General features: G+C 44.8%; 1 protein-coding gene across 1 annotated transcript; it reads right to left on the reverse strand.

Annotated features, from left to right (window-relative positions):
• Positions 1-21,512: 21,512 nt before the first annotated feature.
• UBE2D1 (ubiquitin conjugating enzyme E2 D1) lies at positions 21,513-58,911 on the reverse strand. Its single transcript, XM_073548250.1, has 7 exons — positions 58,690-58,911; positions 28,744-28,807; positions 28,623-28,654; positions 28,260-28,337; positions 27,298-27,403; positions 25,605-25,698; positions 21,513-23,823 (listed from the first exon to the last, which is right to left on the reverse strand). The coding sequence occupies exons 1-7, from the start codon at positions 58,711-58,713 to the stop codon at positions 23,775-23,777; spliced, it is 447 nt and encodes a 148-aa protein (XP_073404351.1). The 5' UTR covers positions 58,714-58,911; the 3' UTR covers positions 21,513-23,774.
• Positions 58,912-72,089: the final 13,178 nt, after the last annotated feature.

Consider the following 72,089-nt stretch of genomic DNA (forward strand, 5'->3'; position numbering starts at 1 on the left):
ACCCAAAACACCGGGCCTGTGTAGGTTGACCACCCCGCGGGGAGCGTGATCCCCAGAAGCCAGGGGTTAAAGCCAGGTCGTCCAGTCCCGGTCTCGGTTCTTTTCTTTACTTCGGCCAACTCACCCTTAATACTTTTCAGCTCTTGCTTCATCTTTTCCACCCACTGAGGCTCCTTGACCACATTCGCGGAGGCCTCCACACCTCGGACTTTTCCCATGGGGACCGCCATCCCCTGCTCCTGCTCTGGAGCACGTGCCTGACTTCCCACCTCTGAAAAATCTATTCGGGGATTCATCCTGATCTGTTCCCGCAGTGGCTGTTTGACTAATGGATCTCGCAACCCAGTCACCAGTAGGTCACGTAGGGTAATGTCAACAGGTCCTGCCCCTACCCCTTCCTTTCTTTCTATAGCCGTATGCAATTCTTGGAGGACATTCATATACTCTGTGATCGTCTCCCCCCTCTACTTGCATCCGACTAAACAAACGGGTTCTTAACTCTCCCACATCAGTAGGGTCCCCATGGGTCTGTTCTACTATCTGTAACACTTTTTCAAAAGTGTTGCGGTGACCCGGAGGTTTCAACATCACTGACCTCCGCGCCTCCCCGTCCAGTGCCATGAGCGCCACCTCAGCCTCCAGATCAGGGGTCATTGGGTGCATCCGAAAGAGCCCCCGCATCCGCTCTGTCCAACTCCATAACATAGTATTGGAGCCGGAAAATCTAGGCAGGTTGTTCAGCATGGCCCCCAATGATATGCTGGTATGGGGACCCTCATCATTTGTAGAGTTTACAGCTCTACCCTGATCTGGGGCACCACTGTCTGTGCTCGGAGACTGCATCCTGCCGACTACGCCAAGTGTAGGGTTCTAATAGGTTCGCAGGATGCAGTGACGAGACATGAGACTGGGTGTGGTTTGTGAAAATAACTTTTATAAACTGTAGCCGCTGGGGCTATATTGAGCAAACAAATAGTATGAACAAAACACCAGTCCACGCAGGGACTCAACAAACCTAACAACACTTTCTTGTGGTAAATGCGACTAACCCGGGTGCTATAGGCCACGTATGACCAAACTGGGGGTCCTTATCTCCTCTAGTACACTTATCCTTCCAGGGGTCTGTCAGGATCACAGGCGTGGCCGCGTAGAGGTCGCTGATGCAGCTGCCCTGACGCCTCGATACTCCAGGATGAAACTGGGCTCGACAGGCCCTTGAAGAAACGATGCCGGTGGGGCGCAACAGGCCCTGAAGAGACGATGCCGGTGGGGTGCAACAGGCCCTGAAGAAACGATGACAGTGGGGCGCAACAGGCCCTGAAGAAACGATGACGGTGGGGCGCAACAGGCCCTGAAGAAACTGTGCCGGTGGGGCGCAACAGGCCCTGAAGAAACTGTGCCGGTGGGGCGCAACAGGCCCTGAAGAAACTGTCGGTGGGGAGCAACAGGCCCTGAAGAAGCGATGCCGGTGGGGCGCAACAGGCCCTAAAGAAACGGTGTCGGTGGGGCGCAACAGGCCCTGAAGAAGCGATGCCGGTGGGGCAAAACAGGCCCTGAAGAAACGGTGCTGATGGGGCGCGATGATGATGCAGTCTCCAAATATAACCGTTCACCAACCGCTGCTCAGGGTCCCTTAGCAAACCGGACGGGGGCCTCTACTACCGCCTGTAGCGAGGTGGCGGCCCCTGGGGCCGGTGATGACAGGGCCGCAGCTGTGGGAGAAGGCAGGGGGGCAGTGTCCTGACCGCTGTAAAGGAATGGTCTGTCGTTGCAGCGGTCGCCCGAGGTAGCCGCCTTGTCACAACAGGGTGGGAAGCACCGGGAGTCGCTGTATGGGACCGTATGCGGGGAGCGGCCGCCAGTGCAAGTCTCTCACGTGTCACTAGTCAGTGAGTCCGCAGCCTTCCTTTCACAGGCCCCTGTCGGTCTCGCCACAGCACACCGTCTGCTCCCTCGGTCCTCTCTGTCTCACACGGCCTCCTGTCTGTTGTCCTGCTCTCTGTCAACTGCCACTTCAGCGTGCCCCCTGCTCCTTTTACCCTTGCCCCGCCCCCTGTTTCCCTGACAACTTCAGTCAAGTCTTTCCTTTTACTCTTCTCCCAGTATCGTTCCCTCAGGAACCCTGATGGCGGTCCCCTGGGTACCTGTCCTTTCACTGTCTGGGAGTCCTCCTCCCCACAGCGCCTCAATGTGATTCCCACATTTCAAGGTTCATCAAAAAGTTCGATGTTTCTAGGAGTAGGCTATGACGGTCACAGACTGGTACCACCATAAGCTTGTGGCCGTCGTCGCCTACTCCTAGAAAAATCAAAAAACCTCTGTACCTTATGTTCTTTTTTTCTGCGGTATGGTAACATGAGACATCCCAGCTCTATATGAGATGTCAAGTATATATGGATCTGAAGCACGTCACATGGCACATAGCGTGTAAGAATTTTGTACCATGATGACCTGATCCTTCTCTTCTTGCAGAAAATAATTGAAGATTTTGTGTCTGGTTTTGGATGAAAATCTTCACCTTCCCAATTAATTCTATATCTTCATGACCGTATAAAAGTATCCTGCGGTGCACATAGCTACTGTGTGTAGACCCCATCAGTATAAATCATGCAAAAACCAAGAGAGACCCCTGCCCAGTGACATTTTCCCTAGAGGCAAGGGATTTCCAGATGTAGAATACATCACCCGGGGCTTTCTAATGGAGAAACTATTTCCAGTGAATTGAAAACACTTAATAGAAATAATTGGGTACTAATGAAAGAAAACATCCAATCTGCTGTTGACTGATCCTTTCTACTAATATGGGGATCTCTGATGTCATCACTTTAGTGCCCCCTTATAGAAATGACTAAAGGAATTACTGCTAACACACAAAGTGCTGTAAACTTGATTCTCCTTTGCCCTACTGCAAAATCTCTAATGGAGTCTCCAGCTACCATGTGCCGTGATACCCATGCCCCCCTCTGATCACAAAATACCCTGTGACCTTATGTGAAACGGAAAAAAGACAATTCAGTTTTTCCATTCCCAGATGACCCCCTTTTCCACCTTGCCAACAGGGACGGTGGTAAAACCTTTTTACGGATAGCAGCACATATGGGATTGGGGTACAACACCCAAATCCTCAACCATATAGGGTTAAAAAAGGTTTACATTTTGATATTGGTTATGTCGTCCTCTGTGTATGCCCCCGGATGGTGATTTCTAGTACAGCAAAATGTGTGCCATTGTACGCACAAGACTATGGAGCGGGTGGGAAATAACCATCTAAATGCAGTTACTATTCTAACTTTTTTTTTCTCTGCTAGAAATATCCAAGACACAGAAACAGAACACAGTATGACAAACGTGCATAAATACTCTGTTGTAAAATATATGTAACTGTAAGTAGCAAGTGCTAGTAAAAGATGTTAACAAAACCAGGGTATTTTGTTGATACGTTTTTTTTGCAAAAAAATGTACACTAAGCCACTCCGCCGCGTCAAGGCATACCCTTCTCGGAGCAGTCCTATCTAATATATTTAAAAACCTGAACATGTGAATAATACCTTCATGAGCAGGGTTCAGAAAGGTGCTGCCCGGTATGGGCTCGCTGGGCAAAATGGCTTTTTATGCATGTCCCAAAAGAGAGGCGGGGATCTCCCAAAGCTTGCATAAGCAAGAAATCAATAGATTCAGAACACATGACACATGCACAAAAACTGAACGGGTCATAAGACCCTGTTCACACCACCCAAGAACTAAGACACAGAAACAGAACACAGTATGACAAACGTGCATAAATACTCTGTTGTAAAATATATGTAACTGTAAGTAGCAAGTGCTAGTAAAAGATGTTAACAAAACCAGGGTATTTTGTTGATACGTTTTTTTGCAAAAAGCCACTCCGCCGCGTCAAGGCATACCCTTCCCGGAGCAGTCCTATCTATTGATTTCTTGCTTATGCAAGCTTTGGGAGATCCCCGCCTCTCTCCTTTGGGACATGCATAAAAAGCCATTTTGCCCAGCGAGCCCATACCGGGCAGCACCTTTCTGAACCCTGCTCATGAAGGTATTATTCACATGTTCAGGTTTTTAAATATATTAGATAGGACTGCTCCGAGAAGGGTATGCCTTGACGCGGCGGAGTGGCTTAGCGTACATTTTTTTGCAAAAAAACGTATCAACAAAATACCCTGGTTTTGTTAACATCTTTTACTAGCACTTGCTACTTACAGTTACATATATTTTACAACACAGTATTTATGCACGTTTGTCATACTCTGTTCTGTTTCTGTGTCTTAGTTCTTGGGTGGTGTGAACAGGGTCTTATTGACCCGTTCAGTTTTTGTGCATGTGTCATGTGTTCTGAATCTAGAAATATCCAGTATACAGTGGGTGAAATAAAAATTGGTGACGTGCTCAATACTTAAGTAAATATATTTCTAAAGATGCTATTTACATGAAATTCTCACAAGATGTCGGTTACAGCACATCCAATCCACACAGGCCAAGAATTCAAGCCATAGATGCCCATACATTAAGTCATGTGTAATAATGAGAAATTACACAGGGAAAAAGTATTGAACATTCCAACTGAAATCTAATTAATATTTCATACAAATGTCTGTGTTGGTGATGACGGCTTCAAGACGTCTCCTGCATGGAGAAATTGAACAGAGACAGAAGTATGCAAACGCACCATATGAAAAAGCTCTATCTATATATATATAAAATTGAATGTATGTATGTGTGTATCACCAACCAATCACGAAGCATCTTTCATTTCAACAGAGCTGTTTAAAAGAAGCTGAGCTGTGATTGGTTGCTATAAGCAACAGGTTTCCCGCTTGACAACGCCTCAGCAGACAGTGACTGGGTGGGAGAAATCTAGCATACCCAGGAATATAAGCTCCCAAACATTGTCTGCCCCTCAGAAAGGAGCAGAGAGCACATGACAGAAATTAATCCCCCCCCCTCCTGTGCCCATATACCCATCACACCTTCCATTCCATAGGCACATCTTCACTCTTAAAGGGATCTCTGGTATGGAAGTTAGGGAAAATCCCTCGGCGCTCTGATACTGACCCCAGGCCTCTCTTAAAGGGATCAATGGTATGGAAGTTAGGGCAAATCCATCCAGCACTTTGGTTTTGACCCCAGGCCTCTCTTAAAGGGATCCCCGGTATGGAATTATGCCTATACCACTCAGCGCTGTGGTTCTGACTCCAGGGTCTCTTAAAGGGATCATTAGTATGGCAGTTAAGGCAATTCCACTAAGCGCTGACTCTGACCCCAGGGTCTCTTAAAGGGATCCCTGGTACAGAAGTGAGGGCAATTCCACTCTGCGCTTTGGTACTGACCCCAGGCCTCTCTTAAAGGGATCATTGGTATGCAAGTCAGGGGAAATCCATCCAGCGCTTTGATTCTGACCCCAGGGTCTCTTAAAGCAATCCCCGGTATGGAAGTCAGGACAGTTCCACTCAGCGCTGTGGTTCTGACCCCAGGATTCTATTAAAGGGATCATTGTTATGCAAGTCAGGGCAAATCCACTCAGTACTCTGGTGGTGACCCCACTCTCTCTTAAATGGATCATTGGTATGGAAGTTAGGGCAGTTCAACTCTGCGCTTTGGTACTGACCCCAGGCCTCTCTTAAAGGGATCTCCGGTATGAAAGTTAGGGTAAATCTCTCAGCGCTCTGATTCTCACCCCAGGCTTCTATTAAAGGGATCATTGGTATGGAAGTCAAGACAAATCCACTCAGTGCTCTGGTTATGACCACAGGCCTCTCTTAAAGGGATCCCCGGTATGGAAGTTAGGACCGTTCCACTCAGCGCTGTGGTTCTGACCATAGGATTCTATTAAAGGGATCATTGGAATGGAAGTCACAGCAAATCCACTCAGCGCTCTGGTTCTGACGCCAGGCCTCTCTTAAAGGGATCCTCAGTATGGAAGTTAGGGACATTCCACTCAGCGCTGTGGTTCTGACCATAGGATTCTATTAAAGGGATCATTGGAATGGAAGTCACAGCAAATCCACTCTGCGCTCTGGTTCTGACGCCAGGCCTCTCTTAAAGGGATCCCCGGTATGGAAGTTAGGACCGTTCCACTCAGCGCTGTGGTTCTGACCATAGGATTCTATTAAAGGGATCATTGGAATGGAAGTCACAGCAAATCCACTCAGCACTCTGGTTCTGACGCCAGGCCTCTCTTAAAGGGATCCTCAGTATGGAAGTTAGGGACATTCCACTCAGCGCTCTGGTTCTGACCCCAGGCTGATGGGATGATGTGGGATATTAGGGGTAGTAGTCCGGTGGCTCTGACAGAATGATGTGGGATATTAGGGGTAGTAGTCCAGCAGCTGTGATGGATGATGTGGGATATTAGGGGTAGTAGTCCAGTCGCTCTGGTTGACGGGATGATGTGGGATATTAGGGGTAGTCCGGTGGATCTGGCTGACGGGACGATGTGGGATATTAGGGGTAGTAGTCCAGTAGCTCTGGCTGATGGGGGATATTATAGTGAATGTGGCTATGCAGAGTGGGCGGGGCTCTACACTCAGCTTTATATATAATCATAATTTGTTATAACTAACCGTAGTTAGTTACTTTGCCCAGGCAACGCCGAGCTCTTCAGCTAGTATATACATACACACACACACACTGCACAGGAGGAATCCTGATCCTTGCATTCTGCGGTCTCCCATTCCTTTCCGGCCACAGAGGAGCCTGCTCAGCAAAGACATCGTTCCCACGGCCACGCGCTAGTAAACACAGTAATTGGTAGAGATGTGTGTGATGATGGATGCTTGTGAACCACTGAATGACTCATTATGAAACCCCTTCCCTTTGATACGCATGTTAGTAGGGTTTAGAGTTGTCAGCGCCGAGTTGTGGCACTGCCTAGCGCCACAGTGCTCCCAGCTCCTCACACATGCAAGCGCCTGAGTGCGCCAATCTACCTAAGGCACCACGCTACCGCAGGTACTGCAGCATCCGTTAGTGCGGCGCCGTGCGCGTCCTATGCGTTTTCCAGGCCTGAGTTTAGGCTGGTTAGTGGCGTCCGCCAGAGCTGCGCTGTACACTCATAGTGCAGTAAGCAACGCTCAGCTGCACCCTGTGACTTCTAACAGGGCACAGCATGCTGTAGGTGTCTGTTCAGGCATCGCGGTTGTGATGCTAAGCGCTAGAGGGGCTCTAACCCAGAGTCCTTGGGGCAGCGTCCTGTGTCTTAGCACTAACGCTCTCCTGCCGAGTCCTGTGAAGATAAACAGGCTCTGGCACTTGTTCCAGCGGCTCTGTGAGGTAAAAGTCTGCTCCTGTACACACCGGTTCAGCGGTTAACCCCCCAGTGTTTAGTGCTCCGCCATTACTGAGCAGCAGTTTCCATCTCTGCACGGTGGACCCCGGGTTGCGATCGCACTTCCTTATATTTTATATTTAGTGCGATCCACAACCCTAACACACTGCTCAAAAAAAAATAAAGGGAACACTTAAACAACAGAACATTACTCCAAGTAGATCAAACTTCTGTGAAATCACACTGTCCACTTAAAAAGCAACACTGATTGACAATCAATTTCACATGCTGTTGTGCAAATGGGAATAGACAAGAGATGGAAATTATTGGCAATTATCAAGACACACTCAATAAAGGAGTGGTTCTGCAGGTGGGGACCACAGACAACATCTCATTACCAATGCTTTCTGGCTGATGTTTTGGTCACTTTTGAATGTTGGTTGTGCTTTCATACTCGTGGTAGCATGAGACGGACTCTACAACACACACAAGTGGCTCAGATAGTGCAGCTCATCCAGGATGGCACATCTATGCGAGCCGTGGCAAGGTTTGCTGGGTCTGTCAGCGTAGCGTCCAGAGGCTGGAGGCGCTACCAGGAGACAGGCCAGTACACCATGAGATGTGGAGGGGGCCGTAAGAGGGCAACAACCCAGCAGCAGGACCGCTACCTCCACCTTTGTGCAAGGAGGAACAGGAGGAGCACTGCCAGAGCCCTGCAAAATGACCTCCAGCAGGCCACAAATGTGCATGTGTCTACACAAAAGGATAGAAACCGACTCCATGAGGATGGGTCTGAGGGCCCGACGTCCAGAGATGGGGGCTGTGCTCACAGCCCAACACCGTGCAGGACGCTTGGCATTTGCCACAGAACACAAGGATTGGCAAATTCGCCACTGGCGCCCTGTGCTCTTCACAGATGAAAGCAGGTTCACACTGAGCACACGTGACAGTCTGGAGACGCCGTGGAGAGCGATCTGCTGCCTGCAACATCCTTCAGCATGACTGGTTTGGCAGTGGGTCAGTAATGGTGTGGGGGTGACATTTCTTTGGAGGGCCCCACAGCCCTCCATGTGCTCGCCAGAGGTAGCCTGACTGCCATTAGGTACCGAGATGAGATCCTCAGACCCCTTGTGAGACCAAATGCTGGTGCGGTTGGCCCTGGGTTCCTCCTAATGCAGGACAATGCCAGATCTCATGTGGCTGGAGTGTGTCAGCAGTTCCTGCAAGATGAAAACATTGAAGCTATGGACTGGCCCGCCCCTTCCCCAGACCCGAATCCAATTGAGCACATCTAGGACATCATGTCTCGCTCCATCCACCAATGTCACGTTGCACCACAGACTGTCCAGGAGTTGGTGGATGCTTTATTCTAGGTCGGGGAGGAGATCCCTCAGGAGACCATCTGCCGCCTCATCAGAAGCATGCCCAGGAATTGTACAGTAGGGAGGTCATACAGGCACGTGGGGGCCACACACAATACTGAGCATCTTTTCCTTGTCATGATGCATTTCCACTGAAGTTGGATCAGCCTGTAATTTGATTTTCCACTTTGATTTTGAGTATCATTCCAAATCCAGACCTCCATGGGATATTCATTTTGATTTACATTGAAAATTGTTATGTTTTATTGTTCTGAACACATTCTACTATGCAATGAATAAAAATTTGCAACTGGAATATTTCATTCAGAGATATCTAAGATGTGGTATTTTAGTGTTCCCTTTATTTTTCTGAGCAGTGTATATACGGCACTGCCACCAGCACTCAGGACCGGAGTGTGCGGCTGCATGTATTTCTATGCAGCTGAGCGCTCCGATCCGAGTACTGTCGGCAGTGCTCGGTATTGAGACGAGGGACTCGTGCGAGTTTCTCGCAAGTGTGACCTCGGCCAAACACCCATCCTCATCTGCCAAATAATTACAGCCGAGGTACCCAAAGAGAGCCTATTATAAAGTTACCTAGGTTGAAAAAAGACCTAGGTCCATCAAGTTCAACCTTTCTCCACCAATTATTTATTTTCCAAGAATGTCTCTGTACATTTATCCATTCATCCTTCTTTCAATCATATGAAGATTGCCAGTAGCATGTACTGAAAAACAGCACCACATCATGATATTCCTGCCTCTAATCTTCACTGTTGGTATGGTGTTTTTGGGGTGGTATGTAGTGTCCTTTGGCCTCCAAGCATGGTGTGTATTAAGGTATCCAAAGGGTTCAATTTTGGTTTCATCTGACCAGACTATGTTCTCCCAGTAGTTCACAGGCCTGTCTAAATGTTGACCAAACTACACACACTTGAACATCCTTTTTGTTCAGCAATGGAGTCTTGCGTGGTGAGCGTATGTACAGACTATGGAGCCCATCCCCAGAAGATAGCAATAGCCAAAATGTACATTGGGGCAGGCACCATCACCCACAAGAGGTAACTTTTGTACTATTTGATTACTTGCTCTTATAGTCCTTCACATCTGAGAGTTCTCCCACTTGGAATTTTGACATTTTACCTGTATATTCCATTTATTTGTATGTGCAACCTCTATAGAACATGCGGTGGGTGTATGGTGTATGTTGCTAACTTCTTAGTTCCCCACCATTTTAAACTGTGTTCTTTATTATGTTAATACAATTTTGTACTTCATTATTATAACTGGTTCATGTGTACATTTTTTTCTGTCTGATCTCATACAGACTATGGAGGTGGAGCACATTACTTGTTTGCTTTGAAACCTTTGTACCTGCCAATTCCAGGTCTTTCTGTGGCTCTCCATCGGTGGTTCTTGGACAACTTTTCTGATAATTCTGGTCAGGGCCGGCTTATGGTGATATGATGCGCTTTCCACTTCCAGATTATGGCCCTAACCGTGCTCACTGGAACCTTCAGTAGCTTAGAAATTCTTCTACAATGGCATCAGTTCATTTAGCAACAAGTAGGTTGTGAAGTTCTTGAGACAGCTCACTGGTTTGACCATCATGAGATGTTTCTTGGGTGGCACCTTTTTGTAAGCCATCAATTGAACCAGCTGATCTTTTTCATGACGTGACAGGATTGCTTATTAATTATTAAGACTTCAGCTAGTTTCATAACTTTTTGCACCTCTCCATGTGTTTTACTATGTTTTTTCCATGTGCAATTTCTGAATATTACAGATAACTTAATCTGTGAAGTTTTATGGCTTGAGCTCTCTGCCTGCGTGGAGTAGATGGGTTAGTAGTGACATTTATTGAAAATTTCACGTTAATAGCACCTTTAGAAATATATTTGCTTAGAAAATTGGTGACATGTTCAATACTTATTTCAGCCCCTTTATATACATCAAAACATAAGTACTAAAATGGTATACGGTAAATTATATAAAAAAAAATAAGCCAGTGATACAGTTCTATTAATTTAAAAAATTAAAAGGTTATTTTATTTTACAAAAATTTCAGAATGCGCATTGCAGCACAAAAAAGAAAACTTGCACACTTTTGGCATTTCCATAATTGTATTGACGTGAAGAGTTGTTAGAAAGTAATTTTTTTACTACACCTAAAATGCCTTAAAAAAGTAATACCCAAAACTACAATGTCAGAATTGTGTTTTACTTGCCTGCCATTTCACTGCACTTGGAATTACAAATGTTTTTCAGTATGTTATATGGTAAAATAAATGGTGTCCTTCAAAACTAGAACCAAGTCCTTGTAATGGTTAAGAAGTTGCAAGCAGAGATAAAGGCCATGAAAAACTAAATCCAATTTTGGAGCTTAACCCCTTCACATCATTTGATGCAAGTTTACATCATGATCGGAAAGGAGGTTCCGCAAAGTGACAAGTTTAAAAAGGTGTTTTCCCCTTGAATAAAATTAATTTTATTCACTAATTCTTGGAGTAAAAGCAAGGTCCACAATAGGGAGTTAAAAAAAAAAAATGTTCCTGTGCTGAGAATCTTATAAATGTGTACTGTGTAATGACTGTCTGACTGTACAGAGATATGGGCAGACTGATCATATCATCTCCTGGGCAGGGCAGGAGGCAAGAGAGTAATACAGACAGGACAGATGGGGATCACAGACAATTTTTTGTGAGGTAAAACATTTCCCTACCTGTTTTTAAGCAATGTTTTTCCTCATGCTGTCCCACTATCTGTATACTCTTTTGTGCCTCTTCCCCTGCCCAGGAGCTGTGGTATGATCAGACCATGTCCCTGTACGGTCAGACACAGCCATTACACAGCACACAGCAGGGGCACATTTATAAGATTATCTCAGCACTGAAACATTATTTTTAATCACTTCATTTTATTCACTAGATCTTGGAATAATATTAAGTTCCACAATAGGAACTTGTTGGTGGGATAACCCCTTTAAGACATTGCAATCATGCAGGTATAGGAGTAGTGCCCATAAGATCACTGCCAGGAATTCTGCTTAATGCCGCAACCCTCTAAATGCCACAATTGATCGATATCGCAGCATTTAGAAGGCATGGAGAGGAAGGGCGCTCCCTTTTCCTTCAGATCGGCACCACATCGCTACTATCACAAGAGCCCAATCCTTGCTATGGCAATCTGAGGTAGTCATGACAACATCTTGGTCACCCAGCTATGACACCTGTTAGACTGGTATGATGCAATGTACCAGCGATAAAACCAATAAAATAAAAGCAACATGCTCACTGCACCACTAGATGGATTAATTGGGGGGGGGGGGGGTGTAGTTTGTAAAATAGTCACCTATGGGGGTGGGGGAAAATTCTATTGTTCTGACACCTCAGGCGCTCCGCCAATGTGACATGGCATGCTCAAACTATTCCAGCAAAATCTAAACTCTAATATGGCGCCTCTTCCCTTCTGAGCTTTGCAATGTGCCTCAAAAGTAGTTTTTGACCACATAAGGGGTATTGGCATACTCAGGAGAAATTGCACCATTTTCTCTTGTGACCCTTTAGAAAATTGAAAACTTGGGGCAAAAGCAATATTTTAATGGGGGGAAATATATAATTAGACTTACCGTTAATTCGGTTTCTAGGAACCTTCCACGACGGTATACAGAGGTTGCCTCTTTGTCCTGATGGGGGACAGGAAACACAGACAGGTTAAAAGGCCCTCCCACTTGCCAGTGACATAACTGAGACCATAGCACCGGATACCTTCTGATTCACAGATTTTAACCAGGAGTATAGGGTGGGAATTAGTGCCGTCGTGGAAGGTTCCTAGAAACCGATTTCCCGGTAAGTCCAATTCTATTTTCTCTAGTCACCTTGCACGACGGTATACGGAGGAATACCAACTAATTTGGCACTAGGGAGGGACAACGGCCTGGAGTACTTTACGGCCGAAGACTAGATCCCTACTAGATGATGCGTCCAGTCTATAATGTTTTGAGAAAGTATACAGTGAGGACCACGTTGCTGCCCTGCAGATCTGCTCTGCAGATGTGCCTGCTTTTTCTGCCCAGGAGACTGATGTGGACCCGGTTGAGTGGGCCTTGACCCCCGTTGGGGGTGGCTCATTTTGAGCCATATACGCTTCCGCTACAGCTTTTAATATCCAATTGGCGATAGTGCTCTTTGCCACCTTTTTCCCTTTATTTTGACCTGACAGATGGACAAACAGGTTTTGATCAGTTCTACAATGACGGGTTTGCTCTAGCTAATGCAGAATAACACGTCGGACATAGAGCATGTGGAATTTTTCTTCTTTAGCGTTTGTTGGATTTTGGCAAAATGATGGTAAGACGATTTCTTGGGAACGGTGGAAATCCGAGACTACTTTCGGAATTTCAGAAGGATGGGTCAAGAAGGGCTATTGAGTCGTCTCTAATAAGCAAATAAGGCTCCTTTATTGATAGGGCTTGCAGTTCTACAAAGACTGCCTTGTATGTGAGGAATTTGGGAGAACAGGAAAGGGTGGACCTGTGAGCCCCTGGAGCACTAAGTTTAGATCCCAAGGGGGGACTATCGACTGTCTATTAGGGTTCATTCTGACGGCTGATGCCATGAACCTCTTGATCCAGCGATGACCTGCTAGATCCTGGTCAAAGACAGAGCTTAGCGCTGAGACCTGGACCTTCAGGGTGCTAGACCTAAGGCCGATCTCCAAGTCTTTTTGTAAGAAATCCAGAATCTGTGACATATTCGGACTAAGCGGGTCCGGTAGGTTAGGTAGACAGAAGGATGAAAACTTTTTCCAGATTTTATTGTAGATGGAGTTGGTTACCGGTTTTCTGGATTTTTGCGGGGTAGCAATTACTGGATCTGACAACCCCTTGGATTTCAGTACCTTGGCCTCAGTAACCACGCTGCTAGATTCCACTTTTGGGGATCCGAGTGAAGAATGGGCCCTTGTGAGAGGAGGTCTTCTTCTACTGGGAATAGAACAGGCCCATATACCTGTAGCTCGATGATCAAGTTGAACCAACTTCTTTTTGGCCATAGCAGGGCAACCAAGATAGTTGGGGTCCAGTCTTCTCGGACCTTCCGTAGAACCTTCACCAGAATTGGAATTGGCGGAAATGCATAGGCCAGGTGAAAGTCCCATCTCTGGGCTAGAGCATCTACCCCTCTGGGATTGTCCCCGGGGTTCAGGGAGAAGACCTCGACCTGCGTGTTTTGGCGAGACGCAAAAAGATTGAATTCTGGTAGGCCCCATCTGTCTACTAGTTTTTGGAAGCTCTGATTGCTTAGGCTCCATTCCCCCGGGTGGATGACTTGGTGACTTAGATAGTCCGCCTGTATGTTGGAAGTGCCTTTTAGATGGACCGCCGTCAGGGATAGTAGGTGTTTTTCAGCCCAACAGAATATTTGAGCAGATTCTTTTTAGGCTGTTGAACCTTGTACTGCCCTGGTGCTTGATATTCGCAACCGTGCTCATGTTGTCTGAATATATCCGGATGTGTTGTCCAGCAATCTGGTGACCTGCTGCCAGAAGGGCTTCTTCCACAGCTTTCAGCTCCCTGAATTGGACGATTTCTCGCTAGTTGTCTGGTCCCAGAGTCCCTGTAACGGAGTATGGTTTATCATGGCCCCCCAGCCTCTCCTGCTGGCATCCGACGTGATTGTGGTTAGCGGGACCCGAGTCCAGCTTACGCCTCTGAGGAGGTTTCTGGAGTTCATCCACCATGCCAAGGAGGCTCTTACTCAACCTGGCTTACTCTTCTGTTCAGAGTACTGGGATGACCGTTCCAGCTCTCTAGGATGTGAGTTTGAAGGACTCTGGAGCGGGCATGAGCCCAGGATACCGATTGTTTGGATGCTGTCATAGAGCCTAACACTGACATGCCTTCCCAGAGTGTAGGGGATCTCATGTCCCTGAACTTTCTGACTTTTGATATTAGGGTCAGATGGTGCTCATCTGGAAGGACATTTGTCTTGCAGAGTCCAAAAGTACCCCCAGAAATGTTCTGGTCTTGGAGGGCCACAGCTGAGACTTTTTCAGGTTCGGGATCCACCCCAGAGATGTTAATGTATCCAGAGTCTTTGACACCTGAGTTTCCAGAATTGTCTCAGTAGAAGCTACTATCAGTAAGTCGTCCAGGTAAGGCACTATACAGACGCCTTGACTCCAGATAAATGACACCGCTTCTGCCATTACCTTGGAGAAGACTCTCGGCGCTGATGAGATGCCAAACAGAAGAACGTTGAACTGATAGTGCTTCACCTGACGACTACCGTGTACCGCAAATCTGAGGTATTTTCTGTGCCTCGGATGTATTGGGATGTGGAAATAGGCATCCTTCAAATCGAAGGTCGACATAAGGAAGTGATGCCCGATCTAGGGAATGGCTGTTTCTACAGATTCCATCTTGAACCAGCGGTATTTTACATGTCGGTTTAACCCCTTCAAATTTATAATAATGCGGGCCTCGCCTGAGGGCTTGGTCACTAGAAATAGCCGGGAATAGTGGCCTCGACCCCATTCCGATTTTGGAACCGGAGATTGTGCTTGATGTTATAAGATCTTTGAGACCTAACAGCAGTGTTGTTTGATCTTTTGAAGCTGGAAGTTACTTTTAGACCCTGTGGAGCGGAGGAGATGAATTCTATCAATAGGCCCTCCCTGATGACATTGAGGACCCAGTGGGAACTGGGGATGTTTTCCCACTGATGTGCGTATCTTGATAGTCTCCCCCCCCCCCCCCCCACTGGATTGAAGTCATTGCTTCTCTGGTTGTGACTGCTGCTGCTGTGGAATGAGGATGTTCTTTCCTCTGCCTTTTGCGTAGCTCCATCTCCCGGTCTTGCCCTTCCCTCTCGCCCGAGAGATTTGAGACTGTGGGGAATGAAAAAAAAAAAACTTTTTGGTGGGTTTTTGTTCCAGGAGGGCTTTTTTCTTATCAGTGGCCTTTTCTAAGATTTCATCTAGAGCCGGCCCGAAAACATACTCCCCTTTAAAGGGTATGGAACACAATCTGGCTTTGGAGGTGATGTCACCACTCCACATTTTGAGCCAGAGAGCTCTCCTAGCAGAGTTGGTTTGCACAAGAGATCTAGCAGCCACTCAGACTCCATAGAGGCATCCGCTAAGAACCCAGTAGCTCTATGTAGGATAGGCAGGGAGTCTAGTAACTCACCCCTGGAAGTACCCTGACCTATATGGGATTCCAATTCCTCTAGCCAATGAAGAGCCCTAGCTACACAGGTGGATGTAGATGTCTCCCTAGATTTCTTTAGGAGACTTTCTAATTTTCTGTCCATAGGACCCTTCAATTGTGAGGAATCCTCAAACAGGAGCGCTGTTCTTTTTGCAACTCTCGTCACCTGTACGTCGACTTTAGGAACATCCAATTTAACAGAATCACCTTCCAGGGGAAATCTATGCTTCATTTCCGAGGGGGTGCTAAGCAGTTTTTCTGGCAGTTCCCACTCTTGATTAATCATGTCCAGTATGTTAGCATGTACTGGGAACCCCACTTTTTTTCAGATTTTAGCCCGCCAAACATCTGATCATGAATGGACTGAGGTCCTAACTCCTCTTCTAGTCCCATGGTGCTGCCTACTGCAGGTATCAGATCTTCAACATAATCAGAAGAGAAGAGGTACTTTCTGATTTCAGAGGCTTTGGGTGATGCGGGTTCCTCCCACTTTCAGGAGGATGATGTATGAGATAGGTCAGAGTCCTCGACCTGTAACTTCCTCTTTTTGCCTGGATACGGGGGTGGGGGTGGGGTGGAGTAAAAGCCGCCAGGGAAGACTGCACCTCCTGTTTGAATAGTAAGCAAATCTCTTACAAGAGTGGGTTGCTCTGCTCTCACTAACTTGTCAATACATGACACAGCTTTTTACCCCATTGAGAGGGTAGCTTAATGTTATATATGGTGCACTTTTTCCTGACATTGGCCTGGGGGGTAGGCTTGTCTCCCTGAAATGAGAGAGAAGTGTCAGAAGCAATAGGACCTCTAAATAACCGTTCCCCCCCCTCGGACCCCTCCCTGCATCACTTACTGAAGCAGGGGCAGCACTGGGCTCTACAGATGCAGGGCATGAAGTGCCATCCATAGCAGGGGTCAAGTCTTACCTCTGTGGCGACTTCAGGCAGGATTTTATGCGACGAGCCAGCACCTGCCTCCAGCGTTGATTTCCCCTCCCCCTCCTGGGTCCATGTGCAGCGGTGTAGCAGTGAGCACCATGCGCCGCTAGCCAGGCCGAAACCAGGAAGTAGATGCGCTCCAGAGTGGAACGCAAGAACCGGAAGTGATGCGACTCCAGTGACATCAATTCCGGGACTCTGAGCCGGCGCGCTGGAGGGGGAGAAGACCGGGAGGCACCCGGTTGGGACCCCTGGCCTGCTTTGCCCTCTCAGGGGTGCGGCAAGGTCAGGGGGGTCCCGAGGTCACCACTGCAGGGGACGACGGGAGCAGCCTGAAGGAGGCGAAGCACGACCCCTGCTGCCCAGCACTACAGGCCTAGCCTGTGAATATGAGGTACTGCAGCCGCCGGCCACTACAGTATACGGACCGCTCCCTGCCCCATGGGGAACAGGAAAGACACTAGCAAGTGGGAGGGCCTTTTAGCCTGTTTCCTGTCCCCCATCAGGACAAAGAGGCAACCTCCGTATACCGTCGTGGAAGGTGACCAGAGAAAACGTAATTCTCCATTTACTCATCATGTTTCACAGAATTGTGTATCACCTGAAGGTTAAAAATGCTCACTACATCTCTAGATAAATTCCTCAAGAGGTGTAGTTTCCAAAACAGAGCCACTTGTGGAGGTATCAACTTTTTTTGGCATGACGGGGGCTCTCCAAATGTGACATGGCATCCGCAATCTATTCAAGCCAAAACAGAGCTACAGAATTCAGTTGGGGCTCCTTCCCTTCTGATCCCTGCCATGCGCCCAAACAGTAGTTTTCCACCACATATGGGTGATGTAGGAATTTATATGGGTAGATTTACCCCTGTGCGTACTGTGGCCTGCCCAAATTAGACAGTCTTATTGAGCGCTCAACTGGAAGAAAAGAACTGTACACAGAGACAGCAATCGATTCTTTCAATGCTCTGTAGCTTTATTAAGCATACCTATATTTATGGATACATTAGGAAGGGGAGGTTATCTGATTAACATGAAGGCTGAACTTCTAGTTTAATTGGTCAGTTTGAATACATGAACATATATGGAAGAGTTTACCCAAAAAAGCTGATTCTAGCAGTATAATTTACGGCCTATTGTTCTGTAGTGTCAGCATGTTCTGGTATCGACTGGCACATCTGGCCTTACTTCCTCATTCCCTATGTCTGCTAGATATTTCTCAAGTCACAAGACAATGCTATCACGTTGATTGTCCAGACTTCATGGGGTTAGGTCTGCTCCAGTAACTAGTTACAAAGTTCAAGGTCTGCTCCAGTAACTAGTTACAAAGTTCAAGACAGCTATGATTATATCTCTAAGTGCGCATATATGAATATATAGAGTGTATATGAGAGTACATAAGTATATAGCCTATAGCAGGCAAGTGAGCTCTAGATGAAATACATACAGTGCCTACAAGTAGTATTCAACCCCCTGCAGATTTAGCAGGTTTAATAAGATGCAAATAAGTTAGAGCCTTCAAACTTCACACAAGAGCAGGATTTATTAACAGATGCATAAATCTTACAAACCAAAAAGTTATGTTGCTCAGTTAAATTTTAATCAATTTTAAACATAAAAGTGTGGGTCAATTATTATTCAACCCCTAGGTTTAATATTTTGTGGAATAACCCTTGTTTGCAATTACAGCTAATAATCGTCTTTTATAATACCTGATCAGGCCGGCACAGGTCTCTGGAGTTATCTTGGCCCACTCCTCCATGCAGATCTTCTCCAAGTTATCTAGGTTCTTTGGGTGTCTCATGTGGACTTTAATCTTGAGCTCCTTCCACAAGTTTTCAATTGGGTTAAGGTCAGGAGACTGACTAGGCCACTCCAACACCTTGATTTTTTGCCTCTTGAACCAGGCCATGGTTTTCTTGGCTGTGTGCTTTGGGTCGTTGTCTTGTTGGAAGATGAAATGACGACCCATCTTAAGATCCTTGATGGAGGAGCGGAGGTTCTTGGCCAAAATCTCCAGGTAGGCCGTGCTATCCATCTTCCCATGGATGAGGACCAGATGGCCAGGCCCCTTGGCTGAGAAACAGCCCCACAGCATGATGCTGCCACCACCATGCTTGACTGTAGGGATGGTATTCTTGGGGTCGTATGCAGTGCCATCCAGTCTCCAAACGTCACGTGTGTGGTTGGCACCAAAGATCTCGATCTTGGTCTCATCAGACCAGAGAACCTTGAACCAGTCTGTCTCAGAGTCCTCCAAGTGATCATGAGCAAACTGTAGACGAGCCTTGACATGACGCTTTGAAAGTAAAGGTACCTTACGGGCTCGTCTGGAACGGAGACCATTGCGGTGGAGTATGTTACTTATGGTATTGACTGAAACCAATGTCCCCACTGCCATGAGATCTTCCCGGAGCTCCTTCCTTGTTGTCCTTGGGTTAGCCTTGACTCTTCGGACAAGCCTGGCCTCGGCACGGGAGGAAACTTTCAAAGGCGGTCCAGGCCGTGGAAGGCTAACAGTAGTTCCATAAGCCTTCCACTTCCGGATGATGCTCCCAACAGTGGAGACAGGTAGGCCCAACTCCTTGGAAAGGGTTTTGTACCCCTTGCCAGTCTTGTGACCCTCCACGATCTTCTCTCTGATGGCCTTGGAATGCTCCTTTGTCTTTCCCATGTTGACCATGTATGAGTGCTGTTCACAAGTTTGGGGAGGGTCTTAAATAGTCAGAAAAGGCTGGAAAAAGATAATTAATCCAAACATGTGAAGCTCATTGTTCTTTGTGCCTGAAATACTTCTTAATACTTTAGGGGAACCAAACAGAATTCTGGTGGTTTGAGGGGTTGAATAATAAAATGACCCTCTGAATAAACTTTTCACAATTTAAAAAAAAAATTAAACAAAGAAATAACATTCTTTTTTGCTGCAGTGCATTTCACACTTCCAGGCTGATCTACAGTCCAAATGTCACAATGCCAAGTTAATTCCGAATGTGTAAACCTGCTAAATCTGCAGGGGGTTGAATACTACTTGTAGGCACTGTATATATTTCCATAACATGGGGTATCAGCATACTCAGGAAAAATTGCACAACAAATTGTATGGTCCATTTTCGCTTATGAAAAACGTGGGCAAAACCAAAATGTTTGCTGTAAAAATGTATTGTTTTCATTTTCACGGCTCAATGTTATAAACTTCTGTGAAGCACCTGCTGGTTCAAGGCGCTCACCATACATCTAGATAAGTTTGTTGGGGGGGGTTGTCTAGTTTCCAAAATTGGGGGTCACTTGTGGGAGGTTTCCACACATCAGGGGCTCAGCAAACACTACATAGCATCTGCTATCCCAGCCAATTTTGCGCTCCAGAAGTGAAATAGCACGCTGTGTACGCAAACAGTAGTTTTCCCACCACATAAGTGTACTCGGGAGAAAGTGCACAAAATATTGTGAAGTCCATTTTCACCTGTTAACATTATGAAATTTTTGGCACTAAACACCACATTTTTTCCAGGGAAAATAAGATTTTAATTTTTTCCTTCCACATTGTATTAAGGCTTCAGGTGCTTGACAGGAATTAAAGCAATCAAATACACACACTCTGTGCTCAAAAGTTAACATACCCCTGCAGAATTTTTGCTTTCTTGGCCTATTTTCAGAGAATATGAATGATAACACCAAAAAACTTTGTCTCCACTCATGGTTAGTGGCTGGTGAAGCCATTTATTGTCAAACTACTATGTTATCTCTTTTTAAATCCTGAACACAACCCAAAACATCCAAATGACCCTGATCAAAAGTTTACATACCCTGGTTATTTTGGCCCGTTAACATGCTCAGAAGTGGACACAAATTCGTTTGAATGGCTACTAATGGTAACATCCTCACCTGTGACAACTGCCAGGAAAATTGTTCGGGATGCAAAGAAAAACCCACAAAACAACATCATCTGAAATACTGGGCTCTCTGAAAACTAGTGGTGTGACTCTTTCAAGATGCACAATAAGGAGGCACTTGAGGAATGGTCATTTGGATGTTTTGGATTGTTATTATGATTTAAAGAGAGAAAACACAGTAGTTTGACAATAAATGGCTTCACCCAACCACTAACTATGAGCTGGGAAAAAGTTTTGTTGTTATATATTCTCTGCAAAAAAGGTGAAGAAAGCAGAAATTCTGCCAGGGTATGTAAACTTTTGAGCACAACTGTAAATATATCCATCTTCCTTCTCACTTCCCCAATGGGATGGGGGGGGGTCTTTTTGCCCTCTCATTCTCAGGTCCTCTGGGAGTTTGAGTGCTCTTCGCAGGATCTTGGTTGTTCCCAGCATTGCTCTTTTCTGGATATATACTTTACATCTGCCACATTTAAAAAAAGATAGCCATGTGATAAATGTCTTGTGATATAATCATCCAGATTAAGGGCATAATTGCAAATTTTTCAAAGTTTGCCAAAATTCCAATATTTTCACAAATAAATGCAGAAAATATCAGGCCTAAAATTTACCACCAACGTGAACTAAAATGTTTATTGGTAAAAAAAAAAAAAAAAAAAAAAAAAAAAAACCACACCTCAGGATCACTGGGATAAATTAAAGAGTTCTATCGTTACCACATACATAAAGTGACAATGGTCAGAACTGCAACATTTTTCTGGTCATGAAGGTGCAAATATGCTCAGAGGTGAAGGGGTTAACACGTCCAAGAGGGTAAGACAAAAAACACAAAATAGAATTAGTAGAAAATGCACTTTTATTTGTATGGAAAAAAAGCGACAGTAAGATTTGTAAAAGATCTGTGATCAGTATTATATTGTCCATATGAAAATCAAACTAGAAAAATAAAAATGCAAAAAGCTAGAAACAAAAAGATACATGTTTTCTTCTCAGCAGTGCAACTTGTGATCACATTGCATTAGACTAGTCAAGTATACAACAGAAAAAAAAAAAAAAAAAAAAAATTGTAATGAAAAAGAAACTCTCCCCTGTAACTAGGGGGTCAGCGATTATAAGTGCAAAGATCATTTGAAGTTTAAGAAATCTGTAATCATTTCACATGGGGTCTAAACTTTAGACAATTTCACCATGAAGTGCTCAAAAATAAAACAAAAAACACCTAAATGAGTTTACTTAAAGATAAATTAAATTAAGACTATACAGTAAACAAAAAAAACAAAAACCAAAACACAAGTTAAATAGTGAGCTAACACAACCAAATCTCAACACAGATGACATCCTCAAAGCAAGCTGGTATCATTAGGAGAGGCTGAAATACAGGTGTCTTAAAAACATTAAATGTCTTTTGCAAAGTACAGAAAATGTAAAGTACCCATAGATTAATATTTTACTACAGAAATAGGTGAACAACTCACTCACGCTTCTTAAAGGGACTCAAAAGACGTGTTAATGCTCCCCAATCTGGGTGCAGCATAAAAGCTGACAGACCCCAATTAAAGCACTGAGATTACTGGGCTTCTTGGTGTAGTTTTGATGAAGTCTCCATTTTATCTGCTGCAGCTGTGTCAGTCCTCTCAGTGAGGAGCTGTGGTTAACTCAAAACACACCATATCATTGGACTGCTTTCTGCCTACACTCTGCATAGGCAAAAAGCAATCTAATCAGTAGTAAGATAGCCAGGGCTTGTGAATATTTAGAGCTGCATAGTGGGAGCACATGATTGAGAGGACTAGCAGAGCTGCAGCCAATAAGTGTTTTAAAGATAACTACAGCAAGAAGTCGAGTAAATGACACAGCAATAAGTGTCCGACACTACTTTATGATGATGTTAAATGGGGCAGCAAAAATCTGGTGTCAGATTGTCTTTAAAGGATATATTGACAATAGCACCTTTTTTATTGCACTATGCATGCATAAATATTCCAGTTTTGATTCAAGAACTTACTACTATGTTATGTCTATAGCTTCTATGCAACGCCATGGAAACAGACAACAAAAACCCCGTGTAGTCGGATTCTGCAGTCTCATCTGTTCTCTACTTCGGGTTCACATAGCAAATATTTCTCAGCAAAAAGTAGGGCGACGCATGAGAGCATGACTCCAGGCTCAGACTACACAAGGTTTCCTTGTATATTATAATAAAGAAAGCACGTAGGCCTGCATAGAGGCTGGGAATCCGATGTATTGAGACATGTATATTTATATAAAAAAAAAAAACAAACAAAAAAAACACCCTAGTAGAACAGTATATTAAGTAGTGAATCATTCTACATCTATTTCTCTAATAAAAATACAAAATGATCGGCACTTTGGAACAGTAACTTAAAGGATTTTCACATTTATCAAATAGGGGGCATTAGAATTGGCATCTCAAGTGTTAAAACCTCCAATAATAAGGCCTACAAAACTAGACACAAAAACATCTCTCAGAGGCAGCAGCAGAGGTCATGCATCCCACAGAATCCACGTATATGGCTCCAAAACAAGCTGCGTATAGCGAGAGGAATGTCGGCAAATTGTCATCATAGCCAAATACTGCTGAGTCCTCAGTCCCACACATCAGATCTTCAGATTGAGAGGTGCCCACTAGTGGGTTTTATCTAGCAGGATCATAGTATTTTCCTAGTGTATGTGATAAGGCCACATTACTCCATTTCGGCTCTATTTTGAAGGTGTTATATTCAGGTGAAGAGGATCTGTACATAGATTAAAGTGATCATGGTGATAACGAGGTCTGCACTAAAGAGAATGCCTAAAACACGTGAGGAACACACACAAATCATTTATGTGGCTGCGCTCCATATGAAACTTTTAACACTTTGTGTGGCCAGTCTATTGGGCCCTAATGCAAAAAAGTGAGATTCCCACTTATTGATATTTATACATAGTTTTGGAACTTCTGGTGACATACATATAGGTCTAACACACAAAAAAAAAAAAAAAAAAAAAAAAGATTTTTGTTTCGGCATCTGGTAAACTGCGCCCCAAATCTTGAAAAACCTAGAATGTACAGTACGCTGGATTATAGGAAGTGACAGCTTCACACGCCTGCGTATCTCTGAGTCCAGTCTTTTGCTATTCTGTTGTATCTGTAATGAGAAAGATTAATTTACAAAAAAAAAAAAAAAAAAAAAAAAAAAAAAAAAACACAGGAGGAGATGGTTATAGGCAACTGCACAATTTAAACCCCCTTTTTCACATGTTACTCCACTTTTGACCATTACACTTTTATACCTGGCAATTTATTGCGCTCTGCTAGCCACATAACTATTTTTATATATCCGCCAGCGCGGCTTGGGCGGTGGGTTCACGTGTCATACAACCACACAAGAGCCCCGGGACCGCGAGTGCCAACACGGGAGTTGAGTATAGGCTTTATTATAGATGGGCGTGGTCCTTATAAACAATATATATTATACACTGATTATTTACTATAGTAGGCTTTTTTTTTTTTTTCCATCATTTTAAGACATATTACATGTCCACAGGATGGATAATAACTAAGATTCCTGGGGTTTTGGCTGCTTAGCCCTCTTCTGACCTTTTGAAAATAGGATGCCCAATGTCACCTGGTGGATGAAGTGATCTTATAGATAGTAAATGGAGCAGTAGTTGCACACTCTTACTACCTCTCCTTTCAAAATGCTGACATTTGGGACATTACTTCATGGGGGTGGAGCTCTCCACAGGCAAAACCCCAGCAATGTCCCAAAAGTCAGCATTTTAAAATGAGAGGTAGTAAGAGTGCGCAACTACTGCTCCATTTACTATCTATAAGATCACTTCATCCACCAGGTGACATTGGGCATCCTATTTTCAAAAGGTCAGAAGAGGGCTAAGCAGCCAAAACCGCAGCAATCATATTACCTGTCCACAGGATGGACAATATCTACAAGGGCTGTTTGTACGACAAGAGAAGGATCTTATATTCCCACAGACATGAGACTGCTGCAGCTAATCATTGGCAGCCGAGCAGCCACCTGTCAGAAGAGGAAGCAAGGAGAATGGTTGGAGGGCTAACAGCAGTATGAGAGAAACATCTGGGAAGCTGTAGATACTGTACATTATCTGTTACTTTTGGGCAATACTGCCCGTTTTAGAAAAAGTAGTGATCATTCCCTTTAAGTATGGTGCTGGTCAGGTCAGTGTTTGGGACGTCAGGCTAAAAAGAACAGGAGTCACAACTCTATCAGGAAATGTGCCCATGACAGCTTCAGGATACAGCATTTTTGCACCTTTTTGGTCACTTGCATCATAGTTTTTGCCTACTGACGGTTCTCAGTATTTTTTTTTTTGTATTCTCCATTCAATGAAAAAGACACTGGCTGGTTGACACAAAAACACTCAAAAAGATGAGCGTAATGTGGATATCTTTTCAGCCTTTCCCTTGAATTGTTAAGTATGGAGAAGATGCCTGAAGAACGGTCAAGGTCACTTTTAGCCACTTGGCATCTTTTGAAATCTGATGTGGCTAAGAGACATTCAGGTAAAAATGGAAAGCAGAGATCATACCCATAACAAGGGAACACCTCAACTGCACAAAAATGTAATGATACATAAAGATCAAATTTTATTGAGGTGTTCCCTTGTTATGAGTATGATCTCTGCTTTCCATTTTTACATACCCTGGTGAACCCTCTTGTTCCTCAATATAAACTCATGGTGTGTTAGTGGTGCCCTCCATTTTTTTCTACAGCTAAGACGTTAAAACGCCTTTTTTCCCCCTCAGACAGATTTTAGGAAGAATCCTCATACCCTTGTGGAAAAACCCAAGATAAAGCAGCTGAAGAAAACATATCTTTAGGCCATATTACAACTGGAAAGTGTCTGATGGAGATGGGTTACAAAATGTCGCCGAATTAAAACTTACTTTTCCTTGTCTGTCTTGTAGATCTGTGCAATATCTGGTACTAAAGGATCATCTGGGTTGGGATCACAGAGTAGGGAGCATATAGATAACAAAACTGGAAAATAAAAAACAAGATGGAGTACACGAGTATTGCATTTAAGGCTAAGTTGACACTAGGCATTTTTGAAGCTCTCTTTAATGCAAATTTTCAGGTGTGTTTTACAGTACCAGCAAAGTCTGAGATTTCAGAAATCTCACGCACACAGCTTGTTTTGTCATCAGGATTCTGTGTTTTGCTGGGGTTTTTTTGCACAATGGAGCAGGTCACTTTCAGCTGTTTTTCCACTCATTTAAAAGAATGGGTCATGGAAAGAAAAATCTAGCATGCCAAAACCGCAGCAAAAACTGCACAAAGAAAAAAAAACACCTAGTGTGAACTTGGCCTAATAGGTTTTAAACGGACACTGAAATTAACTAATGTGACAATATGTGCTACACTAAACCGTGCCCTATACTGCGTACAGTGTCGGGAACTCCGCCATCATGGACATCTAGAAAAAGCATTAAAAGCTAGTTTCAGCCAAATAAACACAGGGGATGTTCTCCGCATTACTGATTAACCCAAGGAGAAGAAGAAGAAAAAAAAAAAAAAAAAAAAAAAAAAAAAAAAAAAAACACACCCTGACAGCACTTTACTTTGTATCCGTCCCAAATGTCTCTCAGTAGGATTTCAAGCATGTTATATCTCCACCTGCTGTGTCCTTACTTGGAATATTAGTATTTTGGGCAATAAAAGGAAATTCTACGTCGAGTACGACCAATGTGGCAAACTCTGCACACAATGGCTAACTGCCACATGATTTTGCAGTGGTGAGCAGAGTTTTGGCTGCATTCTTGAGTTTTTTGGATTAATTTTTAATTGTGAAACAAACTTGTGGGTCATGACTAGGGCTTACTTTTGTCACCCGCACAGATCTGACTCCTCCAGGTAGTGCCACACACTTTCTACATCTGTACATCGTGTTAGGACTGTGCTTGGTACTGTATTTTTGCAGCTGAGCCCACTTCAACTGAAATGAGTTGCAAAAAGTCATAGCCACTACCAAACATATGGTATTCCGACTTGTGGCATTGAAAAGGAAATGGTGTGCTCACCACGGCCGGTGATAAGTGGGGGGGGCATGAACAAAAAGCAAAGACAGAAACCCCCTTTAATACAACAATATATTATTTATGTATCCTCATTCCACCACACCTGCTAGGTAAGAGACTTCACTTCTAAGCCAAAAATGGCCTCATACAGTATTCTCTGATGTAACACTCATTCTGTATAGCTTGGGAATCAGATTTTGGTAAATAGGTCACATGGACGAGTGCATTACATCCACTGCCTCCAATACAGATTACAATGAGCTCAAAAGGAAACACTTGCCCTAGAAATGTTTGTATCGGGGGCTCTCCGTGCATCAGTTCATGCAATGGAACACCACTGGATCAAGTGCACCAACTTTTTAGAGTTTCCATTCCTGTTGGTTCCCATCTTCTGTCCATCTACCATTTTACTGTCACTGCAGTGGTAAGTGTGCAACATTATCTAAATGTATAGAAGTGACTGCATTAATAGGCTGCGCTGGTAACTGCAGTTGTGCTTGGCTTCTTCCAAATGAGCCGAAAGATGACAATGAATCTGCCGATATCACATTATCTCATTTACCTTTTGATATAGTCAAGGCTGGGGACCACTGTGACCTCAAAATATCAAGACAAATGCTTCCATTGCTGTTTATATTTGGATGATAGATTTTTGTTGTGAATGCCACCTGGAAAAAAAAAAAATAAAAAAAAATAAAAAAAATAAAAATATATGGATCAGCGCAAAACAGGGAATAAATAGGTCAGTCTGCACCCACAGGTACGACGCCAGACCGGCTACAATATGAGCACTGGGGTGAAAACATAGCTCTTTAGTCAGCTCTACAGAAGGATAAAAGCGATTATAACTAAGTATGCAAAATGATCATTTCATGTTTGATTGGTATTTGGAAAAGGGAGCCTATGAAACTTAAATGTTATGGACAACATTATTATAGACAAATATTTTACATAGGTTAGTGGTGATCTAGTTAAAATCTGCACCAAGTTTTAGGATGCAATCTTCATTCCTTCGTTCATTTTCAGACCTCCTGATATGCAGTTTGCAGCGTTATCCAAGTGTCAGATTTTTCTTGTGTGCACATGTCCCATCAGTAATACAGGCTGGGTGTGAGGGTGCTGCCTTCTTCATTAGTTCTACAACTTGTATTTATTTCTTCTTCATGTGCTTTCATCCATTTATATAGTCTGTATTCTCTGCCCTCCTTGAATCTGACATGAGAACCAGCCCTTAGGCTCTCCTTTTGATTAGCTGGGCTGGCGCAGCTTCGTCATCATAGTCGTGCCAGGACAGTGAATCAGAAGAAAAGCCACGCATGCCGTCTAGTAAGAGTGGGACGTCATGGCGCTTGTACAGCAGACAGATTACCGCTATGGCCAATGGACCGGGTCATGAGAATCTATTAACACCAACTCTAGTGGCAACAAAGTGTAAAGACTCCGGCGACGGCCCTGTAGATTATATTCTGTTTCTACAACAGTATAGCACAATATACACTGCTGATTTGAATGCATTTTTCATACCTTTGGTGGCTTGAACGGATAATCTGTAGGAAACTGGATTGTGAGATAGAAGACCCCACCCTGATAAGGACTGTCAGACTGTGGGGGGGGGGGGGAAACAAAACATCATATATTTAGTCTAACAGACACACAAGTTAAAGCAGTGTTCTACATGACATTTATTCATTATCGCCACAACATGCCATAAATGTCTGAAGGAGAGGATCCCAGATCCATCTTCAGAGACAGATCGGGAAAAACCACTGGCACAAAATAAAAAGCCTGAATTACAGACCCCCGATGTGGTTCGTGATCCACTATTTATGCATAAGCTCTTATTCCCAAAAACCATAAAAGGTGATAAATAAGTGAATGATAACTTACAGGTCCCATAATCGTTGCCTGCCAGTGAAACACTGCAAAGCAAAGAAAAAAAAATTAGATAAGTTATACTACATAGAGACTTAGTGGTAAAAGAAAAAGCTGCAAATTTTATCCAGCTTACAGTCATCGCCGACTGGTCCTGCCGAGCACTGAGCGGGAGGGTCACGCTGCAAGTCGGTTAACTCCTAAGAGAGAGGGGAAAAAAAGAAAAATTATAGCAAAACGGGGGAGGCCGACATATCATTAGAGAGGACCTGTCACTTGGCAAAAAAAAAAAAAAAAAAAAAAAAACACCCAGATCCTGCGCAGTTTGCAAAAAAAAAAAAAAAAAACAAAACACAAACTGATGCACTGGATCCGTTTTTGCGACAGATTCGTCTCAGCAGCAGCTGTAGGAATTAAAGGAATAGAAGTTATGGAGAGGGAGAGAGAGCGCGAGTGCAAATTTCTTTTGTGCCAGAATTGAAAAAGCAGCCGTAGGGATTGAAATAGAGAAATTATTCCAGCAGGCATGCTCAGTTTTAAAAGACTGAATCCATCACTGGATTCCGTATTCTGACGGACAGCGACGGATCTTATGCCCATAGTCTTCCATTATAGCCAACGACGGACGGATCCGTCGGACGACGGATGAAATGTGTAGCCATCTGTCACAATCCATCGCCAATACAAGTCTAGGAGAAAAAATAAAACGGATCCAGCACAATCAGTGGCTGGATCCGTTTTTTTGACAAAACGACGGCTTGTGACTGATGGCAAAAAAAAAAGGATGTGAGAAAGAGGCCTTATGGCACACTTCCCCACTCACAGATGTGTAAAAGCAGACTGGCCAAAGCACACAAGTCATAGAATCATAGAAACGTAGAGTTGGAAGGGACCTCCTGGGCCATCTGGTCCAACCCCCTGCTCAAAGCAGGATTCGCTAAATCATCCCAGTCAGATGTCTGTCCAGCCTCTGTTTGAAGACTTCCATTGAAGGAGAACTCACCACTTCTCGTGGCAGCCTGTTCCACTCATTGATCACTCTGTCAAAAAGTTTTTTCTAATATCTAATCTGTGTCTCCTCCCATTCAGTTTCATCCCATTGCTTCTAGTCTTTCCTTGTGCAAATGAGAATAAAGTTGATCCTTCTACAATGTGACAGCCCTTTAGATATTTGTAGACCGCTATTAAGTCTCCTCTCAGTCTTCTCTTTTGCAAACTAAACATTCCCAAATCCTGCAACCTTTCCTCATAAGACAGGGTTTGCAGACCGGTCACCATTCTGGTCGCTCTTCTGAACTTGCTCCAGTTTGTTGATGTCTTTTTTAAAATGTGGTGCCCAAAACTGGACACAATATTCCAGATGAGGTCTGACCAAAGAGGAGTAGAGGGAAATAATGACTTCACGTGATCTAGACTGTATGCTTCTGTTAATACATCCTAGAATTGCATTTGCCTTTTTTGCTGCTGCATCACACTGTTGACTCATATTCAGTCTGTGATCTATTAGTATACCCAAGTCTTTTTCACATGTGCTGTCACTTAGCCCTATTCCTCCCACTCTATATATGCTTTTTTCATTTTTATTGCCCAGATGTAGTACTTTGCATTTCTCCCTGTTAAAAACCATTCTGTTAGTTGCTGCCCACTTCTCCAGTTTATTTAAATCTTTTTGAATCCTCTCTCTCTCTTCTCTAGTATTAGCTATCCCTCCTAGCTTTGTGTCATCAGCAAATTTAATCAGTTTACCCTCAATTCCTTCATCTAAATCGTTGATAAAGATGTTGAACAATACAGGGCTCAGGACAGAGCCCTGTGGTACCCCACTTGAGACATTCTTCCAACTGGATGTGCAGCCATTTACGACCACTCTTTGGGTCCGATCACTAAGCCAGTTATGAATCCACCTAACAGTTGCCTTGTCCATTCCATACTTAGTCATTTTTTCAATAAGGATTGTATGAGAGACTTTGTCAAATGCTTTGCTGAAGTCAAGATATACTATATCTACAGCATTTCCTTGATCCACCCAATCAGTGATACCGTCATAGAAGGAAATTAAGTTAGTCTGACATGACTTATTAGTTACAAACCCATGCTGACTCTGTTTAATCACTTCATTCTTATCCAGGTATTGACATACATGTTGTTTAATAATTTGTTCAAAGATCTTTCCTGGTATAGAAGTCAGACTCACCGACCTATAGTTGCCTGGGTCCACCTTCTTCCACTTTTTGAAGATAGGAACAACATTTGCTGTTCTCCAGTCTTCTGGCACTTCTCCTGTTCTCCAAGAATTTTCAAAGATTATGGAGAGGGGTTCAAAAATTTCTTCTGCTAACTCCTTCAGTACTCTGGGGTGTAATTCATCTGGACCTGGAGACTTGAATTCATTTAGGTTAGCTAAGTGTTTCCTCACTATCTTTCTGTTTATAGATATCCTGGATTCTTCTATTCCCTTAATAGGACAGTGGATAACAGTTGATGTTGCATTTCCTTTCTGAGAGAAAACAGATGCAAAATAGGAATTTAAAAGTTCAGCCTTCTCAACATCCTGTCTTACCATTTCATCATTTTCATCCTGTAAAAATCCTATAGCATCTTTGACTTTTCTTTTACTTTTGACATATCCCCAAAATCCTTTATTATTGCTTTTGACATCTCTTGCAAGCCTCAGTTCATTTTCAGCTTTAGCTAATCTGATTTGTGCCCTGCAGGTTCTGCAGACAGCATTATATTCTTCTTTAGATATGCCTCCCTCTTTCCATTTTATAAACATTTTTTTCTTCCTTTTTAGCATGTGCTTAAGTTCTGTGTTAATCCATCCTGGTTTCCTTAAATGCTTCCCTCTTTTCGGAATTGTTAACAACTGTGCTTTGAGAATTTCATTTTTCAAGATTTCCCATCCTTCCTGGACATTTTTGTCTTTAAGGATATCCAGCCATTGGATCCCTCCAATTCTCTTTCTGAATCCCTTAAAATCTGCCTTTCTGAAATCTAACCTTGACGTCTGAGTCTTCACAGGTCTTCCGCCTCTAGTTATCCAAAATTCTAAAATAGCATGGTCGCTACCTCCTAGGGTCCCAGCCACTTTTACCTCCTCAACCATTTCCTCCCTGTTTATAAGGATTAGATCCAAGGTAGCAAGGTAGTCACATCATGCAAACTGTGGGTCGATTAATCGTTGCATTTGAGCCTTTTCTTTAGGCTATGTGCACACGTAGCGTTTTAAAACGCTCACTAAAAACCGGACTCCTTCCCAGAAATCGCGCGTTTTTACCGCAATTTTCGCGTGCGTTATTCAAGCACTTTCCAAGCGATTTGAAGCATCGCTTGGAAAGTGATTGACAGGTTGGTCACACTCGTCAAACATAGTGTTTGACAAGTGTGACCAGGTTTTTACTATTGAGGCCGCCTATGCGGCATCAATAGTAAAAGATGGGATGTTGAAATGAAAAAAAAAAATAAAAAAAAAATAAATAAATCGGGGTATATTTACCTTCCGGCGTCCCGCATTCCCAGGCCTCAGCGTTCCCAGTAATGCCTTGCGAGACCTGTGATGACGTAGTCTCGCGTTGCTATAGCGATCTCACGAGACCGCTAGAGTCACGCAAGACTACGTCATTACAGGGCCTTGCCGCAAGGCATTACTGGGAACGCTAGGCCGGGAATGCAGCGCGGGACACCGGAAGGTAAATATACCCCGATTTTTTTTATTTTTTTATTTTTTTTACAGAGGTATGGTACCCAGGGCCTGGAGGACAGTCTCCTCCACACCGTGGGTACCAACCGCACATGAGACGCTTAACTTCCCGCATGGTGGGCATAGCCACATGCGGGAAGTAAGCGATTCTCATGCATTCCTATGGGTGCGGAATCGCGGCGATTCTTTGCGATTCCGCACAAAAGAATGAGCATGCTGCGAAATATATATATATATATATTTTCCCCATATATACATGTATTTGTGCACCACACAATCACCACCAAGATAAGGCAGGAACAATGCGGTGCTGTCATGGCTCTGGAAAAATCAAATTACTGGTAAGTAATTATCATTTTTCCCCTTCCCCCATGACAGCACCACACATGAGAGGAAAGATAGCAGAGACTCCTAGGGTGGGACAACAGCAGATAACACTTCTCCCCAAAGGCAAGATTTGAGAGCCCTAGGTCTAGCCTATAGTGTTGGAAGAAAGTGGATGGTGAAGACCATATTGCTGCTTTACAAATCTGTTCTACAGATGCATTTGTCCTTTTGGCCCAGGACGTGGCCATCGCCCTTGTAGAGTGAACCGTTACACCCAATGGGAGGAGTCTGACCTGAGGAAGAGTAAGACAGTGAAATAGCTATAAGTAGTCATCGTGCAATGGTTGATTTTGGAGCCTTCACCCCCCCCTCCCGTTTGTCCCCTGGAAGGAGACAAAAAGGGCCGAAGACTATCGCCATAATTATGCGACCTCTATATATTGGAGTAGGCAACATCTGACATCCAAGCAATGAAAGGTTTGCTCTCCCTGGGATTTTGGGTTGGCATAAAACGAGGGCAAAATTATTTCCTGGTCCCTGTGAATTTTGGAATTAACCTCCGGGAGGAAGGCTGGGTCAGTTATGATTACTCTGGTCATCCAGAAAGGTAGCGTATGGGGGATTCACAGAGATAGCTTGCAGCTCACAGACACGTTGAGCTGAAGTCAAGGCACCAGGAGTACTGTTTTCAACGTTAATTCCTTTACCGAAGTGGAAGTAATAGGCTCAAAAGGAGGAGATGTTAGGGTATTTAACACTAAATTTAGATCCCAGGGAGCTACCTTAGTCAGTAAATTGAGGGTCTGGTTGTGAAGGAGGCTCAAATGAACCTATAGACCCAAGGTTAATCGGCAAGTTTTTGGTCAAACAACGCACCCAGGGCAGATACCTGCACTTTTAGGGTGCTTGTGGACAACCCTCTTTCTAGCCCTTTTTGGAGGAATTCCAGGATCTCTTATTTGAACTTCCTGGCTCGTTTTGGATAACTGTCAGCCTGAGAACTCCAGGAACCTTTCCCAAATTTTTTGGTACTTGATTAAGGTTACTTTTTTTCCTTCTAGCGAGCAGGGTGGTCACCAAGGGCCTGAGGATCCCTTTGCTAAAAGGAGCCCCCTCTCAAGTTCCATGCGGTGAGATGGAGTCTGTGCACTTGAGGATGTAGTACTGGGCCATGGGATTCGGGATATCCAGGAGGATCTATGGGTCCGAGATAAACATGCGCCTGAGTCATGTAACCTATGCCCTTTTTGGCCAGAAAGGCGTGAGGATTACTTGTGCCTTGTCTTCTCAAATCTTTCCCAGGAATATTGGAATCAGGAGAAATGCATAAGCTAGGCGAAATTCCCAATGGTGTAGCAGTGCATCCACCCCTTCTGGGTGTTCTCTTGGGTTTAGAGAGTAGAACCTGTTTACTTTCCGATTCCTTCTTGTGGCAACCAGATTCACTTCTGGTGTGCCACAGACTCTCCCAAATATCTCCAGATTTAGGGACCACTCCCCCTGGTGTAATACATGCCGGCTTAAGAAGTCAGCCAGAAGATTGTCCCTTTCAAATGTGTCCCAGTCAGGGACAGAAGATTGTTTTCTGCCCAAATGAATAATTTTTTTTTTTTTTTGGGCTTCTGCCATCAGAAATGTTGACCGTGTACCCCCTTGTTGGTTTATGTAGGCTATGGCCGTACTGTTGTCGGATAAAATTGCAACATGTTTGCCTTGGATTTCTTCTTCATGAAGTACACCCTTTACAGCTGCCAGTTCTTTTAAACTGGAGGTTGCTGTCTTTATTGAAGGGTTCCCATTGGCCCTGTAAAATCCGGTCCGCTAGGTGTGCTCCCCAACCTAACAGACTTGTGTCCGTGGTTAGCACCACCGGGTTCTGAGCAGACCAGGGTACTGCCCTGCTTAAGTTTTTGGCGCTCAGCCACCATTTTAACGAGTTGTGAACTTGTGGCGACAAGACTATCTCCCGATTCAAATTGCAAGGGTATTTTCCCTGCTCGGTCAAGATCTGCCGCTGTAATTTTTTTTTTTTTGTGGCTTTGCGATCACCGGACCGCCGGGATTATCGCTGTTTAAGGGACATCGCCTGACCAGGTTGTATTTGTTGTACTTTTGATGAACGGTCCGACTCTTCCTCTCTGAGAGGACACATTGTTTGACTGAATCTAACTGAATTCAGAGGAATTCTTGTCTGGTCCGGACCAATCTGGATTTTTTTTTTTTTTTGGTTTACCATCCAGCCTAACCTGGTTAATATCTCCAATACTTTTGTGATTGCCTCTCCACAATTCTCTTGTTGTTCCCCACGACGAGGACATCGTCCAAATAGGGTACTAGCAGTATGTTTCCTTTTCTCACATGGAACGTCATCTGAGATGATCTTTGTGAATATGTGAGGGGCCCATGACACCCCGGAGGGAAGGCATTGATTTGATATTGAAGGTGAGTGGGGACCTGAGCAACCTCCACTCCCCCTTAGGTATTGCAGATGTTCTCCTTTAAATGCATGACCCCGGACCTATGAGCGCTGGCTGGTCTCCAATTCAGGTCCCAGCCCAGGCTCAAGCTGCTTAGCGGCTGAGACCTGACAAATGCACTCACGCTCAGCCTAGAATGGCCGGTGGCCCATATTGGCACATGGTAGTAAGCATTGGTTAGAACCACTACTGCCCTGTAGCAGCCCGGGCCGAGTAACCTTACCACTTTTAGGGTGCTCGCCGATTTTAAAGCTATCCGCACGGATAACGGGTCAATGCTCTCATGTTCAATATTGTTCTCAATGGACTGTCTGGCTTTGGCGTGAGGAACAGGGTGCGGTAGAACCCATTTCCTATTTGGTGGTGTGGTATTTTTATCAGTACTTTTGTATGAGGAGCTAAACCTCCTCTATCATGGTTCTTTTTGTCACATGTCATTTTTATTCACTACGGCGGGCAGACCTCCCGAGATAATGGCTTGGTTATTCAATTTGAGGCAGGTAATGCTGCCCCTGGTGTCGAAGTCTTCCCCCCCCACCGACATTTGGAGCCTAGAGAAGGTGGGTGGTGGGAATCTTTTTCCCCCGCTTTCCCCAAAAATTCGTCTGACACCTTCCTGAAGAGGGATTGTCCCTCACAAAGGACTGCACGGCGCTTGACCTTCGACTGGAAATCTGCGGCCCAATTTTTTTCCATAGTGCTCTGCAACCCGAATTTGAAGGGGCGCATGCACATTGGACGGAGTCACATCGGACGGAGTCAACTATGGCATCTGCCAGGAATCGTGCCGCTTTCTGTAGGGAAGGTATTGCTTCTATCAGCCTTTCCCTTGAGCAATTATTAGCTTATCGATGTTCCTCTAATCACTTTGCCATAGCATGTGCTGTGCAAGTGGTGGGTAACCCCGGTTTAAGTGACCATACTGGTGCCTCTCAAGCAGATTTTTAGAAAATCAGCTTTTTTTTTTTCCCCCCCCCAGGGATCTTTTATGGCACCCATGTCTTCAAATGGCAGGGCTATCCCTCTGGAGGTACTGGCGATGGCAGCATCCAGTATAGGAGCTTTTATTGTTCTTTTTTTAAATTTTCACATACTTCTTTATCAAACGGGTACTTACTTTAAGTGTTTGTGGCAGAAGTGGGATCTGAACACACGCCTCCAGGGGAGACTGCGACCTGAATGCAGCGCCTTAGAACGCTCGGCCATCCTGACCATGGGAAGGAACGCAAGGTTCCCTTCCTTTCTAAACATGAAATCCTGTACTGTCTGCAGCTCCCTAGGCGTTTCAGTCCCCATGGTAAACCCAACAGCTTGCCGATATCTTTGGACAGAAATAAAGGTGACCACCTTCCTCGTCTGAGGAGTCCAGGTCTGAGTCATCAGAGGGCTACTCTCCCAGCTGTTCCTCTGAGTCCTCCCGATCTGGTCCGGGCCCAGTCTCAAGCTGCTTAGCAGCCACCCAGCTTTAAGCTGCTTAGCAGCTGATACCTGACGAGAGCATTCATGCTAGGAAACACATGATAGAGGGCAATATTACTCACACATTTTTGCCTAACAAAGGCACTCACCCATACCCCCTGGGTATTATGGTAGCCTCCGGGTCTCTCTGTTGTTCGCACTTCAGTTGCGGGGTCCGCCATGCTTTACCAGCTGCTGCCGCCTGCGCCTTGTTTCATTATAATGGGGGAGCGGTGTGCGCGCGCCTGGATCAACTCCCTCCCGGAAGTGTCCAGCACACCGGCTACCCCCGGCGTGTGACGTCACTTCCAGTGCGACCGGAAGCAATCCCCTATTCAGTCGGTGCCAGCGTCGTGACGGGCACGCCTCCTCCCGGCCCAGCCTCCAAACAGGAGCAGCCACCAGGGAGTCCACCGGGGGGGGGGGTTTGATCGAAATGCGTGCGGCACTGACAGCCCCCCCCGGGATTACAGGCGCGCCCAGCTGCCTTTCCCCCCCCCCCATACGGACCTCGGCCTCCAGACCGGAATTCATCAGAGGGGGATCCCCCTGGAGTTAAGAGACCTGCCACAGGCACCTGCAGGAACAGGAAACCAAACTGAGGAGAGAGGTGCCACCCCCTTTTATCTCTGCTACAGGTTTCCTGTTCCTGGGGGCGGATACCATCTCTCATGTGCAGTGCTGTCATGGGGAAGGGAAAAGAAAAATGTAACCGAACGTCTCTGCGTAACACTTCACATCTATAAGCAGTGAGGTGGGAGAAAAGCTATTAGCAGCCTCACACTTAACCCCCTCCCCCGACACATGAAGCCGAAAATATATGCAGCGCAGAACTGCTCCAGGTTGTGGAGATCCACATCAGGGAAAGCAATAACCAAAGGCGGCAATGTTCTTGTGGAAGGCTTTATGAAAACCGCCCTACATGGCACAGCATTCCTCCATGACTACAAAGAAATCATGTGAAACGAGGAAAGACGGCGTTCAGAGATTTATAAGGGGGATGGCCACACATTTTGTAAAGACCCAGAAATAGCAGTATGGATTTCCTGTGGAAAGTGCATCATGGAAGAAAGTTATAAAAAGGGATTGTCTAATAACTTGTCTATCAATAGGTGATTACTTGCCGATCATTGAGGGTCCGTCCTCCGGGACCTGCACTGACCGACAGAATGGGGAAGATGGCAGCAGATAAAGGGGCGCTAGACATGTGGCTGCCTTCAGGACTGAAACGCGCAGAACCTTCCCACTGTACCGGCCCTAAATAATTGGTGAAGCAAGCGCTGTGGGAATGTGAAGCGATTCAATGGAGAAGGTGAAGTCATATCCAGTTACCAGCTATAGCCTCATCCATATTTTGAATGACAATGGCACAGAAGAGATGCAAATCAATTCGCAGGACCTGGTCCAGCAGCGATGTCACAAGTCTGGACACTGGATGGCAGCCTAGAGACCTGCCTCCTACCAGTCAGCCTGGCACATCACATATGTGGCACACTGCATGATGATGTTGAACCAGGCTTGTTAATCAATAAGAAGCCAGGGATACAGTCAGGTAAAATCAAAGATTGTGATGTGGCTGCTGCACCTGCCCTATGTATCCATTCACACTCTCTCTAGAGAGAAGGTTTTCTAAGGCTATGGTCACACATTAAAATCTGCATAAATGCAAGCTGCATTTTACTGTACCATCAAAGTGAGATTTCAGAAAGTCTCATGCACACACTGGTTTTATTTTCCCGGTTTGGAAAACTGCGTTTTTTGAAGACAGCAGCATGTCACCTTCAGCGTTTTTTCACTCATAGGAAACAAAGTGCAAAAACGCAGACATCAGGTTTTTGTTCCCAAAAATGCACTAAAAACTAAAAAGGGTGAGTGCATACAGTGCGGATTCCACTGCCGATTTGCAGGAAAAAAAAAAAAAAAACAAACAAACAGGTAAAGTGACCTGCGAATTTGCCAGCAGTTTGCCCATGCGTTTTGACACCTGGACAATGGAACATGTGTCAAACCGCAGCAGTTTCCGAAGAATTGACATGCTGCAGCTTTAAAACTGCAGCAAATCCGTGCGGAAAATCCACAGCATGTGTCCAGCGGTTTTGAAATCCCATAGATTTGCATTGTACAGTACAATGCCTGCAGATCTGCAGCAAAATCCGCACTGTGTGCAAATACCCTAAGGAAATTAATCTATGGTTTTTTGGAGCCACTAAACTTTAACATGCACGAGAGACAAAAAACACAGCAAAATCAGAAGCTTAAAGTGTGCATTATAAAAAAAAAAAAAATCAAAATTTTTTGGGTCGCTGCGACTTTCCATCAGCACAATTTTGGAGCCAAAGTGTTTTTTGTTAGGAAGTTATAAGGGTTTAAAAGTTGACCAGAAACTTCTGTCCCCCCCCCCCCCCCCCCAAACATATTTTACAAAACCATTTTTTTCTGTTTATAGTTAGGGATCACATTTGAAAGGGTCTACATGAAAATACACCCAAAAGTGACAATTCTAAACTGCACCCCTCAAGGTGCTCAAAACCACAATTAGGCTATGTGCCCACAGTAGCGTTTTTTTAACGCTCAGGAAACAGGTCTCCTTCCCAGAAAACGTGCGGTTTTTCCGTTTTTTTGCCGCGATTTTTGTGCAAAAATCGCACGTTTGATGCGTTTTCCCGTGCGTCTTTTGGACTATAGGAAATAGCCAAAAACGCAGACCTAAGCGGAAATTAATGAGCATGCTGCGTTTACCGCTAAGTGTTTCCTTAGCGTTAAAAAACGCATCCATTGGCACAAAAAGGCCATAATGCATTAAAATGAATGAGATGCTTCTTTTAAGAGTTTTTGATGCGGTTTGACCCCGAAAAACGTATCAAAAACGCAACGTGGGCACACAGCCTCAAGAAGTTTAATAACCCTTCAGGTGCGTCACAAGAATTTGGAAAAAAAACAAAAAAAAAACAAACAGGGTAACAGGAGAAAAATGGACAATTTTTTTTTTTTTTTTCTTTTCACCATTTCTCCTGAGCATGTGGGGTAATTCTACAGTTTGGGCACACGGCAGGGCTCAGAAGAAAAGGAGCGCCATTTAACTTTTGAATTTATAATATGCTGGAATAATTAGCGGTTGCCATCTTGCATTTGGATTGCCTCTGATGTGCCTAAACAGTAGAAACCCCCCACAATTGACACCATTTTGGAAACTAGACCCCTTAGGGAACTTATCTAGATGTTTGAGTACTTTGAACCCCCGAGAGCATCACAGAAGTTTACAACGCAGAGCTGTGGAAAAAGGAAAAACACCTAAAGATTTTTGTGGGAAAAGTGTATTAGCTACAAATTTTGTATTTTCATAAGGGCAAGAGGAGAAAATGGACCCCAACGTTGGTTGTGCAATTTCTCCTGAGTTCACTGATACCACATATGTGTTCGAAAACTACTTGGAAGCACTGTAAAGCACAGAAGGGAAGGAGCGCCATATTACATTACATATTTTGCTGGACTGATTTGAGGGTGCCATGTCACATTGGCAAAGCCCCTGAGGTGCAGGAACAGAAACCCCCAAAAGTGACCCCATTTTACCCATTAAACCTGTCAATGAATTCTCCTAGGGGTGCAGTGATTATATTGACAACACAGGTGTGTCACAGAATTTTATACCATTAGGCAGTAAATAAAAAATAATTTACATTTTTGGCACTAAGATTGTGTGTTAGCCCCAAGTTTTACATTTTTCACCTTGGGAAGTGGGTAAAAATGGCACCAGAATTTGTCCCACAATTTCTGCTGAATGTAGAAATACCCCATATATGTGGCTATACAGTACTACTTTGCCATACGGAGACTCGGGAGGGACGGAGCGCTATTTGCCTCCTGTAACGCAGATTTTCCTAGACTGGTTTGTGAATTCCATATAAAGAGCCCCTAATTGGTAGAAAAGCAGAATCCCCCTCAAGTGACCCCATTTTGGAAATTATACCCCATTGGGAATTTATCTACAGGTGTAGTGATGATTTTGACTCCATGGGTGTTTTCCAGAAACAAGCAGCAGTGGATGTTGCCGAGTGAAAAATTGCAAATTTCCGTTGTAGTGCCCAGTATGTTATGCCTAGCTCATGCTTCTGGAGACATGAACCTGTAAACCAGGCAGGCTCTCATTACTATAGAGATGACAAACATGTGGGCTCTAAATGTTGTTTAGACATGCTGGGGCTCAGAAGAGGGGACATTAGGGAGCAGAGAATTTGCTGAATTTCTTTTGGCGGGTGAGGAGCCATTTTGATTTCCAGAGCCTTTGTGCTACTAGTAACACTAACAGATGACAGACCTGAGTGGAGACTTGTTTTTTTTTGTGGATTGAGTTGAAACTTTCGTTGGGAACATTTTACACAACATTTGGGATCACATTTATCCGCTGCTCTACGCTGAGCACATACTTTGGGGTTTCCATCTAAATCTCCAAATGATGTGACAGATGAAATCCCCGAGGTATCCATTCACTATAATGAGGCAGCAGAGTTACTCTGGACCCCGTCTGGCGTTCAGCAGTGTCTTTTTCAGAAACGCAGAAGACTGTAGCCGACGGCACTTTGGTATGCAATCCTAAAAAGACGGACGCCGCCAGAACGCAGGATAGACTGCATCCACTATACTGCCATCTGCCTCATTATAAGGAATCTTCCACCAGAGTTTCTGTCTGAATCATGTATTTCAGAGATTTACACAGAAACCCTGGTGTAAGCGCTAAACGAAGGATAAATGGGCGCCAAGCCTTACTGCGATCTTTGAGAGACAGAATGAAAAAAAAATAAATAAAACCCACCAACATCAAGTGAAGAATTGGTATTTATTTTTTATGCCGTTCCTCGTGCGATGTAAGTGATTACGCGACTTTAGGGTGTGTGCACACATTGCGGATTTTGATGCATGCATTTCCGCAGCATTTTTGGACGCACAGAATTGCCTCAAATCCGCAGTGCAGAGTGCACACAATGTTAAGTACTGGGAAATGCAAAGACGCTGTGCACATGCTGTGGAAAATTCTGCGCAGTTTATTTTCCGCAGCATGTCAATTTTTTGCGGAGCCACAGCTGCGGTTTCCATTCTGGCACATAAAAAAAATAAATCTCTCGAGCCACAAGGTAGAAAATTCACACACCAAATATGCATTGGAATTCGCAGAAGACCCGCAACAAATCCTCAAATTCCGCAGGAAAACCACAAGTGTTTAACCCTGCGTATTCTGCCAAGAGATGCAGATTCTCTGCAGAAAATTCCACAGGCTAATCCGCAGTGTGCACATACCCTTATTCTTTGGGTCGGTGCGATTACAGCGTTATTAGCGTTATATCGGTTGTTATGTTTGGCTGCTGTGACACACTAAAAGATGTTTTTTTATTGTGAAAACTAGTTTTGAGTCACCATATTTTGAGAGATATAGTTTTTTTTATCATATTTCGGCCAGACACGTGGGGTCTTGTTTTTTGCGGGACGAGCTTACGTTTATTGGTACCATTTTCAGGCACATGACATTTTTCCCCCCCCCATCGCTTTCTATTCGGATTTTAGGGAGAAAAAAATAAAAAAAAAAAAAAAATAATTTCAGGTTTGTTTTTTTTTTAAATACCGTTCCACGTGTTGTCAAATTGGTAAGACAGCATTATTCTCCGGGTCAGTACGATTACAGCGATACCTCATTTGTCTTTGTTTTTTTTTTGTGTTTTAGCGCTTTTACACAATAAAAACTTATATAGAAAAAGTTTTTTGCATCGCTTTATTCTGAGAGCTATAACTTATTTTTCTACTGATGGGACAAGATGATATTTTGCAGCGGTACCTTTTTATTTACATCGGTCTTTTTGATCGTGTTTTATTGCACTTTGTTCGGCGGTATGATAAAGCATTGTTTTTGGTCTTGCATTTTTATTTTTAACAGTGTTCACTGAAGGGGTTAACTAGTGCAACAGTTTTATAGTGCGGGTCGTTTTACACGGCGATACCAAATGTTTACTTTTATTGTATTTTTTATTTACATAAATTTATAGGAAAAAAATCTCTTCAGGGATTTTATAAGAAAAAAAAAAAAATAAAAAAAATAATATATATATATATATATATATATATATTTTTATATATATACACACACTTTTTTTTTACATTGTACATCACTATATAATGTCAGATTGATCATCTGACACTGTGCACGGCAGTGTGTCAGATCAGCGACCTGACAGGCAAGGACACGCCGATGCCTGCTCTCAGGAGGCACTAGCAAGCCACCTCTCCCTGCAGGACCCTGCGGCCATCTTTGAGTTGGGGTGGGTCTACATGAAGAGCACCAGAACATTGCGACACTCATGAGAGCATGCAGGGAGCCCCCTCACTGCATGATATTCCTCTATGCCATTGTCACTACGGGCAGCAGCATCAGAGGGGGTTAAACGCCCACGAGCGGTGCTAGTGGACACCAGCAATGTGATCGCCGTGGCGCTCAGCTGCGGTGATTGTGCCGTCGTATTCGTACTGCTCGGGACAAATGCAGTTCCCGCAAAGGACTAGCCCACAAACACTGATATCTAGCTAGGACTAGGTTCACATTTCTATAGCAAACTCCTGAATTACAAGACGCTGTACTGAGACATATATGATCTATAATGTATTTATACACATTTTTTGTCTGGATCCTTCATACATGTCTCAGTACAGAGTTTTGTACTTCAGGTGTATACATCCAGTGGAGTTGGCTCCAGAAATGTGAACCTAGCCTTAGCTAGAGAACAGTTTTTACAGGCTACTTTGAATACACACTTTCTTTTGTCTTTTTTTCCTCCATTATCCTCAATGGAAGGCTTACTGAATCTTATAGCAGTGCATTTCTTTGTATCTTATCTACATACGTCAGCAAATATGAACATAGCTTTAGCATTTTCCAATATGAGTATTTACAGCTTGGCCATCCCGTCACAAGCCTACTTCTGCCCTTAAAAACCCTGAACACAAACTACAATATCATATACTAGATGGAGGCCCAATGCTATCGCATCAGGAGGGCAGTAATGTCAAGGTGGGGGCAGGCTTTGCAGCGTTGAGAAGCCACCCCCCCACCCCATGTGCTCTAACCCACCTATCCACTCTCTCTTTCCCCATGTGCTGAACTCTCACATCTGTGCTATCTTTAACCTGTCTGCCCCATGTGCTGTCCCCCTTGTCTGCCGTCTCTCTCCTTCCTGTGCACTCCCCTCATGTGCTGTCCCCCTCACCAATATGTCTGACCGTGTACAGAACATACCACATCTCCTGGGCAGGGGAGGAAGCAGAAGACAATACTGACATTACAGAGAATACGTTTTGTGAGGTAAAATATTGCTTAAAAACAGTCAGTGAAATATTTTACCTCACAAAATGAATCCTCTGCGATCCCCTGCTGTAATGTCTTGCTTCCTCCCCTGGAGGAGATGTGGTATGCTCCATCCACAGTCAGACAGACAATTTTTAAAATGAACTTTCGTTCGTGGGAAAACCCCTTTAATGTGACCGGCTTCCTCTGCTTGTAGACACGTCGCACATCTGTCGCAGGGATCAGCCGAAAGATTCACTGCGCCTGCATGGAATTTGCACAGGGTGATGGTGTTCTGCTGGTTGTACCGTGCCAGAAGCTGCGTGTGTTGCCGCACAATAGCTTGGTACCAGCAGCAGTTTCCATATTGAGACACCCATCACTTGGGTGTCCCAATATGGCGGTCGATGAATTTCCTCCGCCCGGAATTCTGGGACACGGTGACATCCGGACAGAACAGGAAATGAAAACATTACAAGGCAATTATATAAATAGGTAAAATCTTTCCTCGGCCACTGACACCAACAAACCAGCTAGCCTGCTGTGAGAACAGGGGTGGAGAAGAGACTAATTTTCTTTTTACTTGTTTCTCATGGCTTATTACTATATATTCGCCTATTACAAAATGCAGTTGTCCCAGTCTGCGAGCCGGATGGATTGTTTTTTTTTTTTTTCTTTCTTTTCATAGTAGGAAAGCAATAACGTCAGTAGTCATAAAATAATGGCCTGGCGGCCTAAGGCTGTGTGCACACGATGCTGATTTCCAGCGGATTTTACTGCGCAGAAACGCTGCATATCTGCATTGTGATGTACAGTAGCATGTTAGTCAATTGGAAAAAAAAAAAAAAAAAAAAAAAAAAAAAAAAAAAAAAAAAAGGGCTGAGCAGACACTGCGTTTTTTTCCCGCATGGTACAAAATATGCAGCATGTCACTTGTTTTGTGCGGTTTTCCACCTGCTCCATTCTCCAAATCCGCAAGAAAACCACAATAAAAAAGGAAGAAATCGGCAGGAAAGATGCAGGTCATTTGACCTGCGGATTTCTTCAATTCTGCGCCTAAAAATCCGCAGGGTAAAAAAAGTCTGTGTGCACTCTAGGGTCACCAAACAACGGCCTAGAGAGGTTTATTCACTTCTAGCAATTCCCTATATTACACAGAACACTCCTTTATAACCCAGAGCAAAATGAGGGCAGATAATTCATCCTAGGGAAAAGAAAAATGTCACAGAACCAGTTTATGTTCCTAGCTGTATCGGGAAATATTCAATTAGAAGATAAGACCTTGGTGCATAAACTATGAAGTGCAAACATCACATGCCCAACCTGAAGCTTACCGCAATGCCAGAAGTACACACAAGTGCCAAAGACGAGTTGTCATGTCAACTCTTAGGTCTCATATTAGAGGGGTCCCATTAGGATACGAGCTGATCTGCTATACCCGGCAGTGGCCACTCAAGAAGGTATTGAGCCCCATCCATCATCGGCATCACTAAACGCACTGGGGACAGTATAGATGCTTGAAATGACAGCTTCCCTTTCAGAAAAAATAAAATCCAACCTAGCACGTGTGTCACTGGGAGGACTAGAGCAATCTCTCAATATGTGGGGTTAAATTACTAAGCTAAATGCAAAGATTTTTTTTTTTTTATACACACAAAGTTGAAAAGTGCCTTGGAGCCCATTACGCATTTAATTACAGTTAGACACTCTGGTCATAAAGTACAGCGGTTGGACAAAAGGGGGCGACCTAAAAAGCAGCATGGAGTGCAAGAATTTGTTATTTTAGTGTAAAAAAAAAAAAAAAAAAAAAAAAAAAAAAAAATATAATAATATAAGTCAACTTATGGTGGTGCAGTCTTATACTACACAAAAATTTTTTGGGCAATTTTTTTTTTTTTGGGGGGAGGAAATCAGCCCCAATGATTTCCAGAAATAATCATGAACAAAATAGGGGGCTATTGAGAGACGCATTCAGAATGATCCGTGAACAATCTTACGACTTGGTTCTAAAGTCGGACACATGAGGACTTGACCCACTAACATAGGAAAGTGTTTGCACCCCTGGTCAAAATTACCACCATTGTGAAGATTTACGAAAGTTGAAGATGAAAGGACCCCTAAAAGGCCTAAAGTTAGATGACACCTTTCTTTTAAAAATTTTTAGCCAAAAAAGGTTGTTTTTTTTTTACATAAAAAAAAAAAAAAAAATACAAAGAGGAAGCTGACCAATGTTAGGCTGTGTGCACACATTGCGTTTTTTAAGTGTTTCTGCAGCGCTTTCTTAGACAAGCGTTTCTGCTGCGGAAACGCTTAAGCATCAAATGTAATATAATGGAAAACGCACGTTGTGCTAATGGTGCATTTTTTTCCTCTGCAGAAATGCTAAGCTGAAAAATACGCAGCATGTTCATTAATTTTGCGGAAACGCACGAGTTTTTACATACATACAATTGTATTGCAAAAACGCATAGGAAAACGCATGCTAAAACGCTTCAGTGACTGCAAAAATGCTTCATAAAACGCATGCGGTTTCCCGGGAAGAGGATGTGCGTTTCCACTCAGGAATATTCTGCTTCAAAAGAGCAACGTGGGCACATAGCCTAAAAGTTTGAGCACCCTTGGAGATGTGCACTCAGATAACTTTGACCAAGTTTTCAGACCTTAATTAGCCTGTTAGGGTTCCAGCTTGTCCCCATCATCGCTAGGAAAGGCCAGGTGATGCAAAATATCCCAGCTTTACAGAACCTCAGCATCCTTTAACCTTCTGCAAAAAAAAAAAAAAAAAACCCATGAGCACATGCTGAGCACTCTGAAAATAAAAATAGTGGAGGCCCACAAAGCAGAATGTTAAAAGCAGATAGCAAAGTCTTTGCAAGTTGCCCGTTCCGTAGTTCAAAGTGTAATTAAGAAATGGCAGTTAACGGAAACAGTGGAGATCTAAATAAGGTCTGGAAGACCAAGCAAAGTTTCAGCAAGAGCTGCTCGCAGGATTGCTAGGGAGGCAAATCAGAACCCCTGCTTGACTGCTAAAGACCTTCAGAATGACTTAGCAGGCTCTGATATTGTGGTACATTGTTCTACTGCTCAGAGACACCTACACAGATGTTTCCTTCATAGAAGGGTCATCAGATGAAAACCTCGCCAGCAACATATAAATCAGCGTAACTATGCAAAGGAGCATTTAAACAAGCCTGATACATTTTGAATACAAGTCCTGTGGACCAATGGGGTTAAAATAAAACGCTTCAATCACAATGATAAAAGGGTATGTGTGGAGAAAATAGGGTACAGAATTTCAGGAAAAGAACATCTCGTCAACCAAGAAGCATGGGGGGGGGTTCTACTAGGTACTAACCACGCAGGGTGCCTAAACTTTCGCACTGGCCCATTTTTCTTTTTGTACATTTTTTTTTTTTTTTTAAATGTAAAAGATGAATAGATTTTATGGCTAAAATACAAAGGAAATGTGTCATCTTTAACTTTAGGCCTTTAGAGATCATTTCATCTTACTTAACTTCACAATTGCAGTAATTTTGACCAGCAGTGCCATTCTTTTACAGGTCATTGTATGAGATGGAAATATTACATTCAACATACGGAATAGAAGACCAGACTACAATTACATCAAGCGCTCAAATCCAAGAAGACTTTCTATACTCCACCGACCACATATGAAGAGAAGAAAACGGTCATTGTTTTGGCTACAAACAAAGCACATTTAAAACAAAACCATACGGAACCAAATGTAAATCCCAGTAGAGTCGCCCACTGTATAGTGTCGTCTCAATGGGAAATAGACACTCCCGCATAACATATTAAACAGGAAAAAACAGGGAGTACAAGTCCAATCACATAAAAATAATGAGCAAAGTTTATTAAACATATAATCTTGACAATTACATAAATGACAGAATATACATAAAGGATCAGATAAGTATCTGCTGCTTGTTAGTCCTAAGAAATTAACAAAATAAAGTGCTTAGTGCCTGTAACAAATATGGGCCATATTTAAGGGATATAAAGGTAAAAGAGATCCTAACAGGTGCGCATCCTGAAAAAAAATCACTATCCCAAGCCATAGGATAGTGCCACTATGCCGGCACCTTGAAAAAGAGGCGAAACGCGCGTCGGTGGCGGCGCTGCTTGTGGTCCTTGGCTAAGTTTAGTATGGGTAAGCACTATGGCTTGGGATAGTGATTTTTTCAGGATGCGCACCTGTTAGGATCTCTTTTACCTTTATATCCCTTAACAGGTGCGCATCCTGAAAAAAATCACTATCCCAAGCCATAGTGCTTACCCATACTAAACTTAGCCAAGGACGACAAGCAGCGCCGCCACCGACGCGCGTTTTGCCTCTTTTTCAAGGTGCCGGCATAGTGGCACTATCCTATGGCTTGGGATAGTGATTTTTTCAGGATGCGCACCTGTTAGGATCTCTTTTACCTTTATATCCCTTAAATATGGCCCATATTTGTTACAGGCACTAAGCACTTTATTTTGTTAATTTCTTAGGACTAACAAGCAGCAGATACTTATCTGATCCTTTATGTATATTCTGTCATTTATGTAATTGTCAAGATTATATGTTTAATAAACTTTGCTCATTATTTTTATGTGATTGGACTTGTACTCCCTGTTTTTTCCGGTTTAATAAACAAAGCACATTCTAACTAAACACGCATCTAACAACTGGACTGGAGTAATGGGCCGAGCGCTCAGATGTAAAGCTGCGAGTCCAGGCGTTTATATACTTGTTACACCCAGTTTCAGATGAAGCAAATATCATCGAAACCATCTGTTTATCCCTGAAGTACCTAGACAGTGAACAAAAGAAGTTACTAGAGAAGGGAATTGGAGAGAGGGGAGATAGTGACTGCTCAGAAAAAGACTAACCCCTTAATGACAGAGCTTTTTTCGATTTTGTGTTTTCGTTTTTCGCTCCCCTTCTTTCCAGAGCCATAGAGTCAATATGGCCATGCGAGGGCTTATTTTTTTTACCATGTTGTGAAACAGAAAACAAAGAAAATTCCCAGTTCGGTGAAATTGCAAAAAAAAAAGGGGAATCTCACACTGTTTGTTTGGCCTTTTTGCTAGGTTCAATAAAGGGGGGGAAACCCCCCACACACACACACCCCACAAGTGGACCTGCTATTATGATTCTCCAGGTCATTACGAGTTCATAGACACCATACATGTCTAGGTTCTTTTTTTTTTTTTTTTTTTTTTTAGCTAAGTGGTAAAAAAAAAAAAAATTCCAAACTTTGCTAAAAAAAAAAAATAATTTGTGTTTCAATTTCTCTCACTACGCCATTTAGCGATCGGGAGAGTCTGAACACGGCGATACCAAATAGGTCTTTTATTTTATTTTGAACAGGGGGGGGGGGGGGGTTGATATAAACTTATGTTGTCATTTTTAAAAAAAAAATTTTTTTTAAACTTTCGGAAGGCTAGAAGCTGCCATAGAGGCGATATGTGGCAGAGCCAATCAAGCCATGTAGCAGAATGATAGTATTGCTATGAGTGCCGACTACAGGGTGGTGCTCATGGCAAACATGAGATCTCTGGCTGTTATGCCGACGCACCAATGAGCCCCAATCACGTGATGGGGGTCAGCGGTGCACGCATTTCTGGCCCGGTGGCATTTAAACAGGGCTGTGGAGTCGGTAAGCCACAGTTGCGACTCCGACTCCTGGATTTTATCAGGCTCCGACTCCTTCATAAATGGCCAATTCATAACAAATTTACTGTTGTAAAATATTAAACATCGTGCTTATTCAGTTTCTCACCATCATATAAGTAATCAGACCACTTAGAGCAAAAACTACATTTATTAGAACACAATTAGAAAATAGCAAATAACTTTCATAAACTAAGTAAATATGCAATAAACACTTTTATGCAGTTAATTAGAAGAAATCTATAAATTTGTCCTCAGAAAAAGTATTGCCTCTGTCAGATCCTCCTTCATGGATGCCCTCAAATCTGATCTAATTATTTTGAGAGCAGAGAACAACCTCTCTACACTAACTTGTGTTGGTGGCAAAGCAGTAACCACTCGGGCAACATCTCTGACAATGTCAGGATACAGAGAAATCGCTTGTTGCACTGTTATTTTTGATGAACGGTCAAATTTCTCAATTTCTTTTAGTGCACATGAAAAATTCTGCTGAAATGTACTGGCTGTGTTCCTTGATGGGGATGACTCTTCTATGCAGGAACGCTTTGCACGGTCCTTGTGATCCAAATATTTTTCGAAATTAAATTCTTCATCAGTTGATGAGGGTGAAGATGTGGCAGGACGACCAAATTCTTCTTGTTCCTCCTGACTGTTCTGCAACCCTTTCATCCTTACTGCTATTTCAAACAGAGCTTCTTTTCCTTAGCTGTTGATCATCTAGAAGAATCCGATGCATTGGGTCTACATAAACAGCTGCCAAAAGAATGTTATTTTGTAATAGTAGCTCCTCTCTCCGTTTCATTGATGTTGCAATGCCACTTGCAATTAACCCTCCTCTTTGGGACAGGCGAAACATCAGGTTCTTCCACTCCTTTAAGAAAATACCTGGAGTCCTCTGCTTGTAATTTTTTAGTCACTGTAAATGGGTGCTCTAGCAATTTTTCCAGCCCAGTCACCTGATTCCACTGACTTTCATTTAGCGTCAGTTGAGGGTTAGCCATGTCTACAAGAAAGGTTTTCAGTTCAACCAAGCGCTGAATCATTAAGTACTGCCCCATCGTGTGGCTTGATCAATAATTGCCCCTTTTCCAGCACGTCTCTTCAAAATTGAGTCAACTTTAGGGGTTCTGGCAACAGTAGCCAATTTTCTCACCTTGCCAATCAGTGCAGCAGCATGTCCTTCTTGCAGACTGTCTCTTATAGCCAGCTGTAGTGTATGCACAACACAGCGCATGTGATGAATGAAAGAACATATTGACACAGTTTCAACAAGATCTAAACTATCATGTTGCTGTTCATCTGAAGCAACTTCAGTTTGCTCCTCAGTTACAATACTGTGTTCCTCTATTTCAAACATTTCTGTCTGTGGACCCAGAATGTTCTTCTAGCTGCTGGTCACCATCATTACTCTCATTCATTAGCTTAATAGTACTTATCATATTTGAAGCATTGTCAGTTACGACAGAAAGAACTTGCTCTTTTTTAAGTTCATAGTCTTGCAGAACCTTTTCCACCAAGACCTGGAGAAACTCACTGGTGTGATGAGCTTTGGTGTCTTTTACTGCCAATGTCTTGGTAACTATTTCATTTTTGTCACAAACAAATCGGACATTGATGGCAAAATAGTTCACTCTGTGACGTGTGCAGGCATCCATTTTAAGAAACAGAAAGCGTCCCTTGAGAGTTTTTTTTAAGTTCTTCCTTTTGTTTAAAAGCTTCTTCGATTACTAATTTTCTAATACTCTCTCTCTCCAGAGAAACACCAAGCTTGCGGGCCATTTCCCCATTCAGACACAAAAGCTGGTCGTGAAAATAATGAAATAGGCACACTATCCTTTACAACAAGCTCTATGATCTGTTTTTTAAATGTATCTACTGTCATTGTCACAGTAACTTTGTCACTGACAAAATATCTTGCAACTGATGGCTGCAAAGTTCTCTGCTCCTTTGTTTGGCTGGAAGAGCTGGGCACTGGTTCATTGGTTTGGATGCAGTCTCTCATCCACTGCTTTCAGTACTTCCGGATGAAAGCGCTGTAAATGTCTCTTTAGATTAGAAGCTCTGGTAGGAGCATTTTTATCTTTGCCTGAATATGCACTCCTCTTGGCTTCACAGCATTTGTTTTCGTCTGGATCATTTGTCATACACTGACAGACATAATGTTTTCTATCTTGAGTGATGGTGAAATGTTCAAGTACAGCTGATTTAATGTGATGCTTCTTTGACAGTCTCAGGTTTTTAATTCTGCATTCACAATCCAAATGACAGTTGTTTTTCCTAAAAACAATTGTACAAAATTATTGCCAGGTCGTACAACTGATATAGTGGTCAGTAATACTGTTATTATTCCTCATGTACTCACAGTTAACTGATGCAAAGTTTGTTGAAAGGATAATACTTCTTACAGTCTTCCTCTTCTGAGTAGCAGGCAGCTGTGAGATGCTTGGAAGACGCACACCTAGTATGATCTAGTCTAGAGGAGGAGCTTTACTACTAAGAATTTGCAACACATTTTCACTTTCAGTTTCATACATTGTAAGTAGGGGGGTTGGGGCAGCATGAGGTTAACCAAGTATAAGATTAGATAAGGGCAGTGGAGAACAGTGACACACAAGAAGTAAGAAATGTCTCTGTCTCCAGCAGAACTGCTTATCACTGTTGTTCATAGTTTGATAGAACATATATATTTGAGTAACATTTATAAAATTCATATGAAAGTTCAATTATGAAATATTAACACTTTTTTTTTTTTTTAAAGCTGGAGTCGGAACATTTCTACCGACTCCAACTCCGACTCCACAGCCCTGCATTTAAATGCTGCTGTCAGCGCTTGACAGCAGCATTTAACTAGTTAATAGGCGCAAGTGTATCGTGATTCCACTTGCGCCAAGACAGCTGACATGTCCCGGCTTTGATGCGAGCCCACATCAAAGTGGGGGAATACTCCCGGCTGACGTACTAATTTGTCAGCTGGCAGTAAGGTCTTAATTATTCTAGGGAACAGCAACTCCATTATATTTAAAAACGGGTTCTACCACTAATCAGAAAATTCTGCAAATCTCTTACAATAATTTACTACATTAAAAATGTAATTGGTGGTAAACCAACGATGGGACCCCTCCCTGTGTAACTGATACCCCTGGTTTATATTAGAAAATCATTAAATGTTAAAAAGGTCATAGAGGCGGCTATACATTGTACAACACTGATGGCCTGAAGGGTGGTGTTCAACAAAGAGCTAAGCTTCCCGGCTCGCCTACATCTATGCACGCTCAGAGCGTGAGCGCAAGCACATGTTCTTAAAGGGGGTTGTCCACTACCAGGGCAACCTCTTAAACCAAAACAGTCGGCAACGATAAAATAAAGCTTTTACTCACCTGTAGTGCCAGCGGTGTCCGAAGTCGCGATCCTGAGGCTGTGATGCGGTGGAATGACACGTTATGCTCGGCGCCCAATCAGCACTGGTGTCACCGTCTCTACCTTCGGACAAACTTAACATAATGAGGAAGTCCGGGCTGCAGACGATCCTTGGCTTCTTCATTTTCAGTTTGTCCGAGGGCGGAGACAGTGACACCAACGATGATGTGACGCCAGCGTCCAGTGTCACTCCACTGCATCACAGCCCTGACATCACTGGACCGGAGTATAGGCTTTATTATTTTATTGGGGCTGACCATTTAGTTTAAGAAGGAGATGTCCTAGTAGTGGAAAACCTCATCAAAAAGGGGGGGGGGGGGGGGGGGGGGGAGGGGAAATATTGACTCAAGGAGGCTCTTCTTTGAGAATAAAAAGAGAACTCGTGTTGAAATTTACCAAGATCAACCCCTTCCACATTAGAAGGACAGCCGGTATTCATTTAATGGGGCACATATAGCAATACCTTCTCATTTATAAACAGTAGTGTCCTGGACTACACAGTCTTAAATTGTGCCAAATTTATCACTGGTTCAAGCCATTTGAGATACAGACAAGGTGCAGAAAGTGTCTGAAAGACAAATAATGTACAAGCATTTCAGGACCATTTTATTTGACAATCCCTTTAAGTGCCACTTCCGCAAAAAAAAAACAAAACTGTATGAATTGTTGTACACGTATACTATACTAGAGCTGGTTAATACATTGGGGTGGATTCAGAATCTTAAGGTCTTTGTATACTGCAATATGGCTGTACATCGAAACCCTGAACCAATTTTTTTTTTTTTTTAAAAGGGAAGCATTCACTTGTCCAAGATGACCCCAGTGTCTGTGGGTGCTTTATTACAGAGGTGAACAGCCAAAGACCCATGTTACCAGGTATGCTCCCTTACCTGCTCCCTTTTCTACAAGGAGAAGTTTCAAGAGCCCTCACCTCATCCCCTACCTCCAGCTCAAGACCGCTCCTCACGACTCATTGAGTCACAAGCTGTTCAATAAATTCTGAAAACCCTTCAACCAGGAAACAGCCTTCTTTATCCAAGGTGGTGATGAGCCAACATAATAGCCTGCATATCTACAGCCTGATGACTCGGGGCAGATTCCTGGCTGATCAGGGGTTACTCATGACGGTGAATCACAGGCAAACAATGGAGTCATCATGACTAGCAGTCACACATAAAGAAGAAACCACTCCATACACGGCTGATGTTATTAGGCCATGTTCAGATGCGACCGATTTTGCGCTGCAAACCTGCAGTGAATTACAGCACAATACATCTGGATGAGATTCTTTAAAATAGCAGTTAGATCTGTAGCAGAAAAGTTGTGTGGCCCAAGGGTACATCCACACCACATCATTCACTTCTGAAGCTTTGTCTCCCCACTCAGTTTTATTTGACACCTTTTGACTTCACTGTCAAGTTTGCGGCAGATTCCACACAATCCTCAAAGTATTGACCTCAGGGCTGTGGAGTCGGTAAGCCAAACCTGCGACTCCGACTCCTCAATTTCCCTTACACCGACTCCGACACATATTGCTTATATTTAAGCGAAAAATTTATTGTAGTACAATGTGAACCTCAGACATTTAATCATTTTTATGATCCAATAATCAAGATATTTAGATAGAACAGAATATATATTGGTGTACTACCCGGTTTTCATTCTTTTTGGTACAGATACGATATGGATAGACAGATATGGATAAATGGATAGATAGAGCAGATTTCTAATCTGCTTTTGCTATTGAAAACATTATCTATGAGCTCAAAAACCTTTCAGGTGATGCGGTTTTTTAAAAAGATGATCAGCTTTTGCAGCGGAAAAACGTATCCTCAAAAAAACACAGGAAAAACGCTGTGTGTGAATGTAGCCTTAGATCAGGAATAGAAGCCATTTATAGGACATTTCATAACTTTCCCAAACTCCTATTAAAAAATATTCAGCACATCCTGCATTGAATTACTGTACCCAATTTATTATATATTTTAGGAGTCGGAGTCGGTCCATTTTATACCGACTCCGACTCCACGAAAATGAGCACCGACTCCACGGCACCGACTCCACAGCCCTGATTGACCTGAAGGGTTATTAAAACCTAGTTGGATGAGGGAAAAAAAAAAAAAAAAAAAAAAAAAAAAAGTGGCTTTGTGATGGGGGTGAGGAGTCACGGCATACCAACATTGCATTGGTCTTTGATGGGTAAAGTTGGGCCTATGGGTATGTGATGTAAACGCAGTAGCATATCGCCAGGCTTGCACCAACCCCTAAATCACAAAAGAAAAGCCAAACTATGGACACAGCCCATAAAAAGCTCACGTCAAAATTATCAGGAGGTACAGCTATAGAAAGTCACAGGTGAGCTCAGTGTATTCTCACAGAGTCAAGCAGGCAGATGAGTGCACCCACAGGGGATTCTTGTGGAGGGGTTTAGAAAGTGACTTTTTCGGACATGCGCTGCTGCCAATTCCTGATCGTCTGCACATACCCTCACAGACCATGTAGAGCAACACACTACTTTGATACAGCAGTGAGGGCCCGGCTCACAAGCTTCTGCACTTCATCCTGATGAGGGCATTCACTACTGGCTGTGGCACCGTAAACCCTTACGCAGGCATCGTGTGACTAATGGCCCGTTGCTTCCATCCCATTGGTACGGCTATACTTTATTTCATTGCATCATAGAACATGACTAAAGATAGAATAGTTTTATTACTTTTGGCGTTGACGCCGTGCTAACATTATAGGTCTGTCAGCAATGCGGCTGCCGCCTACTGCATTTGGCAACATGCTGTAATATAGCAGTGTGTAACTATTACATGACTTGTCGACATTAGAGGGTTTCTCCACTATTAAACTTTAATGGACCTCCGCCCTGTGTCCCCCAACATTACCATCCGGCAGAGGGAGTCATGAGCGCTGCAGCCATCATATTCCATCTGTGAGGAGGATGCCAGCTGGGTCGGAAAGTCAAAGACACGGCCCACCAGAGGCCATGTGGCGCCCTACCCCTATCAGGTGCTGAGATGGGGACACAGTACAGAGTGTGGAGGAACGGTTCATGACTAGGAGGGGAATACAGGCTTTTTTTGTATTAAACTGCCCTGGAGATAATAAAGGGGGTGGACTCAAGTTTGAAAGTCACCCTCTATCCAAGGAAGAGGGTCTAACTTTTTTGATCGTTAGGGTTCCAGCCACTGTGGCCCCCCCTCCGATTCTGAAAACCAGGGCTTTTAAGGCTATGTGCACACAGTTTTTTGGCTCTGCGGATTTTGTAGTAAAAACCGCAGATAAGTCCTGTGGTTTATCTGCAGTTTTGCACCTCATAATGGACGAGGTGTGAAACTGCAGCGTTTCTGCACTAAAGAATTGACATGTTGCGGATTGTAAACCGCAGCAAAACCGCGTGGAAAAATCCGCTGCATGTGCACTGCGTTTTCCAGTTTACCATTGAAAACAATGGTACTGTACAACGTACCTAAATCTGCTGCGGACCAGCAGCTGCAGAAACGCTGAGGATCCGCAGCAGAATCCGCACCGTGTGCACATACCCTTAGTGCCGCGGCTGAATGAAGCGTTGGTCAATCCTGCACAGTACTGCTCCATTAATAGGAGCACTGGAGATTGCCTAGTGCAGCGCTCGGCTGGTCTTCATGGATCTCATTGTAATGAATAGGGCGACAGCACCAATCAGCCGGGCTCTTCACAGCCCCAGGACTCGGGAACGGTGGAAACCACGCAGGTCAGAGTCCCAGCAACTATACCTCTATCCTACAAATAGGGGTTACCTTTAAAAACAGGAGAATACAGCTCTAAGACTACCTTGTTTAGTAATGGAGAAATTTAATCAAATGCATTGGTTACCAAGTCATTACCTCTGTGCAATATTTCAATTTTGTGGCATCACTGTGTGCAATGGCCTTTTCTACAACGGAATCGGGTCTTCTATTCCCCGTAACTTCACTGTGTGTATAACCCTTCAGATCCAATTAAACAGAAATATTTAATGTGAGTTATCATTTCATGCCAATCACTTGCCCTACAAAAGATCCAACAGTGAGCAGCCCTCCAATGAATAGGTGATCGTTTATTTGGAGCGGAATACCCCTTAAATGTATTAGGTGTGACTAGTGATGAGCGAGCATGCTCGGATGCTAACAGAGTGTCTTCAGCGTGCTCCAAAAATATGGGCTTCCTTTACTCAGGGCTTTTAGGCAATCCCCGCATGTGTTGCTGTTACTGAACAACCACGAGACATGCAGGTGCGAGGACTCGCTGAAAACACTCGGTTGACAGCTGAGCATGCTCACATAACACCTTACCCGAGCATATTCGCTCATTGCTATTCATTTATTTAGGTTTGATGCATAATTTCAGGTATAAAACAAAAAAAAAAAAAATGGAAAGTTACTTCGTTCCTTGTTTTCGTGGAGTGGCTGATCTCTCCCGTCCCATTCAGGATTTTGGCACGCAGTCTGTCTCCAGTGCAAGTGACCAAGTACTTTACACCGAGGTGGAAAATCTTTCACCAAATCTATATGCTGCATTAAGAACAAGAGTGGAATCCATGCTGTAACAAGTCAGCATGAAACTCATACAGATTTTACCACAGGTGTTTTGCACTCTGTTTACAGCCCACGTGGACATGCCCTGTAAATTCAGCAAATTATTAGCGAGACCCACAAAGTACTGGGAAAAAAAAAAAAAAGGTAACTTCTATTGTGCGATCTTGCACTATCCTACAATGTAGCTGTGGTAGCAGCGGTCTCAGCGCCGGGACACCCCTGGCGGACAGTCGCCACGTAGCGCCAGCTTTATTCCAAGGCATTACACCAGTGCTGCTCCAAATCCTCCTGATCTAAACCACGTGGAGTGACCATACAGGACTGGGGCATAACATGGATGGAGCAAGGAGGCTGAGACCACTGATTGGCTGCAGCAGTCACGCACTAGGGTCCCCACCAGATATTGGCACCATCAGTGCGGGGGGGGGGGGTTATTTTGCATTATACCTTCCTGGACCAGATGTGTTATGGCTTATAGTGGGAAAACCTTTCTGAAGCATTACCCTCCAGGCCCCAATGCACATTAGAGGAATGTCCTGTGAAACCACTGATCTCGGATGAATCGACCACATCCATCTTTATTTTTACCAGGAGATAAAAGGATCACAATGAACACCAACTCTTACGTATCACTTGGTGAGATAAACCGCCATCAGGTGTCTGGCCAAGTGTATACTGCAGAAAACACATGCACTCTCGGCCAAACCGAGCATACATGCTCATAGGTGTAGAGAGATCACGCATTTGGCAGGCAGCAGGAAGCTCCCGGTGGGCCAGATCTTCATGGACAATGGCCCAGAGGGCATAACCCAGATCACATGTCATGGACGCTGAATAAAGGCCCAAACCAAGTGTCCTGGGGGACCAGATGGACTTACAACGTTCAAGCTCAGCAGACATGATGGTTATCAGCATCTCCCCCACAGAGAGAGATATATATAGGAAGGGGCCATGGTGGATCACAGCAGTGACGTCATCATAGGGGACTGCAAACAAATGACGTCCTGGAGGGTAGTAATTACAGCACTCCACCACAAGGGGGCGCTACAACAGTGAGGCGCTTGACTGGAGCTGGATGGAGATGACAGAGAAACAGCACAGGCGGCCTCCATTGTTTCCCCCCCCTCCAGTCGCACTTACTTTCTGTATCCTCTTCAGGGCCATGGAGAAGTTCAGCTGGAGAGCGGCAAATAACACAGACCGACGGGCTGCTGCGGGAGGGCTGGTGACCGAGGGGGACGCGGGCCTATCACTGCGGCGCTGCTCTAGCAGGAGGAAGCGACTCACTTATGAGAACTGCCGGCGCGTATCCTGATTCGCTGTGGGCGTGGCTTGGCGTCAGAGGGCGGGGCTTTTTACGGCGCCTTATCTTTTCCGCTTTTAATAGATGACGTCAGAGGCGGCATCTCGGAAATTGTAGTCTGCGGCGGGATTTTTTTTTTCACTAACGAAACTTTATTGGAATGCGACAAAAAAACAAAGCACAGTTGAAAGTGGAAATATCTATCTAGAGCCGGGGTGGGGAACCTTTTTTCTGCTGAGGGCCATTTGGAATTTTATAATAGCGTTCGGGGGCCGCATAAAATTATTAATAATGATGAGTGAGTATACTTGTTGCTCGGGTGTCCTATGAGTATTTTGGCGTGCTCGGAGATTTAGGCTGTGTTCACACACAGCGTTTTTTTAGCGGTTTTTACCGCGGTTTTCACTATAAGGCTGAGTTCACACGTGGCGTTTTTTTCGCGTTTCCGCGGCGGTTTTAACCGCGCGATTTTGACGCGAAAACGCGAAAAATAAGCATCCCATGCATTCCTATGGGATTCCACAATGCTGTGCTAATGCTGCGGTTTTTACCGCGGCGGAATCGCTTCGCGGTAAAAACCGCAGCATGCTCATTAATTTGCGGAATCGCGGCGATCCCGCACCCATAGGATTGCATTGTTCCGCTTACTTCCCGCATGTGGCTGTGCACACCATGCGGAAAGTAAGCAGAACAATTGCGGATGGTACCCACGGTCCGGAGGAGAGGAGACTGTTCTCCGGGCTCTGGGTACCATATCCCTGTAAAAAATAGAATTTAAAAATAAAAAATATTGCTATTCTCACCCTCCGACGTCCCGCGCAGTCTTCCTGCTTCTCTTCACGCTCTCGTTCCCAGTAGTCCTTTGCGAAAATGCCCGCGATGGCGTCCGTTCTCGCGGGATCGCGAAGTCTCGCGGTCATTCGCGCGACGTCATCGCGAGTTACCGTGAGACGTCGCGATCCCGCGAGAACTGACGTCATCGCGGGCATTTTCGCAAAGGATTACTGGGAACGGCTGCGCGGGACGTCGGAGGGTTAGAATAACACCATTTTTTTTTTTTTTTTTACATTCTATCTTTTACTATTGAGGCCGCATAGGCAGCCTCAGTAGTAAAAAGTTGGTCACACTCGTCAAACACTATGTTTGATGAGTGTGACCAACCTGTCAATCAGTTCTCCAAGCGATGCTACAGATCACTTGGAGAACGCTAGCATTTTGCAAGCTAAATACGCTTGCAAAACGCTAGTTTTTCCACGGGAAAATCACGGGAATTTAAAATGCGATTTTCCTGCGGACTGGAATTCCGGAATTCTCGCGGTAATTTCCGCAAGAGTTCCGGTACGTGTGCACTTAGCCTAAAACAGCTATAAAACCGCTAAAAATAAGCTGCACAGTCATTTCTATGCATTTTGCACTTTGTGTGCACATTGATGCGTTTTTTACCGCGAAAAAAACGCATCGCGGTAAAAAACGCAGCATGCACATTAATTTTGCGCATCAAAACGCCGCGGAAAAATCGGTGCGGTTTCTGGGAAGGGATTCAGGTTTTTGAGCAGAAATTATCTGCAACGTGTGCACTTAGCCTTAGACTGAGTGCAGACGGACTTTTTGGCCCTGCGGATTTTTCCGTGCAGAATGGAAGAAATCTGCAGGTCAAATGACCTGCATTTTTCCTGCGGATTTCTTCCATTTTTCCTGCGGTTTCCTTCCTTCCTTTTTGTGCGGTTTTCCACTGCAGATTTCCCCCTGCGGATTTGGAGACCGGGGAGATGGAAAACCGCACAAAACAAGTGACATGCTGAGGATTTTGTACCGCAGGAAAACCGCTTGGAAAAATCCGCAGCGTCTGCACAGCGTTTTTTTTTTTCATTGATTTTAAGGCTACTGTACATCACAATGCGGATATGCAACGTTTCTGCGCGGTAAAATCCGCTGCGGATCCGCTGCAAATCTGCATCATGTGACACAGCCTTAGTTTCTGTCGACGCATTTGCATGATTTGCTGCTGCTGGACAGGCTGAATACATGTGGGGATTCCTTAACAAACAGGCATTCCTCACATGTATTCAGCAAACGTCCCCAATAGGCAGCACGGGTCCCCAATATGCAGCACACATCCCCAATAGGCAGCACAGGTCCCAAATAGGCAGCACAGGTCCCCAATATGAAGCACATGTCCCCATTAGGCAGAAAAAAATATATAAAGTGCTCTCAGTGTGAGAAACAAAATAGGAATCTTGTGGGTATGATACCTTTTAATGGCTAACAAATAATAGTGAATGTTGTTACAAAGCAAGCTTTCGGGACTGCTTATGTCCCTTCATCATTTCCCATTAGGCAGCACACGTCCCCATTAGGCAGCACACGTCCCCATTAGGCAGCACACGTCCCCATTAGGCAGCACACGTCCCCAATATGTAGCACATGTCCCCATTAGGCTGCACACGTCCCCAATATGCAGCACACGTCCCCATTAGGCAGCACACGTCCCCAATATGCAGCACATGTCCCCATTAGGCAGCCCAGGTCCCCATTAGGCTGCACACGTCCCCAATATGCAGCACATGTCCCCATTAGGCAGCACACGTCCCCAATATGCAGCACATGTCCCCATTATGCAGCACACGTCCCCAATAGGCAGCACAGGTCCCCAATATGCAGCACAGGTCCCCATTAGGCAGCACACATCCCCATTAGGCAGCACATGTCCCCATTAGGCAGCACACATCCTCATTAGGCAGCACACGTCCCCATTAGGCAGCACAGGTCCCCAATATGCAGCACACGTCCCCATTAGGCAGCACACGTCCTCATTAGGCAGCACACGTCCCCAATAGGCAGTACACATCCCCATAAGGCAGCACACGTCCCCAATAGGCAGCACAGGTCCCCATTAGGCAGCACACGTCCCCAATAGGCAGCACAGCTCCCCATTAGGCAGCACACTTCCCCATTATGCAGCACATGTCTCCATTAGACAGCACATGTCCCCATTAGGCAGCACACGTCCCCAATATGCAGCACATGTCCCCATTAGGCAGCACACGTCCCCAATATGCAGCACATGTCCCCATTAGGCAGCAGCACACGTCCCCAATAGGCAGCACAGGTCCCCAATATGCAGCACAGGTCCCTATTAAGCAACACACGTCCCCATTAGGCAGCACACGTCCCCATTAGGCAGCACACGTCCCCATTAGGCAGCACAGGTCCCCAATATGCAGCACACGTCCCCAATATGCAGCACACGTCCCCATTAGGCAGCACACGTCCCCAATAGGCAGCACACGTTCCCAATAGGCAGCACACGTCCCTATTAGGCAGCACACGTCCCCAATAGGCAGCACACGTCCCCATTAGGCAGCACAGGTCCCCAATATGCAGCACACGTCCCCAATATGCAGCACACGTCCCCATTAGGCAGCACACGTCCCCAATAGGCAGCACAGGTCCCCAATATGCAGCACATGTCCCCATTAGGCAGCACACGTCCCCAATAGGCAGCACACGTTCCCAATAGGCAGCACACATCCCTATTAGGCAGCACACGTCCCCATTAGGCAGCACACGTCCCCATTAGGCAGCACAGGTCCCCAATATGCAGCACACGTCCCCAATATGCAGCACACGTCCCCATTAGGCAGCACACGTCCCCAATAGGCAGCACAGGTCCCCAATATGCAGCACATGTCCCCATTAGGCAGCACACGTCCCCAATAGGCAGCACACGTCCCCATTAGGCAGCACACGTCCCCATTAGGCAGCACACGTCCCCATTAGGCAGCACACGTCCCCAATAGGCAGCACAGGTCCCCACTAGGCAGCATACATCCCCAATAGGCAGCACACTTCCCCATTTGGCAGCACAGGTCCCCAATATGCAGCACATGTCCCCATTAGGCAGCACAGGTCCCCATTAGGCAGCACAGGTCCCCAATATGCAGCACACATCCCCATTAGGCAGCACAGGTCCCCAATATGCAGCACATGTCCCCATTAGGCAGCACACGTCCCCATTAGGCAGCACACATCCCCATTAGGCAGCACACGTCCCCAATAGGCAGCACAGGTCCCCAATAGGCAGCACATGTCCCCATTAGGCAGCACACGTCCCCATTAGGCAGCACAGGTCCCCAATATGCAGCACAGGTCCCCATTAGGCAGCACAGGTCCCCAATATGCAGCACATGTCCCCATTAGGCAGCACAGGTCCCCAATATGCAGCACATGTCCCCATTAGGCAGCACATGTCCCCATTAGGCAGCACAGGTCCCCAATATGTAGCACATGTCCCCATTAGGAAGCACACGTCCCTAATATGCAGCACATGTCCCTATTAGGCAGCACACGTCCCCAATAAGCAGCACACATCCCCAATAGGCAGCACAGGTCCCCAATATGCAGCACAGGTCCCCAATATGAAGCACATGTCCCCATTAGGCAGCACAGGTCCCCAATGTGCAGCACATGTCCCCATTAGGCAGCACACGTCCCCATTAGGCAGCACACGTCCCCAATATGCAGCACACATCCCCATTAGGCAGCACACATCCCCATTAGGCAGCACACGTCCCCAATATGCAGCACACATCCCCAATAGGCAGCACAGGTCCCCAATATGCAGCACACGTCCCCATTAGACAGCACACACTGACCTGACACAGCAGCATCCGTGACCAGGATGATGAAGATGGCAGGCTGGGGTGACTAGGAATGCAGACCGCGCAGCTCACACTGGCTAGCGGCGCGCGGTTACTCGCCCTGGTTAGTATCAGTGCGCGGGGGCCGTTGGGGTCCGGCGGGGTGTGCTCAGTCCCCGTTAGTGCCTACAGCTGCACGTATCAGTGCGCGGTATCCAGCGGTCCGGGCTAGGAAGCAGAGCAAGAGTCCTCCGCAGCCCCTCTGGCATCAAGGTACCCGATCGCGGCTCTGGAGCGGCTGCTGCCGGATCAAAGGATATGGCGGGCCGGACGTTCCCCACCCCTGATCTAGAGTCTAGACAGATTGTATTTCCCTGAGTAAGGCTGTGTTCACACATAGTTTTTTTTCGCGTTTTTTCCGCCAAAAAATCCACTTAAAATAAGCTTCCCATTAATTTCTATGCATTTTGCACTTTTTGTGCATATTGATGTGTTTTTTACCGCGAAAAAACTGCTTCGCGGTAAAAAACGCAGCATACTCATTAATTTCGCGGAAAATTCCGCGTTTCTAGCTATTTTCTATGGGTCTGGAAACGTGAGGAAAAACAACGCATAAAAAACGTGCGTTTTCTGGGAAGGGAGTCCGGTTTTTATGCAGAAATTTCTGCATACGTGTGCACATAGCCGGCTACGTTCACACGTAGCGGAACTCTCGCGGAAATTACCGTGAGAATTCCATTCCACAGGAAAATCGCATTTTAAATTCCCACGATTTTCCCGCGGAAAAACTAGCATTTTGCAAGCGTGATTAGCTTGCAGAATTGCTAGCGTTTTACAAGCGATCTGTAGCATCGCTTGGAGAACTGATTGACAGGTTGGTCACACTCATCAAACATAGTGATAGTGACTGTTTTCCTTATCGAATGTACAGATTTTCAGATATTCACCAGCTGGTATCTAAATCAATAACCATTAGATGCTACTGCGCAGGCACTGCCAGCACCATCTAAATGGAGCCAAATTATTTTTTCTCTCTAGCAAAACGTCGCCTACAGATGATGGTACTGTGCACGCGCATCCGCCGGCGCCAGTTTGATTAAGATAATTATTTTCCCAACAAAATTATATCACAAAATCAAGTTAATTCAGGCATATTATCCACCTTATCATGCTACATCGCAGGCACCGGTGCCTGCCTGATGAATGATAATTTTTTTTTCAAAAAATATTCTATGCAGTATGTAAAATAGGGGTCAGGTCACTGAAGGATCACTGACCTGTCATAAGCCCAGCTGCATATCTAAGCAGAGCACCACATAAAGACCCCCTCAGGCCGCCCCGCAGTACGAGAATCTCATTAACTGGAAACTACAAATACAGATTAAACAACCACAAGACGGATTTCATTAACCAAGATATAATTTTCATCAGTATAACAGTATAACTTTAAGTTAAGAAACTCATGAGGGTTAGATGGTATTTTGCAGTTTTGCTGCTTGGTGGTACGTTGCTCTCCATGCTGGAGCTACAAACGTCCCCTGTACTTCAACAGGAATCGGCTCGTTCAGTTCCTCACTGCGCGGTGCTGGGATCCGCTGCCTCATGCTGTCATCCATGTTCTTTTCTATTACAACAGGAGATGGTGCTTTTCCTGTCTCTATGTCTGTCCAGTTTATGCTTGAAAAGAAGGGGTGATTTCTGATTTTCCCATTTACCCCTAGCCGGACAGATTGGTCTTTGCAGAGGAGTCTGGACATAATGTCAACAGCAGCGTGGTCAGTGAGGTCTTCATATGATGGTTCCTGGTTGATGACATTACTCTCAATCTCTTCATCGGTGTCTCCTTCAAATGGTGAGTGTTGGAGCATCATGTTGTATAATATGACACCGAATGCGAACCAGTCTACACCGGCATTATAAAGGTCTCCCACGATCATTTCTGGGGCGCCATACCCAGGTGTTCCACCGAAATTACTGGCATTAAATCTCTGATCGGACTCACATAGACATAGTCCAAAATCTGTAATTTTAATGTGGCCGTCGCCAGTCAGCAAGATGTTATCTGGTTTCATGTCCCGGTGAATGATGCCATTGGTGTGCAGAAATTGTAGGCCACAAACGATTTCTGCTGCCATAAATACGATAGAGTCCATCAGAGGAATGGTACTATATATATAGTCATGCAGATCCCCTCCACTGGCCAGCTCGGTGACAAAATAGGCATGGTTTTCAGTCTGAAATGCAGCATGGCAATGTGTTAGGAATCTGCTCTTGTGGGTAATCTTCAGGACATGGTGCTCTACAAGGCAGGAGATTATTCTTTTCTTCATTACGATTTTAAGGGCCACACTTTGTCTTCGTATCTTATCAGTGGCCAGCATAACCTTGCCATAACCCCCTTCTCCGAGTATACTGTGAAAGATAAACTTATCCCTGGTGAGAGGGACAGTGGTCTTTATTTGTTTGCTTCTGGGGCCGCTACATTCACCGGAGATGTCATCTTGAATGGCGGCTGGGTCTTCCCGTTTCCTCTTTTTCCCAGTGCCTTCCTCTTCTGCTATACTCTCATTGCCTTTCGTGTTAATAATCCTGGTAGGACCCACAGTGGCGCTTTTCCTCTCTCTTGTACTCAGTCTTTTCAGAATGTTGTCAGCTTGATTTCTGATGTATACCACAAGCTTGCCACATTTGTTTTGTGCAGTTTTTAAGAAGAAAATATTCTTAGGTTCCTCATAGTCAGGTAATACTTGAGCAACCTGCCCAGATTTCTTGGGGTCCTTCTTCCTAACCTTTGCTGGAAGTTCCAGGTTATTTGCAAGGTCTTGTCCATCTGGTGTTGTCTGTTTCCTTTTCAGACTTGCTGTCTTTTTTCTCTTTCTTTTCCCTGTAAAGTCCATGTTGCGTCACGGAACAACAGGGCAATTATCCAAAAAAAAGTATATAAAATTATCAAAATGCAATCCACACGTATATTGTAGTCAAAGCCAACCACAACTGAAGCTCAATGGCTGCCGTCAGTTGTTCATGGAACTTTGTGGAATGTGTTATCACTATGAAGGTGACATCACACTACTGTGATGTCATCAGATGTATGCGAGTGTTCCATCAATGCTGAAAGTGAAAGCCGTGGGAAGGGGCGGGGCTTAGTCACCATTGACTATAATGGAGTCTGTTGAGTGGGTAATATTTAATGACCTGAAGCTGGAAATCAGTGACGCTTTAAGGGATAAATTACACCACGAATAAGTAATAGTAATTTTAAATTTGTTTTAATTTATTTTTTGTTAGGTTATTTTGCGTAGGGCAGTGATGCACATTTTTTCACTTCTTTTGTGCAAAATTTAGAGGAAAGTATATTAAATATAAGTACAAAAAATATTTCTGCTAATTCTACTAAAAACACAAAATTCTACTGCAGAGGGGCTAGGAAAATCTTCTTGTGAACAAATCTTGTGCAAATTACCCAGCTATTATGAGCTTCAAACATGTTATTATGCCTAACTATGGTACATTGGGAAGTAGATAAAAAAAGGGAGACTCGTGTTTCACAGGTCTCTATTATAGCTCCACATGGTGTATTCCACCTCTCTCAGGATCTTGTATGGTGAGTCTTCATAACTATGCTACAGTATGGAGATTTATGACCGCATAACTGCGCAGATGAGTTAATGAAAGCTTCATACAGGTCTTCACCCAGCGATTCTAAGCTTCTGAGTAGTAAGGTGACTAGTACAACTATTATACAAGATTAGACAATTTCTGAGTAGCTGGGCAGATGTCAAGGCAATGGAAAAAAAACAGATGTCTTGATTCTGTGCAGCCATTGGAAGTAGAATAACCGATACTAATCTAAGTAGTAAGTGTTTTATTCGTCAACGCGTTTCGAAGCACAAAGCTTCTTCATCAGGACAACCATGATCTTAGCTTTGCAGATCTGGAATTCTGCAGGCTGGAAAAGCTGGGCAACAACCATTATATAAAATGTATCTAGCATGCAGAAGCAAAGGAAAATATTGGCAGTGATCAAGAAAAACAGTTCATTTTTACAACCAAGGGCTTGCTTTTTTGCGTGATGAGTAGTGTTGTGCATTCCGATACCGCAAGTATTGGGTATCGGCCGATATTAGCTGTATCGGAATTCCGATACTTAGTTCCGATACTTTTTTCATATCGAATACCGGAATCGGAAGTTCCCATAATGCTAGGAGCCCGCTCGATTTGATTCAGCAAATGGGGATCCTCAGAAGTGTGGGCACATCCTGTTAGGCATGTAGGCATGTTAACTGCTGGCTTGGCTGTGATTGGCTGCTGAAATGATGTCATGATGCACTATAAAAACCGCTGCAGCCGCCATTTCTGGTCACTCTGCTGTGAATTCAGTTAGGGACAGGCTGCTGTTGAAGACTGTGAGGGACAGTTAGAAATAGCGATCATCCAAAATATCTATTGCTCTACCCAGGCTACATAATCCACCACTGTAGCATTTTTGTAGCCCAGCAGCGCTGTTTTAATAGCTGTCTGCAAGGGCTGTGTGAGTGCAGACCCACGCTGTGTAGTGTGTCCTGCAGGCACGTCTGCTTGTAGGCCGCCCAGCGTGTGTCTCTGCCTCATACACATTTTTCTTTTATTGCTGCTTTTTTTTCTCCTGTATAGTGTGCTTCCATACGTATCCATATACGTTGGTTGCAAACACTAAAGGAGTGGACAGCGGAGCCTTTCAGCAGCCTTTCAGTGCTATAGCCCATTTCTCTGCACTGTTTTTGGCTGTCTGATAGGTCTCTCTGTGTGTGAGTGCAGCTCACGTTGCAGTGTGTTCTACAGCCACCGCTAGCTGTAGTCCGCTCAGCGTGCGTCACTGCCTCATACATAGTCCTTTTTTTGCAGCTAATTTAGCCAGATTTTTGCTCCTATATTAGTGCGCTTCCAACCGCATCCATTGTCATTGGTTGGTTGCAAACACTATATAGGATTAGATAGAGGAGCCTTTTTGCTGGCTTGTGCCCTTCAGGGCCAGACAGACAGACTAGTATCACCCTATTTTTTGGAGCCTCATCAATTGCATTGTAGGTTAGCTTCCTGCATTGTAATCGCTCCAAAAAGTTTGTGATACTATAGCTTTCAAACTTTGTTCACATCCTTTTCTTCCCCCCCCCCCCAAAAAAAAGGAAATAAAGTTCACCAAACACTCCACTTTACAGTTGTCTAGGCCACATTAGATCATATTAAAGTGTAGTACACACACTCTTAGCCAAATTAGTGTTTCTTATACTGGTTAGCAGGTGTTCAGGAATAAGAACACTAAGCCACCCCTTTTTTACTTTTCTGCCTATCTATCAGTCTACCAAGATGAAGAAGGCAGGGAGTAAGGCACGTGGTCGTGGCCGTGGAGTTTCAGCAGGGAGAGGACGGGGGGATTCAGCAGGGAGAGGACGTGGGGATTCGGTGTCTGCTGCAGCCACCAGTGACCCAGCATCCCCCACTTTTACCAGGCAACAGTCCTTCATGCGCACCCCACTGCTGCGTGATGAACAAATTGAAGCCGTTGTCGGATGGATGGCAGCTAACGCATCCACTTCAATGACTTCCGCATCCTCCCAAGGCCAGAGCACTGAAGAGCAACCATCTGTCTCTTCACCACCTGCCAAATTGCCCAGGCAGTCTGAGAGCCCTGGACAGGAGCCATCTCAATCTTTACTTCTGTTCTCAGAATCTGTTGGCTTGGAAAGAGGTGGCCAGCCAAGCAGCATTCTAGAGCGTGAAGAAGAGGGAGTATGCAGTGATGCGCAACTGCTTTGTCCCTCTGAATCTGAAGAGGCGGGTGGGCCAGTGCCTATTGTCAGCACACCTCAGTGCTCATCTGATGATGATGAGACTCAGTTGCCAATTTCTGGTGCGTACGGTGCTGGCGAGACAACCCAGGACCATCCGGTGCTTGAAGAGGGGAGTGGAGATGATGAGGTCCTTGACCCATCATGGCGTCATCCACAGGAAGGTGGTGGGAGCAGCTCTGAGGAAGAGATTCCCCGAACGGCCAAAAGAGGAGGGAGAGGGCGGGGGCAGACTTGGTTGCCTGTAGCCTCCACTTTGGCACCCGTGAGGAGCAATCCTCTTCCAAAACACAAAACGGGCGCTCCCAGGACTTGCAGTGCGTGGTCTTTTTTTGACACAGTTGCAGATGACATTTGCTTTGTCAAATGCAAGCTGTGTCATCAGAAAGTGAAACGAGGGAAAAATGTGAGCAACCTCAATACCACAAATATGTGGAAACATGTGCGTACCAAGCACGAGGTGGAGTTACACAGACACACTGAAGATGTAGGCCAACCTTCAGCAGCACCTACCACCTCTTCAGCTCGTGTTGGGGCCTCTTCCTCCAGCTCACACACAGCTGGTTCGGCTTCCTCACTGGAACGCCATGGAAGAACCACTGCCACTGTTGTCCAGAGACCCAGTGAAATTCCACCCACTGAACCACGTACGCAGTCATCATCACACTCCCAGGCCACTCACCAGCAATCGGTAGCACAGGCATGGGAGAAAAAGCGGCCATACTCGGCAAACCATCCCCGAGCACTGGCTCTGAATGCCGGCATTGCCAAACTACTGGCCCTTGAGATGCTGTCATTCAGGCTGGTGGAGACTGACACCTTCCAGAACTTTATGTCATTGGCAGTTCCACAATACAATGTGCCCAGCCGCTTTTATTTCAGCAGGCAAGCCGTCCCTGCCCTGCAAAAGCATGTGGAGGGAAAAATTAAAAATGCGCTACTAAATGCCGTCAGTAGCAAGGTCCACCTGACCACCGATGCGTGGACCAGTAGCCATGGACAGGGACGATACCTTTCCCTCACTGCCCATTGGGTCAATGTTGTGGAGCCGGGTACAGATCTGGAGAGTGGCTCTGTACGTATTCTGCCAACTCCAAGGATTGCAGGAATGCAGTCTGTACATATTGAGTCCTCCTCCTACTCTAGTTCCTCGGAATCAGCACTGCGTGAGCCTGTTAGGCCAGATATGAGCACAGGTGTGGCCAAACGTCAACAGGCCGTCCTTAAATTAATTTCTTTGGGGAATCGGAGCCACACAGCACAGGAGCTCTGGAATGCCATCAAGCAGGAGAGCGATGTGTGGTTTGTGCCAGCGAATCTCCAGCCAGGTTTGGTAGTGAGTGACAATGGCCGAAATCTAGTGGCAGCTCTGGGCCTAGGCAACCTCACTCACATACCATGTCTGGCACACGTGCTCAATTTGGTCGTGCAGAGCTTTCTGAGGGACTATCCGGATCTTGATGCACTGCTGCACAAGGTTCGCCTAGAGTGTGCTTACTTGCGGCGTTTCAGCATGGCAAGATCGCGCATTGCATCTCTGCAACGCCGATTCCGCCTGCCAGAACATCGCATCATGTGACCTCCCCACCAGGTGGAATTCAACGTTACATATGTTGGAGCGGTTGTGTGAGCAGCAGGCAGCAGTAATGGAGTACCAGCTGCATCAGGCGCAAACAAGTCGCACTGTGCGCCGGGCACACTTCACCACCACTGAGTGGGCCACTATGAGGGACATCTGCCAAGTTTTGCGTGCCTTCGATGACTCCACGCGGATGGCCAGTGCAGATGATACACTAATCAGCATGACTGTCCCCCTCATCTGTCTGCTTCAAAAAACCTTACAAGCACTAAGTGAGGAGGTTTTTGAAGAGGTCGAGGATGAGCAGTCAGAAATGCCATCTGCTTCTGGCAAGTCTGCGCAACGTGCTTCCACACAAAGGCCCAGGCAGGGGACACTTAGTGAGGAGGATGACGAGGAGTCAATGGAGGAGGAGGAACACATCTCTCCAGAGGAGGGAGGTACACAAGGCTCTAGTAGTCAGTGTGTACAGCGAGGGTGGGGTGATGCTGAGCAGGCAGAGATGCTGCCTCAAGCTGGGGACAGCGTTTCTGGTCCAGTTGGCAGTCTGCAGCAAATGGTTGATTTCATGCTGCAGTGCTTGTTAAATGACCGCCGCATCGCCAACATTCTCCACACGGCTGATTATTGGGTGTACACCCTCCTAGATCCTCGCTACCGGGACAACTTACAAAGCCTCATACCACAGTTGAACCGGGAGCGAAAAATGCGGGAGTACCAAGAAACACTTGTGCAGGCCATCATGTTCTCCATTCCCCCCGCAAGTGTTGCTGGTAGTGCTTTTCAAAGCAGCCATGTGGGTAGAGGCAGTGGAGGAAGCTCTGCACAAAGAGGTAGCAGAGGCAGTGCCGCAGGACAAGGCAAGGCCAGTATGGCCCAAATGTGGAAAAGTTTTGTGGGACCGCCACAAACGGCTACACCATCACAGACGGCTCCAGTCAGCAGGTGGCAACGTTTCCGTCAGATGGTGACAGACTACTTGTCTTGCCCTGTTAGTGTTCTCCCAGACGGCTCTTCCCCGTTCAAGTATTGGGTCTCTAAGCTGGATACATGGCCAGAGCTTAGCCAGTATGCATTGGAGGTGCTGGCTTGCCCTGCTGCCAGTGTATTATCGGAACGTGTCTTTAGTGCTGCAGGTGGTGTGGTAACAGACCGTCGCACGCGACTATCCGCCGATAATGTTGACCGGG

The sequence above is a fragment of the Dendrobates tinctorius genome, unplaced genomic scaffold (assembly GCF_039654945.1).
Source record: "Dendrobates tinctorius isolate UK_male_01 unplaced genomic scaffold, ASM3965494v1 ptg000156l, whole genome shotgun sequence".
Classification (NCBI taxonomy): domain Eukaryota; kingdom Metazoa; phylum Chordata; class Amphibia; order Anura; family Dendrobatidae; genus Dendrobates; species Dendrobates tinctorius.

What these genes read in the sequence shown, in the direction of transcription:
- UBE2D1 (XM_073548250.1), bottom strand. Translation starts at nt 58,713, where the DNA reads ATGGCCCTGAAGAGGATACAGAAA. An exon ending in AGGACCAGTCGGCGATGACT is followed by an intron (nt 28,655 to 28,743) that starts GTAAGCTGGATA and finishes TTTGCTTTGCAG; the next exon opens with TGTTTCACTGGCAGGCAACG. An exon ending in AGCCTTGACTATATCAAAAG is followed by an intron (nt 25,699 to 27,297) that starts GTAAATGAGATA and finishes TTTATTTTCCAG; the next exon opens with TTTTGTTATCTATATGCTCC.